The sequence below is a fragment of the Chenopodium album genome, chromosome 23 (assembly GCF_948465745.1).
Source record: "Chenopodium album chromosome 23, dcCheAlbu1.1, whole genome shotgun sequence".
Taxonomy (NCBI): Eukaryota; Viridiplantae; Streptophyta; class Magnoliopsida; order Caryophyllales; family Amaranthaceae; genus Chenopodium; species Chenopodium album.
The window spans coordinates 11,634,258-11,706,346 of NC_137856.1; the positions used below are offsets into that span (position 1 = coordinate 11,634,258).

Here is a 72,089-nt window from a genome sequence, read left to right on the forward strand (position 1 = left end):
TGGCCTGCCATATGGGATTGAAGAGGGAATAGCTTGGGCTTGGTTCTAGACTCTAATTATACATAATAACATATGATGTATATATAGAGGCCTTTCCTAAGGTTTAACATACAACACAATTAGTAGTCAACTGTGAATTGACAAGCTAGCAACCAAACCCTAAAGCCTTACGCACTTTCTCACTTCTCTTCCCTCATGTCCGCACACGCAGGTGGCGCGTGTGGTGCACGGTGGTGGTCGTGGTCGTGGTTGTTCGTGGCTCGGTTTTCTCCTCCCCTCCCCGTAGAAGGTGGTTTGAAGTGTTCGTGCCCAACTACCTAGCAGTAGTGGAGGTTCAATCCTATCCCGTGGACAAAGTAGAGGAGCAAAACTTGGGGCTCTATTATCTTCCTAATTAACAGTCAATCGCTTGTGGTAATCATGCGTCAATGGTATGCATTTTGTGATTCTTTATGTGTTATTCTTGTAATGTAGATCTTATTTAAGTGCAAACGAATATGATTCGTGAAATTCCAGATTATAGTATCAAAAACCCTACACGGGGAACTAGGGAAAAATTGCCATTGCAAAAAGAAAAAAAGTTAGTTAGGGGAGTTGATCCGTGCACCTTCTTTGATAATAGAACTTATAGCCACCTCGTACAGTCTTGAGAGAAGACTTACCTAACTTTTGTATTTTTCTTAAAAAAAAAAAATAGCCACCTCCTTCCGCTGGGCTACAACAGGTTCCATCTAACATTATTAGTGTTTAATTTAATACATATTTAAAAAAATAAACTAAAATTTATGGGCCCCCACCAACCCTGGTTCCTAGGCTATCCCATCTCTCTCCTATGCCCAGGGCTGGGGCTGTTTGGGTACTAAAATGTCCCTATCTATTGTAGCCTATGATAATCTTACCGGAATAAATTGAATAATAGTAATATCGTTAAAGTATAGAAGTCATCTTGACTGCAAAATCAAACTTAAATTAAAAGCTACAATTATTCATATTGTTTAAATCAAATAATCCCAATAAATTTCAATAATATAATGATAAATCAGAATCTAAAATTAAAGATTTAACACATACTATAAAAATAAAAATAAAATACAAAAACAAATTGATAAAAACTAAAAAATAATTTGGTATAAAATCAAATAACTAACCTAGAAAATAGTAAGATTTATATACTGAACAAGTCATTTAGAACCAAACAAAATGAAAAAACTTAATCAGAAAGAAGTGTAGATATCATGTGAGCGTCTAGTGAGACGAAGTGAGAATGAATGGCCGATGAGCTTCCGCCACTAGTGGAGCAACTATAAGAGCGAGAGAGTGAAGCCGCGAATCGCGAGCAAACCATGAGAGCAAGAGAGTGAAGTCGCTGGTGGAGCAGCCAAGAGAGTGAGCAAGAGTGAAGCAGTCGTGAGAAGGATGAAGACACCGCTGCTAGAGGAGGAGATTTGAGATCTAAGAGGAGAGAGGAAAGAAGAGAGAGAGAGAGAGAGAGGGAGAGGCGGTGGGGGACGGGGGGTATGGGTTTTAGGGAATGAAATTAGGGTATGGATTTTGCCTCTTTGCCTCGATGGGAGTTTTTTAGATTTTATACTCAGTATGTAATGTTAAAAATATAAACGAAAAGTAATTTTTTCGGATATCCGATCCGATATCCGATTTTTTCGGATCGGATATCCAATCCGAATTTGATTTTGGATCGGATTAACAGATTTTAAGATAAGTTTGCTCAGCCCTACTTCATATCCTACCGGCAAACTTGACTTAACTACATACCTCCTGTCTCTCATATTTCTATTCTCTTCTTATTGGGTCGTGGGTTTGGGTTTGTGGTTTTGGGTTTGGGTTTGGTGGTGGGTGTGGTTGTGCAGTTTATTGTGGGTTTTGTGGTGGCTTTAGAGGATGGTGGACAATAGCTCACTAGTAGATGCTGAAGTGTAAATTTTGGATGATGATGATGTTGTTTGTTGAGTATGATGTTTGTGTAGAATTTTCTTTTCAAAAGTGCTTCTGTATTTATAAGGTGGATCTTTGATGTGCGAATGATGGAGCTAAATTTTAAAATTTGGTTGAAATTTCAATTTTCTAACTTTAGGAGGGAAATTGTACCCCCTTAAAAATTTAGTAGAAAATTTGGCTACTTTATTAACCAACTATTTGGTTCCCACTTTTTCTCTCATCCACCTAATCACATACCCCTAACTATACTTACTAATATTTCATTTAGAATTTTTTTTGGAGTGCATGAAAGATCCTTTGTTGCACTTGACTTCACAAACACTATCTTTAGATAGAAAGAAATTGAGGGAAAGGAAAAGAAGAGAAAAGGAGGGATGCATCATCCTTTGTTTGGATATCTAATGTAAGGAGGGAAGGGGATGGAATTAAAAGGATCAATTTTCCTTTTTTTTAACGCTTTGTTTGGATAACAAGTAAGGAAGTAAAGGAGGGGGAGAGAGATAGGAGGAAGGGAAGGGGAAAGAAAAGGAGGGGGATGTGAGCTCTATTTTCCTTCCAAATCTCTCCAATTTTGGAGAGATTTTGCTTATTAAAAAGAGAGAGAACGAAAATGAATCTCTCCCTCTCCTTTCCCTTCCTTCCCTCAATCATTTACCCAAACAAGCGAGTTTGTCACCCTCCCTTTCTCTTCCCTTCTTATTCTCCCATTTTCTTCTATCCAAATAAACCAAGCAAATCCCTCTATTGTTGGAGATATTTAGATGCAAAATGGAAGTTGACCTTCTCCCTCACCTCACCTCATCTCACCTCCCATTCCCCTCCCTCTTTTTCCTTCTTATCCTTTCTCTCACTATTGTTATCCAAACATAGTGGAAGGTAAAATACACTTTTATACTATATTTGGATAGCAAAATTAAAGGGAAAGGGTGGGGAAGGAAAAAGAGGGAAGGGAAGGGGAGGTGAGGGAGAAGGTGAACTTTCATTATCCTTCTAAAAATCTCTCCAACAATAGAGAGATTTGGTTTATTATAAGGGGAAAGAAAATGAATCCTTCAAATGCCCTCCCTTTCTCTCCTTGCATTAGGTATCAAAACAAAGGAAGATCCATCCTTCATTTTCTCTTCTCTTCCTTTTCCCCTATTTCTCTCTATCCAAACATAGTATTAATTAACTAATTAATTTCATCTTCTTTCTATATTCACTTTTAATCAATCAAACTCCACTATCAATTTTTCTATTAACCTTCTTAAAACATGTCTTTTTTTTTTTTGAAACATTCTTAAAACATGTCTATGTTATAGAGAAATGAAAGTTTTATTTGCATAAAATAAAGAGTAGAGTAACAACAAAATAATACACAATACTAATGTCTCCAGTATCCCTAATGTCATGAGTAAATAATTTCTTTTTTTGATATATTTTAGAGAATATCTAACAAGTCTAATTGTTTCAAAGTACGCTTTTTTCCCATGTTAGAATAATATGAAATCAGGTTAAAAAAAAAAAAAGAAGAAAAAATTTATAAAAAGAAAAAATTAAAATCATTTAACTAACACCAGCTATTCGAAGTATAACTTTGTACAGTAATTGTCACTGCTAAACAAAATAAATAAATAAATAAAACCCTTAAATATTAAGCATGGTGGAGTAGTGTGGTACTCCAGTGGTATTAAGCCAAGAGGTAGCATTTACATAAAATTTACTAATAGTAAAATCTTGAACTTGCGCTGAACTTAACTGCTTGACACCATTCCATTTCACTCTCTTTTCTTTGGTTGCACCAGGCCCTCTATTTTCAAATTCGACGTAAAACAAAGTATCTAGCCCATAATCACCGGACCATGGAGCCCAACCTTCATAATGAATGGCTTCATCGATGAATGATTGCATAATAATAGTTCGAGAATAATCCTTCCATGGTCGGCCTAAGAAGGCCCTATTTTTATCTTTAACTGGGTAATAATCAGGGTCCGCGGTAATGGTGCAATTTTGAAGGATAAATGCACCTGGACCATCGGATTGTAGTCGGCCTTGGGCTGTTACAATACATTGTTGATTTTCTAATGGTTTTCTAATAGCCATTTTGCAATTTTGAAAAATAGCCATTGCATCTCCGAAGATGAAATCTATTGTGCCAGTAATGGTGCAATGACGGTAAAATTGACGTGATCTTACCGCGTAAAGAGTGTCTTGATATCCATCAAAACGACAGTTGTAGAAGGTAGAGAAATCGGATACTACGCGTATTGCCACTGCTTGATGCTTTGTTGGTCCTGCTGAGTTCTCAAAGCCTATGTCCTTGGCCATGAAACCATCACCTATGATATCTGCAATAAAATAATGTATTTTTTTTTTCAAAATTAACATCAAGATCATATTATATAAGGACTTTAAACCAATTTGTCAAAATAAAAGAAAAGAAAATGATTTAATCATATTATACTTTCTATTTTGTCTTTGTTTTCTTAGAATATGCCCATAAACACACGTTAGACAAACCTTATTAACCATTAGTACTAATAAGATTTAATTGAACATGTTATTACTAATAGGATGAACAATGCATTATATAATAGTTAAAGAGACTATTTTAATTTTAATTTTTTTAATTTTTGTTGATAGAGACTAATTTAAAACTAATAAAACACATAATTATATTTTTTAGAAACTAGAAACGTTTGTGGTTTTACATAAAACATTGTGTACAATAATTAAACTATAACACATTTTGAAGGTAAATGTAATTATTGTAACAAAATACTACTATAATAGATTCTTACCAACAGTTGAAGTTTTGAACGTTTGATAACCATCAACAAAGTTCTTATTTCCGGTGATCTTGGTTTTGCTATGTCCATCACCAATAAATATAACATTAGTCTTACTCTTATCAACAATAACATGCTCCTTATATACTCCTTCCTTAATATAGATCACAAATGCCTCCACATTGTTACTAGGAACTCGATTTATCGCTTCCATAATAGTCTTATATTGTCCACTCCCATCCAAAGCCACGGTCACATTAGGACGAATTTTCGTAGTTGGAAGCTTCATGATATGGCGTCTTTGATCATTGATCCAAGCAGGGAGTTTTTGTGATTCAGATGCAACCTTAGGTTTCGAGTCATCCATCAAACGACGGTGATGAAACACACGCTTAACATCAAAGGAACTTTTTAATGAGCTTAGCGTAGAAACAATGCTTAAAGTATCACTAATAAGCTCCTTTGAAGTTTTTAATAAGTTCTTCATCATTTGTCCTACATTACTAGTCGAATTTTCAAATGCATCAAAACAAGTTTCTTGGTACGTTAAAGCCCCACTAATCCATACCTTAAGATTCTCCATCAATTGGTCTAATTCTTTCAATTTAATGCCATTCACAGAATTCATTGATCTCTCTAAATCATTCACTGAGTTTTCGACTAATTCTTTGCAAATTTCAAGCCCTTGGATTGCTCTTGGATCATCTTTTGGTACATGTAAATTGGAGAACTTGTTAATGGTATCCAAAAGTTCTTTCTTTGTTGCATTGAAAGCTAACTTCAATAGATTCATTGGGTCACTTGTGTTGCTAGCAGCCGAATTAAGGGTTCCAATACATGTTTTTTTGTAATGTGTTGGATTACAAAGAGATTGGATGGCTTTATTTGATGTGGCTAGCTCTTCATTATTGTTAGAAGGTTCGGTATCGGTATCGGGCTCGTGGTGGTGGTGGTGGTAGGTGTGCATACCAACCACCAATGCCGCTACCGTTCCGATCAACAACAAGAAAAAGGCAAAATATTGAGCAATCTTTTCCTTCTTTGCATTCTTATTTGGTATCATTTTTAAGACTTGTGTGGTTAGGGTTAGTTTTGAAATATTTAAGAATGGTTTAGGAGAGAATTAAAGTAGTAAAATTCAAAGTAGTCAAGTTTAAGAATTCTATATACTTACAAAAAAAGATGAAGATAAAATGGGTGGTTGAAAATTGAACAACAAATTTGATAGTTGTAATTGAATCCAACAAGGTTACACTTACGTAAGAATAGTTGTTCGCGATATATGTATCCATTCATTGTTTCAACTATTACAGAATTTTGTTGATGTGGTGTGATGTTTATCTAAAATTATTCCCTATTTACATCTATGTTTTGGTGTTACTCCAAAGTTAGCAAACAAATTAAATTCAACTATATGACAATATAAAGAGAATTTTTATGTATTGTCAAATTTGATTGATACACTTACATTGACTTTAATATCATCTCCAAACTGTTGTTTTTAGTCTTCTTCTTCAATTTAGGACATAAATTTAGAAGTAAAGTTTACATTTTTATTTATTTATTTAAAAAAAATAAAGGTAGAATTTATGTTTAATACCCAAACTACATCCTATCCATTTATAATTTATCATTAATGTTCAAATCGTAGCCAATGTCCCAAAAAAATATAAGTTTACTGGGTATATTTCTTGTTTAATTAATTTGCTAAATCTACTCTTTTTTTTTTTTAATTTGTATCTAAATATAGTAGGTTCATTTTGTAATTAATACTCACTGGAAAAAAATGATATACTTCATTTTTTGATACTTGCAACACACCCTTTTTCACGGTATTTAAGAAAAGTGGGTCTTATGTGATTTAAAACACTTAAAATAATGGAGATAGATTGTTAAAGATTATAATTTAGTAGGCCATGAGATTATAGTAAAAATAATAGTACAACTTTTGACATAAAATACTTTCCAATTATGGTGTGTTGCAACTAGTCCATTTTATGGAAGTATTGCAACTATAAAGAAACGGAGGAAGTAATTAAGAATCATGATAATAAAAAAAAAAAGGAAAAATTGCCCAAAATAATCCGACCTTTTGCCCGTCCGCTGAAAATAATCCCACCTTTGGATTATTTTTTAATAATCCGACTTTTATACCCAATCTGCTTAAAATGGTCCCGGGTGACCAGCAACCGGTTGAAGAGGTAATTTTTTTTTATTAAGTTTATTTAACACATATCACTACTTGATTTGTCCAAAATTAACAAAAACAATTTAAAAATAAATAAATAAATAAATAAATAAATAAAAATAAAAACCATCACAAATAAGCACCGCCATCCCCACCACTACCCAAAACCAAGTGCCCAGAACCACCGCCACTGATGCGCTGACCCGAAACCACCGCCATTGACGCACCAACTCGAAACCACCTCCACTGACGCGCTTACCGGAATCTCATCCCACCCCAGCCAACCCACCCCAAAACCCCTTTCGAAAAATCGAAAACCCACCCACGGCAAATCGAAAAATCTGGGATCGGGATTGGGGTTGGGGAGGTCGGAGCAATTGGTTAAGGGACGGTGGACGGGGAGGGGGCTGGGATTGGCCGGGAAATGGATTTTCGAGGGTTAAGGGCTATAATACGGTCGTCGGTTAGGGTTTCGTGGGGTAAGGGGTTGGAGGCTGGGCGTGGGATCTCACTGGTAGGGCTGGGCTGGGCGTGGGATTCGACGCTAGTTGGAGTTGGGATTCGGTCTCGCTGGTAGGGGTTGGTGGTTTTTATGGCTGGTTGGTGTGGGAACTGGTGGTTCTAGCCTTCTAGGGGAGGAGCGTGAGGCTGGGTGGTCGGGACTGGGATTCAGGTTGCTGGTGGCGTGGCGCGGCGTCGGAAACGGCGCCGGATCGGAGTCAGCATCGGCGCCAGAATCGGAGTCAGCATCGGCGCCGACTTAAGGTGGTCGGGGTATGGATTCGGGTGGTGGTGGGGTGGCTTGGCAGCTGGTGGGGTGGCTTTAACATAAGTAATTGTTTTTTTTTTAATTTTTCTTTACAAAAAAAAATATCTTTTTGTTTAAATTTTTAGTTTATATTAAATTTTTTGGACCAATCACAGGCCGCCACGTGTTAGGTAACCTGTTATAACAAGTTACATGACCGGTTGGGACTATTTCGGGCGGATTGACTATGAAGGTCGGATTATTTAAAAATAATCAAATGGTGGGATTATTTTGAGCGGATGGCTCAAAGGTGGGATTATTTTGGGCAATTTTTCCTAAAAAAAAAGTCATTCTCTAATAAGATGACTATCTTACCGGAACAATAGAATAAAAGTTTTCACATTCACTAAATTCCTAAGGGAATCCTAGCTCCGGTCGCTTGATTAATTTAATAGATGGTATTTTATTCACTAATTCCCAATGGATTCTTCGCTTAATTAATACTCCGTAGAATAGAAGGTATCATATTCACTAAAAGCATAATGGTAAGGGTCTTTCTTGGGTTGGAAATGAATTCATCAATTAAACCATTATTGTAGTACCTGGTTATAGGTTGTGGGTCATAGTTACCATTAGCCAAGTGTAATGGTTTCGGCCCATGTGTTATCTCCTAAAGGTAACAATTACCCTTACTATCCACAAACATAAATGAAAGGAGATAGGTTTAAGTAATTCATTTTTAAGGTTAAACCAAACAAATGAAAAGATAACAGTTAAATGATTCATTTCCTCTCTCTTGTTTGTTTCTTTTCTACTCAATTTCCAATATTAATACCAAACTGTAGGGATTATAGGTACTACGCAGCGGAAATAACATGAATCATATTCATTGACAAGGGAATAAACGCGTCGTCAATTGTCTATCCCTAGATCAAATACAATTTATACAACCTAAACAAACCTAATACGAGTATAAGGCAAGCATAGGGGTCGAACCACAGAGAACGGATAAACACCACCAAATGTTATCGACAATTAAGCTAGTCCGGAATAGGAGATAAATAAACTAAAGTCTAAAAATGCTAAAACAAGAAATAAAACATTAAGGGAAATGGTTTAGGTATAGCATTCACTTGAACATAAACAAAGGCATAGAAATTGAATTAATTATGAACTAAACATGCTCAAATATCGAAATAAAGGGTCCAATCTAGCCGCCTTCCGGGGTCAATTGGCTTCTCCTAACATAGCCTCTATGTTTCCACATTAGAACCATATACTAGGAGGTACTATTAAATAACAATCGATAATAATGAACCTTAACTAAGTCAACTTCCGTTCCTTGTTAGCAAAGATTCACCTTTAATCAACCAACAATGTGCACTTGCAAGAAGATTAAAGAATATCAAGCATATAAAGACTTTAATCACAAATAGAACAACTCTAAACCTAGAACATGCTCAAGATCCAACTACACCACAACCATCCCCTTAATGGGGAAATTACTCACTAATCATGATAATAACAAGATTAATTAACAAATAACCAAGAATCAACATGATTAACAAGTAATACCAACAACTAAAACAATAATAAAAATAAAGCAATAAAAATAGAGGAGAGAGAGTTAGAGATTCTCATTGATTGAAGATGTAAATCAATAGAAAAGATGATCAATTTCTTCTTCAAAATCCAAGTTCAACAATGGTGAAACCCTCACTTTCTCTCTCTAAACTACCCTAACCCTAAGCTAAACCTAGAGAGAAAAGCTCTCCTAAAAACTAATTAGAGAGTAGAATAATAGATGGATGATTCTCTCTCTAGATTAGGGCTAAAATGTACATAATGTTCTCATTCCAAAACTAGGGGTCTTAATATGCCCCTCACATTACTCTAAAGATGAGTTAAAATGCACGGAAATACCCACGAGAGCGGCCGCTCCATCGAGGATGAGCGGACGCTCCAGAGGGTATTAATCTAAACAGCCGCCTTACTGGAGCGGGCGCTCTCCCAGACAGGAGCGGGCGCTCCCGGTGTGGAGCGGGCGCTCCTCTCTGATGGAGCGGACGCTCCATAAGTCTGGGAAACAGGGGATCAGCAGAGGAAATGGAGCGGACGCTCCTCTCTGGTGGAGCGGGCGCTCCTCTTTATAGCTCCGGACTCTTCTCCAAATCCATGCTCCTCTCTTCCGCTATTCCAATGCACTCAAAAGGTTGACTAAGCCTCGAGCAGGACCACGCGAGCACTCCATCAAACCTGCTCAAACACTCATACACAAACATAAGCATAGAAAAGAGGGAAAGCGGCAAAGCAAGGCCAAAAACAAAGTAAAAAGGAGGGGAAAACACAAAAAGGAACAAGGCAAAGAAATCTAAAACAAAGTGCTTGAAAAGGCTCAAACAAGTGTCAAGTGAAGGGAAAAACCCTTAAAGAAAAGGGTAAAAGGGTGGTATAAATACCACTCATCAAAATCCCCCACACTTGCCTCTTGCTTGTCCTCAAGCAAGATGAATCAAAACAACGAGCAAACACAACAAACATAACATGACAAGGCTTACGACAATCGATCAAATACCACGGTGAGAAATGCTCAATTCGGGCTCAAATATAATGACATTGATCAAAGAATACCTACCTTTCTCAATTCAAGAGGGAAAACACGCTTTAAGATGCTCAAGGTTGAAAAAGACAAACCTAAGCTAAGCATAGAGAACTAATGATTTCATCCTCCACCCTAGCCCCATCCAAGACGGTCCACGTTCTCTCCGCTAGCTTCAATTCATCCCCTAATTGGCTCCTCATGATTCCGCGAGGGAACCGGAAAAAATAATTCTATGTGGAATAATGAGGTTATCCCGACATCTCAACTATGCGTACTCTCTCCATAGGGTTGAAATCCATCTCCCTCCACCGTTTCCTTGACCACACCCCTCTAGAGTCCAAAGGTCTTAGTTAGGGTTGCAATGTCATGGCTAAAGGTTAAGGTAGGGAATTAATTTGAAAACTTTGGTGAAGACTCCTAAGTGAAGCATAAGAGTGGCCATCTCTCAATAACAACATAAGAATCCAACCTAAGTTTCAAATCACAACCTTCAATACAATTTACACGACAATACTACTCTCCTTTTTTCAAGATTTTCATTTCACTCAAAATTTTTTTTCAAATTCTTATTATATTTTTTTTTTTTTTTTTTTTTTTTTTTCACGAATAGACTTTCAAGACCTCATTCGAACCAAATTGCACAACTTTCTTGTTTAAAATAAAGACTCTCAAACCCGAACCTCACAAGCCGATGCTTCACTAACTACAAGGGTTGGTAAGACATAGGCCGCTAGGTTTGTAATGTGGTTTAACCAAGAAAGGGGAAATAAGGCTCAACATGGCTAGCAAGAAGGTACATGCAAAATAAAAACCAAATTTGTAACAAAACACAAGGAAAACAAAGAAAAATGAGAAGAGATGCCCTCTTCCTCCTCTAGAGTTATATGATCACGGTCTTGGGAGCTAGATACCAACACAAGGATTGAGACACACATAGTTAAGGATCCAAAATGCCGCTCGACAAAAGTGATGAAGGCTTGAACAATAAACGCTCACATGGGATATGAATTTAAGCAATTACCAACCAAAAGAATCCTATTCACTACGGAGAGCAACACCATCTTACCACTTTCCCGTGAACTAGGGGTTCAAACGTCCTCAAGAGTTCTAAACCGGGCTACCTTAGCTTAAAATGTGTCTAGTTCAACCCTAAGCACTCTCAGACCGTGAAGACCCTCTTCAACTAGGAAGGTAAGCATTCAAAAATATGTCATAACAAAGGCATATAGGTCCACATTTCCAAATGAAGGAGCAAATTCTCAATTTTCAAAAATTTTCTCTTGTCATGATTATGAATGTCACAAAAAGAAAGAAGAAAAGCAACCCACAAAGGAAAAAGGAAGAAATCAAAACGGTTCAAAAGAGAGGCATGTAAATCACATAAATCCCAATCGACATACAATGATCGTTGAATACAACATCAACGATCCCAGGTTCCTTAGAACCAAATCAAACAACCTCGAACCATTCAACTTCTTCCTAATCTAAACTAAACTATGCAACCATTCAAATATTTAAAGAGTTGAGAAGGGAAATTTGTCACCCAAATATGCTTAGAAAACGCAAGTCCACTATCAATGAAGCTCCATTGCCTGGAAAAATTTGAGGGACGCGCCAATAAGCCCTACAAAATGTCAAAATCCAACACAACTCGGCAAATATTCGGTTAGTAGCAAGAGAAAAAGGAAAATAAGAAGAAAAGAAAGCAAAATAAAAATAAAATAAATAAAATAAATAAAAGCAAAAACTACTAAAGAAAAAGGACAAAGAAAAGAAGAAAAGAGTTTGGATTAAAGGGGAAATTTGGATTTTTGAAAATGGGAGCAAAACAACACAAGGCTATCATCAAATCAGAGAACATAGAAGGTGAGCATCAACCAACACCGAGAAAAAAATATAAGCAAGAGACACATATTGGCCATGAATATGCCCCATAGAACAAAGCCCTTAAATGAAACAATGAATAGGCACCCCCCCACACTTGAACGAAAACCGTCCTTGGTTTGATCAAAATTGGGAAATAGGTGGGAGGAAGGGCTAAACTTGGCCCGAGGGCCCTAGTCCTCCATGTGAGAACTAGAGCCCTCTCCATATGGACGCCACTCGTAGTCGACGTCGATAGGAGGGCCATGGGGGTCCCAACCACCGGTATAACCCGGTGGAAAACCACGGTTCCGGTACAACTCTTGTTGGTAGTCCGGAAGAGGGTCATAGGGAGGGGGCATCACAAGGGGCTCGGATGTGTACATGGGGTAGTTGGGGTCCCCACGGTAATCACACCCCCCCGGTGCTTTGTAATCATACCCCTCAGAGGTGGGGTAGTTCACTCGGGGGGTCCCTTGAGATGAAGGCCCGGACCAATAGGGCCAAACCGGTTGACGGGGAGTGCCGTCAGAATGCGGTTCCTCGTATGAAGGAACCGGCCCCTGTTGGGGCGGAAAATACGGGTAGTTCACCGGTGGGTCAAAATGTCCTTGGTTTACATGCCAATCATAAATGTTGGCGTTGTAAACCGAGTTCCCATCGGCGACTTCCGTCAACCGGTTTACTTGCATAGACAAATTCTGAAAAGCTGACTCGATGTTAAATGAGGAAGAGGAAGAAGAAGCCATACCTCCCCCGCTAAAGGGGGGGACGTTCACTTGTTGAGAACCTTCCCCATAGTGGAAGGATTGATGCTCGAAATGTTGAAAACCTTGTTGTTGTTGCTGAAATTGTTGTTCTTGAAATTGTTGTTGTTGAAATTGTTGTTGGTCTTGTTGCCGCCTTTGCCTTGGGGCCCGGGGAGCTCTCTCCCTCAACGACAAGCTACCCTCCTCAAGGTTAGCTCGAGGAACGCGCCATTGATTTTCATCTTCCGGCGGGTTGGTGATGTAGTCGGTCGGGAGGAGGCACCAAGAAGAATCGCGGACCATCCAAACCCGCTCATCTCCCCCAACGCGAGTAGGCACCTCGCGGATCATCCCGGCCGTCTTGAGGGCCCCTAGGTTCAAGTAGGGCTGCTCATCGACTGGGGTAAGCTTGGCTAGCTCCGCTCCATAGCCTAACTTGTAGGCTATCCATGTAATCATCCCCCCCAACTGAATATCACCAGCGAGGGAGACACCAAGTTGCGTCTCATGGAAGCGGTCAGTGAGGAGGCCCCCGAAATTCATCCCATGGTCGTAGTTGATGTACCCGTCGGTGGCCAACCACAGTAGAACGAGCTCTTCTTGGTTGATTTTCCCGAGCTCTTGGCGAGAAAATAAGGCATACACCATTAGCCTGTGAAAGTACCGGAGGGCCGGATGGATGATTTCCGACGCCTTTGCCGATCTTGATTTGAATTTGGTGTTGCCTTGGGTGATGGTGCCCCACCACTCTTGCTCGTCGTAGCCTTGCCACATCCTCTCGTTGTCATAGGCTCTATGCACTGGGGCCTCGGGATCCCACCCGAACATCCGGTTGAGCTCACTCATTGGAACCTTCCGCGGGTTGTTGAACATACGGAAGTTAAGCTCAAGTTCTTTCACCCCTCGCCTCTCGATGGATTGAAGGTTGAATGAGGAGAGGAATTCGAGGGTGAGCTCCCGGTAAGTGAATGGTGCCTTGGGCTCGGCCTCCGGGTGCACTTGCAAGAAGATTAAAGAATATCAAGCATATAAAGACTTTAATCACAAATAGAACAACTCTAAACCTAGAACATGCTCAAGATCCAACTACACCACAACCATCCCCTTAATGGGGAAATTACTCACTAATCATGATAATAACAAGATTAATTAACAAATAACCAAGAATCAACATGATTAACAAGTAATACCAACAACTAAAACAATAATAAAAATAAAGCAATAAAAATAGAGGAGAGAGAGTTAGAGATTCTCATTGATTGAAGATGTAAATCAATAGAAAAGATGATCAATTTCTTCTTCAAAATCCAAGTTCAACAATGGTGAAACCCTCACTTTCTCTCTCTAAACTACCCTAACCCTAAGCTAAACCTAGAGAGAAAAGCTCTCCTAAAAACTAATTAGAGAGTAGAATAATAGATGGATGATTCTCTCTCTAGATTAGGGCTAAAATGTACATAATGTTCTCATTCCAAAACTAGGGGTCTTAATATGCCCCTCACATTACTCTAAAGATGAGTTAAAATGCACGGAAATACCCACGAGAGCGGCCGCTCCATCGAGGATGAGCGGACGCTCCAGAGGGTATTAATCTAAACAGCCGCCTTACTGGAGCGGGCGCTCTCCCAGACAGGAGCGGGCGCTCCCGGTGTGGAGCGGGCGCTCCTCTCTGATGGAGCGGACGCTCCATAAGTCTGGGAAACAGGGGATCAGCAGAGGAAATGGAGCGGACGCTCTTCTCTGGTGGAGCGGGCGCTCCTCTTTATAGCTCCGGACTCTTCTCCAAATCCATGCTCCTCTCTTCCGCTATTCCAATGCACTCAAAAGGTTGACTAAGCCTCGAGCAGGACCACGCGAGCACTCCATCAAACCTGCTCAAACACTCATACACAAACATAAGCATAGAAAAGAGGGAAAGCGGCAAAGCAAGGCCAAAAACAAAGTAAAAAGGAGGGGAAAACACAAAAAGGAACAAGGCAAAGAAATCTAAAACAAAGTGCTTGAAAAGGCTCAAACAAGTGTCAAGTGAAGGGAAAAACCCTTAAAGAAAAGGGTAAAAGGGTGGTATAAATACCACTCATCATTCATACAGTACCTAATCCAAGGATCTAATGCATAACACATAAAGAACAAATAATTGTACCTTTGAAGCGTGATTCCACGTGCGATCGAGCAAGAACAATGGGAGATAAAGAACCCCAAGCATGATTCCTCTACTTGGTCCACGGGCACAAGTTAAAACTCCACTAATGCTAGTTAGTCGTGACTGAATGCTTCAATCAACCTTCAACGAAGAGGAGAGGAGACAAACGAGCCACGAACCACCACCACCACGAGCAACCACCTTGCTAGGGTAGTCCGTACAGTTGTACGGATGAGGGGAAGGAGAGAGGCGTGTGAGAGAGAGTTCTAGAGTGTTTGGTTGCTTGTTTCATAATTCACTATATGAGTGAGTTGTGACTTAATGCAACCCTAGGCATGGCCTCTATTTATATATCACATATATAATTAGAGTCCATGTGAAGCCCAAACACTTAGCCCACTTCTAACTACACTAGCTCTATTCCTTACATGGCTTGTTATATCCTCATGAGGCCCATTAATGGGCCTCTTACTTGTTTAACCCAATACCCTTGTTGTGTGACCTCATAGGATCCATTCTATAAGGCTTTGGGCTATTTAACTAACCCAAAGATCAATTATCATATCTAGCACCAGATATTGACAACCCTATAGAATGAACTTATTATCTCCATAATAGTGATCCTTGATATATCTAGTAATTGCACTTATCGAAGACATAACTCCTTCAATCTCCCACTTTTCTGAGACAAGTGCGCAATATTCAAATTCCTTAAGTCAATGTGTGTCGATTTGATAATATGATTACATCTTATGTCGTGATCATATTAGTCTACAAATCTTTCTTGAAATCTGAGTTAGAATTACAAAACAAATGGTTACAATGTAATCCATTTGAGCACGGCCATGCATTTTCTGAAATTCTCCCTCTTCAAGGGGCCAAGACACATTCCTAATTAAATAGGTAGACTCAATCCAATCTTATGGCAACCAAAGCTCCCACTCAACTCATGAAGTAACCGGGAAACATCCTTTATAATCTCCAGTTACGGCCAGACGTTTGAATGTACCACAGTTAAAACAATCATTGAATGAGATCAATGTTCCACTCATGTCAAAGGAATCCACTAATATATCCGGAAGCTCTATACTTGAACTTCAAAGTAGGTCTATAGTTCGATCATGCATCATTCATGCATATCCATGTGATTGACCGAGCATCACTACGCTCCTATAGCCCATGAAACTGCGCTATCCAATCAATCTTAACATGCTAGTCCATTATTGGAAATCATTTATGTCCAGTTTAATGATTCCGAACTAGGAACTTAAATAATATATGAATTTAGTTCACCTGTGGGGTTTCATTCAAAAGGTCATCAACCTAGTGAGCCCATCAATTCATAATTATTTTGGACATTTTATTTAATCTTGAAACCACGATTAAATAAGATTGAAACTTTGTTTCAATTGATAAACATAATTCTGCAAGCTAATGTATTTACTTTTGTAATATGCTTTCTCAAAACATACACAACTAAAATTACATAACTTGCTTCAATCCAAAAACCTTAGTATGACTCTCATACCTTGGTCATGGAAGGGGTTCAGTAAGTAGAGTTCATGAGACATTCTCATAAACATGAACTTTGCAATTTCTAAATCTTATAATCATTTTTATCTCCATACACTAAGAATTTTCCTTCGCCCTTTCGCAAGGAACTTAGGAATTTCTAATTTGTATTCCAACGTTACATTGGAATTCGATTGAAATCTATCATCACTTGTTTTTTAAAACACGTGAATCAAATAGACGAGTATAGTCCATGGCATGCATGATGCATCCTTTGCGAATTGCATAAGGATCATCACTCAAAGTCTTAATTTCATCAACCTTTCTCAAGGTATTGAATCATTAAGCAACGTGCCATGTTCCATTGGATTGAAACTCTTTTCAATATAATGTTGAACCTTATAAGAATCTTATCAATATAAGCTTCTTAACCAAAACTCAAACATCCTTCGAGACCTATCTATATAGATCTTGAATCCCAAATGTACTCATCTTCTTCTCCAAGGTTTTCATACAAAATGCATTAACCATTACTTGACTATTCAAGCAACAAATAATCGCTCTTTGTACTAAACCAAGAAGACTTCATAGCTCCCACTAAAACATCTTGTACACACAAGACCTTTTCTTTATTTTACGAGAACATCAAACGATTTGATTAACTCACAAAATTAGGAACATTAACTCCCTGATGCTAACTTCAATCCATTATGGATCTTTTAGGCATCCCTAGGATAATTGGATCTCCAAACTTTTGATTGTATCATATACAAATCTTATTTCATGAACAATTTCAAGAAAGTGTTTTGAAATCCATCTACCAAATCTTATAAGGTAGAAATCACTAAATATCTTTAATAGATCTTTGCAACACGACTAAAGTAAAGGTTTCATCGTAGTCATAGTCATACTATGAATTTGTTGAATCCTTTAACAAGTCTTTGCTTTAGTTAGAAAACATTTTTCTTTCTTGTCTGCTTTGCTTACAATGGGTTTCACCCAATTTAGGCAAATTACTCAAGTGTCATACACTTGCTTACAGACTTAGAATCTATTTCAGATTTCCTGGTTTTAAACCACTTGGAGTCATAACTTGTCAAATCATCATTATTACTTGCATAATCATAATGTTCCAAAATAAATATTTTAGAACTCTTAGTCAATATGAAATCATATTTCTTTGGCTAAGTTTTACATATGCTAGTCATCATTGTGGGTTTGATGCAACAATTGAAACTCATACAACAACTTTGTTTAGTTTTCAATGAGAAACGACAATAGAGGATGTGCACTTGGAATGTACTACCTTCGACACATGGTTATTAATCCCATTACACTTAATGAGACCACGCGTTGTCATTTGTAACATGAGGTGAATCATGCTCATGTTGCTTTTATTCGATAACTTCTCAAATTTCTTCGAGATTTTCGAAATCACTTTTCTTGAACTCTTTCAAGGCTCTCGAACTTTTCAAGATTCTTATGCTCCCACTTACCTTTTGAGGAGGCATATTTAGCATAGGGTGAACCAACCATGGTTTTGAACCATGTTTGTTTGTTGCTTTTCTCGAACTCTTTTGAGATTTACACTACTCCCACTTGACCTTTTGGAACAATTTCCATAAGGGCACCTACTTGAGCAACAAACATTTTGTGCTAAGTATGGTTGTGTAGTAGTACCCCGTGCTCTATATAGGAATCGAACGTGCATCAAACGGTTTAATACATGTTTTATTCCTTGCTTTGTAAAAAGACTTAATAAGAACTTTTCTTATCCATATCACATATGAAGCCTTTGCTACATTTGATTTGACGTATATAGTTTGTTTAGTTTTGTAGCTTTTCTTAAAAGTATATCCCTTGAACAATGGTTGGAAGATAGGTAATTTACATCCATTATCAAAATATATCTCATATAGATTGATAACTTCCTTCATAAACACTTCACAACGATTTCACAACTCTTGGATGTTTATCAATGTCTTGGCTTAAATTCTCATTATTACGATCATATCGCAATACTTTGAATGTGTTGCCAATACATGTCTCGACTTAAATTTTCACAATTACAATCATATTGTAGTGTAATCATTATCTTGTCAAGTTGATACTGAACTTCATACTGAAAATTTTGAACTTTTCAAAATTTCACTCTTATGCTTCAACTAAGCACAAGTAGTGATCGTATCACAAATGAAGTTTCATTGTCTGTCTCTAGCCTTTGAACCTCTGGTTTTCTTACATCGATATGTATTCGACCTTGAGTTCTCATCATCATTTCTCTAAATGGTGACTTTGTCAAAGTTTCAAATTAGAATGATAATTACATATATCAATGGATTCATAATTCAATGATATTGAAAGTCCATCCCTTTGGATCTTCCGCATGTAATTTTCATTTTCATTCGAATTAATTGACATATTAGAGACAACTTATATATATAGAAATGGTTTAACTATTTCTACCATATAGATCTTTAAACCTATTTAGCAATTCAAAACACATTATGACTCAAAGAAGCATAGAATAACATTTATTCCACGTTTTGAATCTTCGATGCTTAGTCATTACTAACATTGAATGGTGTTTTGATAATGGCAAGAATGAATAACATTTATTTAATTCTAGCCATTAACAAGGTAAGGTGAAATGTAGGTTCTACTTGTAAAGTTGCAACTTTTGCTTCCAAACTTGTAGATTCTACTTGTGAAGTAGCAACATTTGCTTCTAAACTTGTAGATTTATTTCTCCTTTATCCATAACTTCTTCCTTTAGTTCAATCACATTGTGCAATGAGTGATCTAAACAAGACATCATATGTCCAAGAAGTAGCAATATGCTAAATCAATTTCTATAATATAATTCGTAAATTGGAACATTTCCATTCTTTTACCTTCCAACTATATGAGGTAGTTTCTAATCAATTGAAATTGGTCCATTTAATTTGAAGCATTTGTTGTTCATAACAACTTTTAGCATGTAAGTAGTTCTAGGTTTGAGAAGTAGCAACTTGTTTGCAATTCTTGGCCTATAACTTCTTAATGCGATCCTCATATATTCCTAAACCTTTCCCTTTGAGCCACTTAGAACATTTCTCTTAGGTTCAAAATGATACTTTGCTCAACTACTTTAAGCACTTTTCATGATTCTGCTAAGTCTATTCTATCATTATTTATATTTGAGTTTAATCAAGTATTAAACTCTATATAAAGTAGATGAAGAATACTGTTATTTGATCAACTTTTGATCATAGAGATTTCCAATCACTTTCTTATATTCAATCATATTGAAGATAAGAGTTTTATTGGACTTGTACATTTGTCTTTTGAGGGGTTGTACCTCTCATCTCATTATATCCCTTGAAACATTTTTCAAAAATGAAGATGTGTTGGTATTTTATTCAAACATTTTGAATAAAACCAACTTAGACATGTGACATGAATTTCTAAAACTTGCTTTTCAGAACAATCTTAGCAAAATTGGAATATAGGTTTATGGATTATCTTTTAAACTTTTTGAGAACGTTTCTCAACTTTATTTTCAATCGAGGAGATTATATATAATAATAAAATTAGAACGACATGTTACTTATAAGTAAACGCAAAATTCAATTATGTTTAACTAAAATTTAAAGTACCATAAGCGAATTAAATTTGGTAACTTTAAAGCATTTATTCAATGTAAATTGATCCCTATTGAATAAAATGATTCCAAGATCCTTTATTTGTGCAATAATTGACCGGACTTTGGCCCTGCCATCAACCATTACATTTTCAAGGTGAGTAAACTCTTTACTGATTACAACTCTTTGTAATTCTTGGTTGAATAATTACCCATCACATGTTTAATTATTACCCTTAGCTTCAAGGTTCTAAACTGATCTTTAGGTAACCTTGTTGAATATAACCAATTAAAAGTGTAGAACGTGATCTAGCCCCAATTCCCCAAGATATATTATGACGCTCTGCTGAGGCCGACCCATCATAAACGATCGAAGGTTTCGTCGGGTTTTTAATTGGAAAAGCTGCATCAATATTACTGGGATCTAGATTTATTATGTTGTGATTAAATAGTGAACTCTAGCGCATCATCACAAAACATCAATAAAATCTAAACATGCATAAAATACTGAATGCATAAATAAGACATAGCATGGCCCCTAATCCTAAGAAAACTAATAAAGTAAATGCTCCCACTTGAATCATCATGGATCGCATCCACCTTGCTCCTTTGGGCCTTCACTTCATGGGCTTCTTGGATTAACTGCAACCTGTAATTCTACTCTATTCTATCTACTACTTAAATAAAATAAAAATAAAATTACAAAATACTTTATCGGTTCGTAGACCGTACTAAGATTACAAAAATACATCACGATGCGCAGATCGTATTTAGCAATCTACTGGGCCATACTAGTCATTATATAGCAATAAACAACATCATATATTATAAAATTGCCACATAATAAACCACTCATCATGCTTTCCTAAACTACAACATCGAATGTTCACAATTAAGGAAACATGACACCTAAATATCTCATATTTTAATTAATGTAATTAGATAATATCATATATTATTCATGATCATCAATAAAATATCATATTTAGTCATGAGATAGAATCAAATATTATTTTAATCTTAAAAGATAAATCATATTTATCCTCAAAGATTATCCTAACAATGTTAGGAAATTCTATCCTAATTACTAGCCAATCACAAAATTTTAAATCAATTATATCCAAAAATAATTATGGGATAAACCCATTATTTAAATCAATTATTATCCTTTTGGAATATGCTCAGAATATCCTAATCATTCTTATCCATAATTAACCACTTTAATTTAGGATAATTACCAATTTAACAACTTAAATATGGATAATATCAAATATAACAACTTTTGAATATTTGATTTTATCCTAAAATAAAAGATCTTATCCAAATAAAACCAATTTTATCTTTTAAAATAAAAGATCATATTTTCAAAATATTTTAACTTATCCAAAATAAACTGATTTTATCCCAAAATAATTCATAATTATCTTGAAATAAATTTTCAAAAACTAAATTATTATTTTTTTTTTTTTTTTGAAAAAAAACCGTGCACCAGCCACCGTGGTGTGGCCAGCCTAAGCCGGCCACGGTGACCGTACACCTTGCGGTGTACGCTACCAAAGCAGCGGTGTAGCACAGCATCAGCAGTGCCGCGCAACCCTTGCACGGTGCTGCTGTTGCTGCCTTTGCTGACCCGACGTGCTGCCCCACCCCTCCCTCCGGACCACCTGCAGCGGCAGCCGTCGTGGCTGCGCCACCTAGCCGCGGTTGCCGCTGCTAAAACCCTTTTTTTCTGATTTTAATTAAAACAAAACATTTTTGTTAAAATTAAATTAACTTAATGTGGTCCTTTTAATTTCAAAATTAAATCATATTCAATTTCAAAATTAGGGTTCTTCATGAATTTCAATCCCCAATTCAATTTAACTCTTAAATTAAATAATTTGATCATGAAAATTCATAATTTATACATGAAATCAACTAGATTAAAATCATGAAGCATGAAACAATCGAAATTATTCAAAACCAAAACACAAAATCAAAATTTTAGGGTTTAGGGTTTCGAAAAATTCGAATCTAGGGTTAGGGTTTTCGAAATTTTCGAGCATAATAGGGCAAAAAACGGTCCTCTTCATGGCTATTTTGAGCATTATTAAATCACATTTAATCAATTCCAAGAGTTAAATCACATTTAATATAATAATTGACCCATAATTAAATAATTCTCCCTCCTAATTGAATTAAAATTGTGGATTATCAAAGAATTATTGGCAATATGCGTAAATGCAATAGGCTAACTGATACCACTGTAGGGATTTATAGGTACTACGCAGCGGAAATAACATGAATCATATTCATACAGTACCTAATCCAAGGATCTAATGCATAACACATAAAGAACAAATAATTGTACCTTTGAAGCGTGATTCCACGTGCGATCGAGCAAGAACAATGGGAGATAAAGAACCCCAAGCGTGATTCCTCTACTTGGTCCACGGGCACAAGTTAAACCTCCACTAATGCTAGTTAGTCGTGACTGAATGCTTCAATCAACCTTCAACGAAGAGGAGAGGAGACAAACGAACCACCACCACCACCACGAGCAACCACCTTGCTAGGGTAGTCCGTACAGTTGTACGGATGAGGGGAAGGAGAGAGGCATGTGAGAGAGAGTTCTAGAGTGTTTGGTTGCTTGTTTCATAATTCACTGTATGAGTGAGTTGTGACTTAATGCAACCCTAGGCATGGCCTCTATTTATATATCACATATATAATTAGAGTCCATGTGAAGCCCAAACACTTAGCCCACTTCTAACTACACTAGCTCTATTCCTTACATGGCTTGTTATATCCTCATGAGGCCCATTAATGGGCCTCTTACTTGTTTAACCCAATACCCTTGTTGTGTGACCTCATAGGATCCATTCTATAAGGCTTTGGGTTATTTAACTAACCCAAAGATCAATTATCATATCTAGCACCAGATATTGACGACCCTATAGAATGAACTTATTATCTCCATAATAGCGATCCTTGATATATCTAGTAATTGCACTTATCGAAGACATAACTCCTTCACAAATGCCCCATAAATCCTAAGGGAATCTCCCGCTTGATTAAAACTCTATTCTATTGAGCTGAACTGAAATGAACTGAATTAGAATATTGAACTAAGGGCCTATTCACTTCAGCTTAATTTCAGTTCAGTTCAGTTCAGCTCCAATCAGCTCAGTAAATGTGAACATGTCCTAAATTGGGCTGAACCAAACTGACCTAAATTGAAAATAAATGAAAAGGAACAAGACTTAATAGCCTCTAAACGGGAGTAAATGGACTTCTTTTCCATTCTTGGTTTGGCTAGAGCAAGGGGACGAGAAATGAAAGGGCTTTGAAGAGAGGAAAGAAAGCCAAAAGAGAGATATAGAAGGTAATTAATTTAAAATAAATAGAATTGCTTTACAAAGGAAAACTACCCCCTCTCAAGCACCTTCCGAGGAAGGAATAAAGGTAATGGATGCCTCCTAAGCTCTTTCCCTATCTTCTTAGTCCGGGAATGGAGCATGGCAAAGCTCAATAGGGGGAAAGGGGGGAATGATATAAAATTAGGAAAGGAAACGAAATGGAAGCAAATTAGACAGCAAAAGGGTAAAATTAAGTTTTACCATTATTAGTTGTTTGGTATGACTATGGAAACGAAATGGAAACAAATGAGAAAGAAAAGGATTTTGTTATCTTCGAATCAAGAAAGGTAACAAATGAGGAGTAATGGTTACCCTTAGGAAAAGTAGCTACCACTCGTAACAAACAATAGGTAAAGGAAACACTTACATGATTTTATTAATACCAAACTGCTGCAAGTGTGTATGCTGTTGCTGCTCCAAGCTGCTGCTGCACCAATATGGTTCTACTCATGCTCAAGTAATAGTGGATTGTTGTGCACAAAGGTGCTGCAAGAAGATTAGAAGATATGTTTTTCATCTTAAATTTTGTGTGTTTGTGGTGCTACTACAAGCGTCTTTTTCAGCAGTTTTATTGTATATTCCTAGGAAGATTATTTGTACTGCTTCCTTAAAATGTCACGATCATAGTCTCTATTTAAAGGGACAAAAGGCTGATTTAAAAAGGGCAAGCAAAATTGAATGAAAAGAAGTAAAGAACCATGAATTGCTGGAAATTCCTCAGCACAAATTCATATTGTTCTGATTTTAATATATAGCAAAGCTTATGTTTGTTTTCACAAAGTATCATGAAATCCATATCAGTTTACAAATTACAATACAAGCGTTGAATGTTCATTGTTTATTCGGAAAAAAAGCTCTAACCAATTGACTAGAAAAAAAAAAAAAAGCGTTGTTTGTGCTCTAACCAATTCGGAAAGAAAGCTCTAACCAATTCCTCACTCTCACAAGCTCTAACCATTTGTTAAAAGCGTTATTTTTGGGACTAATGATGATAATCAATCCCAAAATCACCTAATATCGGAAAGAAAGCTCTAACCAATTGAGCTATCCCTCACTCTCACATTACAACATTTATAAAATGTTCTATATTATGTTTTTGTAAAGAAGTGAAAAATGTGATATTTTACATAGTTTTACAACATTTATTTTGAGCAATAGTTATATTTGAGGGACTTATCCCTCTTTTCTGCGGTGGCATTGTCGGGATCAACAGAGGCTGGCTTGCAAGTAATTAAACTTTTGCTTTTTCATATTTTAGAAGCTTTACATCTTGGATTTTCGCAGCTCCAATTTGGCAATAGTACCCAAGTGAACCTCATCTGGACCATCAGCAATTCTCAGGGTCCTTGCCGTTGCCCACAGATGTGCCAAAACACTGTCATTGGACAATCCCAGGGCACCATGCACCTGCATGGCCATGTCAAGCACCTGCAGCGCCATGGTTGGAGCAGCTACCTGGGGTGTATCATAAAAATGACAACATAACTTTATTAGATTCTATAGGCAAGGGTGAGCGTAGAGTGAGTAGCAGCTCATTAACTGTTTAACATATTGTTTAAAAAAAAAATAACAAAAAAAAATCTGATTATCAGACAACAAATAACACTATTAATGATTTCCAAACCCAAGCACAAACAATTGAGGTTTTAATACAATTTTGGATACCAGAATTTTCAGATTGCATATCGAATGCCCTACCCACAATGAAAAATTAGACTTCAAAAAACCCAGATAATATACACTAACTACCAATATAACCACAGATTCTCTATCGATAACTATATACTAAAAGACACACCAGCAATGACACGTGTCATCTCCTGGTGTGTCCTTAGCATTTTATTTTTTTAATTAATTAAAAAAAATTATTTAGGGAAGTTATTTAAAAGAAAAGTGTTTTTTGTCAACCAAATAAACAAGCAATAATATTTACCTATCTTATGTTATTACGCAATTAAGTACGGATTAATAAGGAAATAAATAATCTTTTTACAGAAGATGTAATTATGGTGGAATATAATTTATTCTACAAAGATATTAGCTTTTTATTTTGTATGCCATAAATTAATTTATAATAAGAAAATATAGAGTAATTAAAATAACCGTGCATGGCACGGGACCTAACCTAGTTACACTACTAATACAACCACTATTTACATGAACTTATGGGAGATTAGATTTTATAGAAATTAGACATTTAAGTATGGAAAATAAAAAGAACAAATGCTTAGTGGATAGTTATTAGATACCTGTTAACTTTAACAGGAGTGTATAACAGTCATTAAATGTGTGCATTTACTGTTTAAACCTTGTAATATTCTTTCCTCCATTTATTATTTCCCGCAACCTTTCAATAGTATCTACTATTCACATACTCAAGTTAGATTGAAATTTTGTGATGTATAGTTAATGAAAAATATAATCATGTGGGATCTTTTTAGATTTGTTTTAATGTTTACTTTATTAAAATCTAATTTTTATAATTTATAAATATATAAAATTAAAGATGCAAACGATTAAAGTTATGCATTGACACGTGAAAACAAGAAACATTGCAAGTAAAAAAAGAAAAAAAAAAAAAAAAAAAAAAACGAAGCAGTCTTTAATGACCGAGGCTAAAAAGCAAAGAATTCACAAATTTCCCTCCCCCTTCATTACATTACTCCATTTAATTTATCCTCCATTATTTACAGATCTATGACTCTACAAATTTTGGAGAGGAATAATTCTAACTTTTGAACTCTGTTGTTAGCTATTGAAGATAGCTTGCTAACACCACACAATTAATATGGTAACTTGGTAGAGCTTTAGTTTGTTTTAATTTTGTTTTTCATACAATAACTAGTGTGTGGCCCGGACGATGCCCCGGGTTACTAGTTTGTATTTGTTGGTTTCGAGTTTAGGTCTTACTTTAAACATTTTTTAGTTGCCAAACTCAATCATTACATAATGAAAACAAATAGTATAATAAAACACCAAGTAACTTATCTAAGTTAACTATAATTTGTTGGATAAAAAAACACAATTAATAAATGGCTATGATGGTAAGACTTGTAACTAAAGACTTGTTGGTCGCGAGTTCAAGTCTTGTTATAAGCATTTTTAAGATGCAAACCTAATACATGTTGTGAAGGTGACATGTCATATATATAGTGACATGTGGCACATATTGCTGACATGTCGAACTTGAAAAAAGGTAACACGTGGAACATATTCTGTTTTAGGAATGCTTTTTAATATATAAGTATAGATTGAATCCTTCCATAGTCCTATTCGCAACCTTTTTTTTTTTAAGAAGTATTGTGTCTCTTTAATTTTTGTGTTCTTCGTTTATGTACTGGTAAAAGCTATGATCATCAACGATATTTGCATGAGAATGAGATATTTGATCGTAAGGGATGGAGGAAGAAGATTTTTGTTGATGACTACACGGATAATCACTTTTGGTTCATATAGCCGACTCCACTAATGGGATTAAGGCTTTGATTGATTGATTGACTGAATATGACAAACGAAGGTTAAAACTTGGTGCATTGCTATATTAGCTGCTTCTTGCTGTAGCTCTTTGATGATGCTTGGGTTTAACTTTTATTGATTTTTCTTTAATTCAATTTAATGATATTAAGCTTTCTACTATTTAATTTAGTTTGAGATTCGGTTGAACGGAGGATTATACCCTGTTTATAGTTTCTGCCTTATAGTTTATAATTTTATATGTATGAACATATTGTCCTTGCTTATTGGAAAAACCATTACCCAAACTGAAACTACTGAATTTTCCGGGTAATCGGCTCACCAGTTAGCCATTTTAACAGATACGACTTCAGGTCAGAACTCAGAGGAATGGTGACCCAAAATTAGCGATTAACCAAAACCACAGTCAATTAACCCCTTTTTGGTGTGTCATGCATGCAAAATTTCTTGTGATAATAGCCCCTTTTTCACTAATAAGGCTAGATGGACAACATGGGGAATGCAACATAATAAAAACAAGAGTAACAACAGCAAAGTACCTTAGCCATCGCTATGGTCCCACGTGCTTTTTTGTTTCCAAGCCGATCAAGTTGGTCAGCAGCTTCCAGAACCAGAAGTCTAGTTTTCTCTAGCTCTACACGACACTGCACACATTTCAGTAGATTTATAAAGAAGATTTAACAATTCCCCAAAAGGTTACACGAAAAATGCAATTTAGAGCAAGTGTTACCTTGGCAATATCTGAAAGGAATGAGCCTTGCTGAGCAATTAGTTTACCAAACACTCTACGTTGAAGGGCTCTTTCAGCCATCATCTGCATACCACGCTCAGCAGCACCAATAAGCCTCATGCAATGATGAAGTCTTCCAGGTCCTAACCTTCCCTGCAAGAATATAAATGTTACAATCTCATGGAACAGAATGCTTCACCGTTCTACTGTATTTTAGAAAACATTTCTTTTAAAAAAAATAAATAACACATGATAATAAAAAAAATAAAATAAAATAAATAAATAAAAAAAACCCAATCAAACCTGTGCGATTTCAAATCCACGTCCTTCTCCAAGTAGAATGTTCTTGGCTGGCACGCGCACATTTTGAAAGGATACTTCAGCATGACCATGAGGGGCATCATCGAAGCCGAACACCATCAGTGGTCTCTTGATATGTACTCCAGGTGTTTTAGCATCAACAAGGATCATGGACTGTTGCTTGTGCTTTGGGGCATCAAAATCTGTTTTACCCTACACCCCATACCATCAAATTAATGAATGCACCGAGTTTTCAATATAACCAAAGGTTATCAAGGTTATCATTCCACCTACTCCTCAGAAAAGGAACTAACCATAACAATGAGAAGTTTGCACCTTGGATCCATGGCCCCACTCGTCCACCACTTGGTTCCATTTATGACATATGAATCACCATCTCTACACAAACATTTACATAATATCCTTTTACCAAAAAAAAATGAGGGATACAACATAGCATTAACAAAGACAAATAAGCAAAAAAAATTAAAAGAAACATCTACCACATGATACAGGAAGTAATAACGTATTGAACATCAAGTCCCATTTCCTTCCTTTGCAAAGAGTACATGTGTATCAAGCTGATCAAGTTGCTCACTAAGTTCTCTGCCTAGTGAGCTTGTATTAAGAGTGATTGTTTATAATGTTGCTTGTAGGAAAACAAGTGAGATGAAAAAAGTACTTTGTAACTAAATATTGTGCTTAGGAAGAGTATCTTTCCTCAACTCCTCCTAGAAGATGGGGAGTTTGACTGTTTGATATGCTAAGCTGTTGGGTATTTTTGAAATTTGATGAGGCATTCAAGCTATTGTTCTAAAATCTGAACTACCAACTATTAATTGGTAATGAAAAGAATAAACCCTTCAATTGGAAGGCAAACATGTCTACAATGGTTTAAGATTTTCAGTGCATAACAATTTAGAAAGTGATTTAACACCCTAGAAATCCTAAAATATGCATTATCTGTTTTCAAACGAGTTCCAGCAGTCTTGTAATTTTAAAATTATGAAATGAAAAAAAAAAAAAAAAAAAAAAAAAAAAAAAAAAAGAGAGAGAGAGAGAGAGAGAGAGAAAAAACTCTCGAAAAAAGGCACAACACTCATAAACTGCTAAAGAGGCAAGATTAGCCACTGCGGGTAGAAGATATTGGCCAAATACAAGCACATATAACTTTATCAAATACAAAGTACGCTTCATTATGTACTTAGCGACACCAACCAAGAGAGTTACTGTAATACCCCAAGTCTAACATGAGCCCACTAGTAGAGTAGTAGATATTGTCCTCTCTAGGATTGGATTTGCTTTGGTGCAGGACAGAATTCCTACCCAAAAGGCCTCTCTGTAATCAATAAACAACCTTTAACTCCCATCCTTTTTCACGGTGCTTTCCAAGGTGAGGCACTAGGTCTAATAAACCCCTTGTCTAGCAACTCCTACAATTGGATCTTTAACTCACCCATTTAGCAAGTGCCATCCTACAGGGTGCTTTTGAAATTGGTGCAATTCCCGACACTAGGTCCATGGTGAACACAACCTCCCTCTTAGGTGGCATCCCCGAGATTTCTTATGGGAAGACATCTAAAAACTCGTTTTCAACCGTAACATCCTCAATTCTTTTGCTTTCCACCATACTACTGGACACAACAAAAGTATAGTGGGTACCTCATAGTCACTAGCTTCCTGATCTTCAACGGGAATGGGAGAACGTGTAGACGCAAATGCAGGAAAAAGGGTTACTAGGAATCCAAACCCACTCTACAAGGCTATAAGTATAAAAGATTCTTAGGATGAGACATACCCAAGCTTTGACATAGAAGTTTATAATGACAAGAAGGACAACGTGGTGCCTTGAAGGCACCTCATTTAGGATGGAGCTTTATAAGAAATGATCTTATGTAATTAGTAATGACTTATCTTGGGATATTAAATAAGTAGCTAGAGCTATAATGTTTATGTTAGTATTTTTCCACTTAAAATACGATGAAGAAGTTTTAAATTAATGGTATCATCATCTTTATGGTTATTGTTTTGTTACCTTATCTATGGCAATTTGATTTCTGATCACCAACTATTATTCTTCCAAGATTTTTACTGACTAATCAAGTGAAAGTTCCACGGGATGGGAACTATTTTATTTTACATTGATTTGCTTTGAATGTTTTATTCAAAAATGTTGATTTACCTAGCAAATTGTTACAAAAGGGTACACTAAACTAAGTGCCTTCTTGTACCAATTTATGTGTGGATGAATTTCGTGACTACATGTCTAGCTTTGCTTGATACCTTAAGTTTGTTCCTGAGTGAATGTTTTTCACTTTTCAGGGGTCGGGGTACTATGGCTCGTAACGAGGCTTCTTTGGATGTTAGCTGAACCTGAACCAAAACCGTGGGTAACAACCCGATCCTCATGCAGAAATGTTTAAGAAACTAGCTTAAGTGAAGCCGCCTATTTTCAAGGGGGGGCTGACCCTACCTTTTTAGAGAATTGGGAACACAAATTTGATAAGATATTTGTAGCCTTAAACTGCCCTAAGTACATGAGAGTTGATGAGGCTGCAATGTACCTAAAAGACGAGGCTTATAGGTGGTGGAGGGACAATGCCGAGAGACTTAAGCCAACTTTGGATGGGAAGCCTTTAAGACTGCACTGAAAAAGAAGTTTTACCCACCTTTCTAGGAAGCAAAAAGCTCAAACCTGCATATGGGTAGCATGTCGAGTATAACAAGTTCATGATCCTAGCTAGGTGCGCACCTAAAGTGGTCCCAACCGAGGAACTTGAGAGCAAGGGGTTAACTAAGCAATTGCAAAAGGACTTAGGTGGAAAATTTAGGTGTATGAGAGGGCTGGCCACTTATAAGGGCTGAGTTCTAGGGATTACGCTGAGAATAGTAACGCTAGGGAAAAGAGAAAGGACCATGGTAACTTTGGGAACAATCCAAGCAACTCCAAGAAGCCTAAAAATGGGAACATTGTTGATGTGAGGAACCGAGAGACTATGAAGGGAATTTGGTGTTTTGTTGGTATTGCCACAAGAAGGGGCACAAGGTGTTTTGCATAGAAAAGACAGGAAGAAAACGGTGGGAACAATCAGCAAAGGTCTAACACTTTTCAAAATCAGGGATATAGGAAAAAATGGACAAAATTGGAGACCTGGCAACAACAATGGAAGCAACACCAACAATAGTACCACCAACACTAGCTACAACAATAATGCTAATCTGGGAAGGAACAACGACACCTATCTGTAATGGACAGATAGATCCTCCAATGTATTCATCGATACCTTCTTTATTCACTGTCTGTAGAACCTTGTTTGATTCTGGAGCAAGATATTCTTTTATTTTTACATCTATTGTAACCCAGTTGAACTTATTTGAATTGAGTCCAGTTGAGAGATTTATGATTGCTTACCTAGGGGTAAAATTATTCCATGTAATAAACTCTATAAAGACTTGCTTTTAAAGATAGGAAAAACTAATTTCCCATCTAACCTTATTGAGTTTCATTAGGAGACTTAGATGTTATACTTGGGATGGATTGGCTAAGTTTGTACAAGGGCAAGATAGATTCTGAGGTTCAGAAAGTGCACTTAAGGGATCCTTTGGGAAAATTCGTGTCTTATAGACGTTTTGGGAAACCTATGGGATATGGGCTTATTTCCACAATGAAGATCAGGAAGCTAGTGACTAAGGGGTACCTAACTACCTACTATAATTTTGTTGTGTCCAAGACCTGAGCATGGTGGAGAGGAAAAGAATTTAGGATGTTTCTGTTGTGAAAGAGCAAAATAAATCTCGAGGATGCCACCTAAGAGGGAGGTTGAGTTCACCATAGACCTAGTTCCAAGACTACACCAATTTTAAAAGCACCGTATAGGATGGCACAAACTGAAATGGGGGAGTTAAAGGTCTAATTGCAAGAATTGCTAGACTAGGGGTTTATTAGACTTAGTGCCTCAACTTAATCCGTTTTATTTGTGAAAAAGAAGGATGGGAGTTTGAGGTTGTGTATTGATTACAAAGAGGCCTTTTGGGCAGGACATCTGTCATGCACCAAAGCCAATCCTTGCGGGCTAGGGCCTAGACATGACAATATCTACTAGTGGACTCATGTTTACCTAGGGTGTTATAGATGGTATCAGAGTCGGGGCCCATGTTATGCCTTTGGGATGCAGGCTCCTTAAAGGAGAGGAGAAGGTTTCTATGGCGCTCCCACATCGAAAGTTGAGGAGAACTAAGCCTTCTCTATATGGGGGTTAATACCTCAACATGTAGATGCTTTTGGGTAGGACTTTTGCACCAAAGCAAATTCTAGTGAGCTAGAGCTAGCCAGAGAAGACAATATCTACTAGTAGGCTCATGTTAACCATCCATTTAGGGTTTCGACAAAGGTGGCGGTGGTTCAAAACCCTAACCCGAGTCGTCACACCACAGTCGAAATCTAACCACGGTGGTTTAGGTTCGATCTGGGTGGAGAAGAAAGAGGGGGGAGTTGCGGTGGAAGGAGAGAGAGGGAGCGTCGCCATCGGAGGAAGGGGAAGCTTCGGCACCGGCAGAGAGGATGGCCTGACTTCAACAATGAAGGGGGGAAGGGGTAACGGTGGCTGGAAGGTTTGAAGTTGGTGGTTTTGTTTTTGTTTTTTTTTTTTTTTTTTATAAAAAAAGGTTTTAAGTGAAAATAAATTCTTAATTGGGGTCATTTTGTACTTAGTCATTTAAAAGCATTTCACTTAATTAAAATAGAAAAAGAGGGTTACCATTTCGGGGGTTACCATTGAGAATTTTATCTCCACTTTTGTAAAATAAATTCTTAATTGTTGACTTATTGTCATTATTTTATCTCAGCTTTTGTAAATAAGTTTCAGCAAAATATTAACCTATATACTATTATATAAGATTTAGTATATAAGATTTCCTGAGGCATGAACAGGACTATTTACCAACCTTTTTATGGAACACTCAATGTTTGTCGCATCGGAGGATGCTACTTGTGGTTCTGTCATTGCAAACCCAGAACGTATTTGGCCTTCTAGCAAAGGAATAAGCCATTCTTTTAGTTGATCTTCAGTCCCATATCGTAGTAAAACCTACACATAGAATGTGTTGTACCAAGATCAGCCTTCTATCAAGCAAAGATCAAGCATTTAGATGTAAAACATTTTCAGTAAAAATATTCGGAACTAAGAATAAAGACGAGCTCGTCTTCGGCACGGGAAAGGTCCCCCCCCCCCCCCCCAACCGAGGGGGCTGACCAATATGAGCTCGAAGCTTCTTTCGTAACTCCTGGAACTTCTTCATAGTGGCTCCCTTCCATGCCTCATTTTGAATTAGGAGTTAGCAATCCATTTTGTGGGTACCAACAGAAGATAAATTACAATAATAAACATCCTCATATTGAACAAAGCAATCATCATGACTCCTTATATACACTCCAACAGAAGATAAATTTTATCATATGCCCAGTCTAGTTGGCTAGCTTAAACAGAGCAGATGAGCCATCTGTGTCATTAAGTTTGACAGGACCAACAAACAATAGGTTCATATACTGGCATCCCAACTCGGCATCAAGTAACTTTGGAATTTTCATATTAGCTAATATACAAACTACGTCAGGGTACTCAGGCAATCCAATTTCTGGTAAATCAAATCAGGAACAAATTAAACATTGGACGGAAATGAAAGGAACAAACTGTGAAAGGGTACTTTGGCATTCCAATTTATGGTGAACCAAATCAAGAACAAATTAAATTCAAATATAAGTTTCATTTCTTTATTTTTTAATAGCAATGTTCCACCGAATGATGAGAAAGACAATATATCATGATGCCCTAGGTTCAACCTAGCCAATCTAACATAACTCTACCTATCTTTGGGGAGCAAACCCAACTATCTCCCTGTTCAATACATCTTTTGATAAGGGAGAAAATCCAAAGTCACTTTTGTTAAATGTGATCTGCTCTTAAGGCATTAAATTAAGTTACAAATCACGTGAATAAATGTAATTTAAAAACAATTAAATCTTTACTCATTGAAAAGGAAAAAAGTCAAGAACATAATTTTATACATTCATACATGCTCGTGAGTTTTTTTACAGCATAAAGGGGTCACAGTAAAGCTCACTGCATTTCATGTTGACATTACCTCCATATTTCCAGTATCAGGAGCCCCACAATTGAAAATCTGAGGAGCCCAAACAGAACGGCCCATAATCTCACACAGATGTCCATATTCAAGGTTGGAGAGTCCTGGTCCAAGCAACTGACCACCAGGGGATTTTTGGCTTTTTCCACTGGCAAATATTTTCTTAGCACGCATAGCACTATCTAACTGCATGGAATTAAGATAAATGTCAATAGAAAAAATTAAAATATATATATATTAATATATATATATATATATATATATATATATATATATATATATATATATATATATATATATATATATATATATATATATATATATATTTTAATAAAAAAAAAGGTAAAAAAAAAGATATCCTCGTGCCCTTTCAAGTACCAATAGATGCAATTTATGCTAACAGATTAGTTTAGACATCAAGACATTACTTAACATAATCACAAATTAGAGGGGGCCATCCGCTTTAAAAATCTGAGGGCTCCAAAATCATCCAAGAAATTACTTGTTATTCAATGTAAGAAGTAGGGGATAAGATCACCTCAAGAAATCAAATGTTGGATAATTAATGTATTACCTAGGCTGCACAGTATCGTCTTAGGAATTGATTATTTTGGATATTTAAACTTTTTTTGGAGCCATTTTTTGTTTTTTTAATTTTTTGCAAGGAACCGGGGGAGTGTGCATCTTAATTGAAGTTGATTGTAAAACTTTATCGTGGTATTGCAAGGTAACCACTTAAAAGAGAGCCCTAGTAACAAAAAAAAAGTATTTTTAATAGAAGCAGGGGGTAGCCTTTTCATTAACCAGTCAGCATTGAATCAAGCTGCCATTCTAAATCTGTTTATGGCTACTGAAGCAAAAGAAGAAAATGCTGTGTATCAACTGGATCTGCACTTAGAATAAAAAGACACGATTTCTCTTATAAGTGTTTACCTTGCAACACCACAAGTAGTGTAATGTGTTGGATGTTGAGAAAAATTCTGAATCATTAAAAATGCATAATTTCTTTGCAAGGACATCAAGTGACCAAGGCTGGTAAAAAAAAAAAAAAAAAAAAAAAAAAAAAAAAAAAAAAAACCAAAAACAAAAAACAAAAAAACAAAAAACAAAAAATGACAGCTGCCTATCTGTGCCTTAAAAAGACGTGGGCAGGGAAAACTAGTAATTTGTGCTAACAAAGCTTACATAAGATGAGCTTATCTGTCAATTGAACCCTTGAAGCAGATTATACACCAAAGATTGGTTGAGCAAATGAGTACACGTGATCTTTAACGTGTTTTATGGCTGGCAAATAAATCAATTGAACATGTATTCTCTAAGAGCAGTTTAACAGACTAATCTGGCAGACTCCGGAACTGGAAAGGTTCCCAATATAATGATTCTGGTTAATTTCTAATTTAGAGAGCTTAAAGCAGCGAACCTAAAAGACGAACTCGGCGAAGTGTTGCAGCTGCTGTAGTGAAGCTGTCGTTAGCGCAAGTATTAGGCACTTGGCACAAATCACATGCCTCATTAATTCAAAAACAACATGAGGAAAATGGGTTTTTTTTAAATATCCTATCCATGTCTTGTCGACAGATGATGGCTCAATAAATTAGCAGTAGGGCACAGTGTCCCTTGTTTAGTTTTTGTTTTCGAGGTTTATATAGATCTACTAAATGAGGATGCCAACTATGTGGAGTCTTATCATGTCTACATCATTTTTCCTTTGTGGCTCTTTCTTTTAGTGTATAAAAGGATGAGCTCAGGTGCAAGGCAACCTAGGCCGTGTACCTTTTTTGGTCTAGGCGAGACGGCGTTAATCACTGTAACACACTAATTCACTATTGTTGTAATAAGATTGGAAATAAGCAATAAAGATGCAATTTTTAAGAGGAGGCTGTTGATTATTGATTGGAAGGTGAAAGCTTGGAAAACAAGGTGGCTTGAGGCCACTACTCTCAGGTGAGTACCTTTAGGGTACAAATCTCCTTAGCCTAGTGATTACAAATGACTGCCTACCAACACACTCCCTCTTCCCCTTTCTTATATTTACATAACAAGCCAAAACAGAAGAGACAAAATGCAAGAATGTAGCTGCTACAATTCCTACTGCTGCTCTCTGATTGGTGCTCTGATTTTAGAAGCTTCCTTGCTGAGCTGGTGCTTGAGGTTGGGCCTTTTTCCCTCTACGTTAGGTGATCCATTCCTTATGCTTGCGTGCTCCAGCAGTTGTTACATCTCCCCCTCCTTCAAGAGTCACCTTGTCCTCAAGGTGAAAGGTTGGGAATCTCTCCTGAATGGTAGATGCTTCCTCCCAAGTAGCTTCAATTAAGGGCAGCCCTTGCCACTTAATTAATACCTCACGCGTTTCTGGGTTAGTCTTAGCTGTCCTGATCCCAAGTACGCTCTCTGGTTCCACCTTAAGTTCCAGCTCTTCTGTCAGCTGCTGTGGTATTGTAGGACTTGCCAAATTATCTCCTATTGCGCGTTTGAGCTGTGAAACGTGGAATACAGGGTGGATTCTGCAGGTAGGTGGTAGCTCCAGCTTATATGCTACCTTACCAATGCGCTGTACCACCTTGAAGGGACCATAGAAACGAGGAGCTAACTTTTCATTGTGTCGTTTGGCAAGAGATTTCTGCCTATATGGCTGTAGCTTCAAGAATACCAGATCATCAACTTGAAATTCTTCTTCCCTCCTTCGCTTATCCGCATTAATCTTCATCCTATTCTGAGCTCGGATTAGGTTCATGTGCAAGTCATCCAGCACCCAATTCCTCTCTTGAAGCCATTCCTCTAACCTATCCACCGGGGTTTGCCCTCTGCCTACTCTGATCAGTTTTGGTGGCTCTCTCCCATAAACCACCTGAAAGGGTGTGAACCCTGTCGAAGCATGGTAAGATGTGTTGTAAGCGTACTCCGCCCAATGCAACCACTTACCCCAAGATTTGGGCTTGCCATTCACGAAACAACGCAAGTATGTCTCTAGAGTTTTGTTGACGATTTCAGTTTGTCCGTCGGTTTGCGGGTGATATGAAGTGCTTCGTCTAAGGTCTGTCCCCTGCAATCTAAATAACTCCCTCCAAAACACACTCATAAAAATGCGATCCCTATCCGAGACAATTGAGGTGGGCACTCCATGAAGCCTTACAACTTCTTTAGCGAACATTTCAGCTACTGTCAGTGCACTATATGGGTGTTTCAGGCCGATAAAATGCACATATTTGGACAATCTGTCCACTACAACCAACACGGAGTCAATACCCTTCGAGAGGGGTAATCCCTCAACAAAGTCCATCGAGATGTCCTCCCATATGGCCTCCGGAATAGGCAAGGGTTGGAGTAGCCCGGATGGTTGCAACTGTGAGTGTTTAGCTTGTTGACAAACTCCACATTGCCTCACATAAGCACTAATTTCCTTCCGCATTCCCGACCAATACCATTCCGCCGCAACTCTCAAGTATGTCTTGGTTTCGCCTTGATGCCCTCCAACCGGACTATCATGATATTCGGCTAAAAGTTTGGCAATCAAAGGTGATTCTTTAGGAATTACCACCCTCCCCTTGAAGAACAACCTCCCTGCCTCAAGTGTGAAACCCGCATGAGCCTTTGCATCACGTTCCAAGGCTGCTGTAATTTTGCTCAAATCTGGGTCAGATTTGATCTCCTGTTCCAACCCCTCCCAATTGATTCCAGCCGTGGAAATCATGGTTGTTAGTTCTCCTTCGGTTCCTCCCTTCCTAGATAAGGCATCCGCCACTCTATTGCTAGCCCCGGGTTTGAATTGGATCTCAAAATCGAACCCCAATAATTTTCGAGCCCATTTTTGATACTCTCCACTTATTTCTCTTTGCTCCATAATGTGCTTCAAGCTCTGCTGATCAGTCCTCACTATGAAATGGCGCCCAAGAAGATAGTGTCGCCATTTCACTACGGCTAAACAAATAGCCATTAATTCCTTTTCGTAGATGGCTTTAGCTTGTGATTTCGGCCCCAACAATTTGCTGTAAAATGCCACGGGCCTTACCTCTTGCATTAGTACCGCGCCTAGCCCATACCCCCGAAGCATCAGCTTCTATTATGAACTTCCTGCTGAAATTAGGCATAATCAGAACAGGGGCTGAAATCATGGCAGATTTCAGCCTTTCAAAGGCTGCTGTAGCTCCATCCGACCACCCAAAATTGTCCTTCTTCAATTGCTCGGTTAAGGGCCTTGCAATTTGAGCATACCCCTTTATGAATTTCCGATAATACCCGGTCAATCCAAGAAAACCCCGCAATTCTTTCAGATTTTTCGGAATCGGCCAATCCACCATGGCTCGTATTTTTTCAAAATCGACAGCCACTCCATCTTTGGACACTACATGTCCCAAGTAGGCGACTTTGGCTTGACCAAATTCACACTTCTTGAAGTTTGCTACCAAGCTATGCTCCTCTAGCTTGGACAAAACCACCCTCATGTGCCCCAAGTGACTCTCCTTATCCGGACTATAGATTAGGATGTCATCAAAAAACACTAACACAAATTTCCGCAAATACGGTCTAAACACATCGTTCATGAGTGCTTGGAAGGTGGCCGGGGCATTAGTTAGTCCGAAAGGCATCACGAGAAACTCGTAATGGCCCTCATGGGTTCGGAAGGCGGTTTTGTGCGTATCCCCTTCCTTAACCAAAATTTGATGATACCCCGATTTGAGGTCTAGCTTTGAGAACACCGCCGCCCCATGTAACTCATCAAGAAGCTCTTCGATGATTGGAATGGGGTATTTGTCGGGAATTGTCTCACGATTCAAGGCTCGATAATCTACACAAAATCTCCAAGAACCATCTTTTTTTTTAACCAAAAGAACAGGGCTTGAAAAGGGGCTCACGGATGGTTTAATTATCCCTGCCTCGAGCATTTCCTTGATTAGGCGTTCAATCTCATCCTTCTGAAATTGAGGGTACCTATATGGTCTAACGCTCACGGGGTCACTCCCTTCCTTCAATATGATAGCGTGCTCGTGGCCACGCTTTGGAGGTAGCCCACTTGGAGGAACAAATACTCCTTTAAACTGCTCTAACACTTCAGATAACCACCTCGGCACCTCGGCCTCTCTAGTTACTGTCTTCTGCTCAGCCTTCTCCACATGGTTTACTTCTACCCAAAACCCTCCCCGTTCATGACACAAGTTCCTGATCATCGCCTTGAGGGTGACTCGAGTTCGAGTCAAGGCAGGGTTCCCTTCCAAAGTCACCTTTTCCTCACCCACCATAAAACTCATGAGGTGAGTTTTCCAATTATGCACAACTGGTCCAAGTGTTTCCAACCATTCAATCCCCAAAATTAAGTAAGCATTACCCAATTTCAATGGCAAAAAATTTTCCACTATCACAAATCCACCATTAATGACTACCCTTACTCCCCTGCATCTTCCCTTACCCACAATAATATCCCCATTACCCAAAGAGACCCCAAATTCCTGCATACCTGTCACGGGCACTCCCACCTCCGCCACCAATCCGTCGGAGATAAAGTTGTGGGTTGCGCCCGGGTCCACGAGGATCACCACCGACCTGGGTCCCACCTTCCCTTCAAGTTTCATCGTTTTCGGGTTAGAAATACCCACCACCGAGCATAAAGTGACCTTGGGTGATAACGCTTCTTCGCTGGCGTCGTCGTCGGTGACCTTTGAAGGCCCCTCATCGCCGTCGTCAGTGCTCCCCAGAAGAAGCACGCTCATTTCTCGGTTCTTACACCGATGCCCGGCACTCCATCGCTCGTCACAGCGAAAACAAAGGCCTCTTGCCTTCCGATCTTGGTGTTCGGCGTCGGTTAGCCGCCGTGGTTCGCCACTTCTGACTGAGGTGGTGCTAATTGGCCTCACAAATTTACAGATGCTTGCGATTCAGAAGGAGCTCGTGGCCAACTCTTAATTGAAGATGCTTGCTGGGCTGGAGTCCCATATGTTCTAATGAGCCCAGATCCACTCGGCCCAGCTGAGCCTTTAAGCCCAGACCCGCTGCTGCTTGCTATGGATTTACCCGATCCAAAATACCCGGGTCCTTTTCTTAACCCTCCAACCCGGTTCCTTTCCTCGACCCGACCCGCTATTTCCATAGCTTGCTCCAGATTAAAAGGGTTCATCAACCTCACATCTGCCTTAATGTCTTCGCTCAGTCCGTTTATGAAGTGCCCCATCATTATCGTCTCCGGTATATCCTCCAACGGAGCAAACAACTCGATAAACTTCTTCCGATAATCAGCCACCGTGGTCTCCTGAATCGCTGCTAGCCATTGCTCGTGTAGACTTCCGGCGTGAGTTGGCCGGAACTGACGCAAGATGCGATTTTTCATGCTCTCCCAGCTTGGTATGGGTCGCCTCCTATTCTCCCATTGGAACCATCTCAGAGCATCGCCTTCCATGGCGGAGACGGCGGCTTGAAGCGTCTGTTCCTCCGTGAGTTGGTAGTGCTGGTAGTACTTCTCCGCCTTGAGTATCCAACCATCGGGGTCTAATCCTTCGAAGAGCGGCATGTCTAGCTTCCTCGGCTTTCAAAGATAGTCGCCACCACCATTTTGTTCATTCCGATTGCGGTTTACGAAATTTGCCCCCTCCGTTTGCTCGCGGTTTCTCTGATTCACCAAATTCCGAAGTTCTTCGAAAAACTGATTTTGGGTGGTGGTGTTCACCGTCATTTGAGCTTCCTGCTGCTGCCGGAACAACTCAAACCGGTGGTCGAGCCGTTGAACCGCTTCCTCCATCGATGATTTCTTGAGTGACTCTTCCTGAGTTTTCATCGCCGTCTCCAATGTTCCTAGCTGGGTTTGCACTCCAGCCAACTGTTCTTCCAAGTTGTCGCACCTTTGAGTTGCAGAAATAACCATTTTTTTTTTTTTTTTTTGAAAAAACAGAGCAATATGCGGTGGTTTCCGGTGGTGGTGGTCGCAGGACCGCCGCTCTGATACCACTTGTAACACACTAATTCACTATTGTTGTAATAAGATTGGGAATAAGCAATAACGATGCAATTTTTAAGAGAAGGAGGCTGTTGATTATTGATTGGAAGGTGAAAGCTTGGAAAACAAGGTGGCTTGAGGCCACTACTCTCAGGTGAGTACCTTTAGGGTACAAATCTCCTTAGCCTAGTGATTACAAATGACTGCCTACCAACACACTCCCTCTTCCCCTTTCTTATATTTACATAACAAGCCAAAACAGAAGAGACAAAATGCAAGAATGTAGCTGCTACAATTCCTACTGCTGCTCTCCGATTGGTGCTCTGATTTTAGAAGCTTCCTTGCTGAGCTGGTGCTTGCGGTTGGGCCTTTTTCCCTCTACGTTCGTAGGTGATCCATTCCTTATGCTTGCGTGCTCCAGCAGTTGTTACAACGGCGTTAATCACCTTGGTGCACCATGAGCCTTTTTGAACATTTCTCTATCCTTAATAGCTTTTTGGTTTTATGATAAATCTAGCTTTCTCTTGATGATTTAACCTAAGTTTGAACTTGTAAATTCCTCTAATAACCCTTATTAGAAGGTGGACCTTAGGAAATACAAATGCAGGTTATGCTGGTCCTCCTATGATCCTATGGAATTATGTGACGTATCTAGTTGGGATTTCACATAGCTTGGATCTACTCTGCATAATTTTAATTAAAAAGTTTTATGAAAACAAGAAAAATTCCTAGATTGCATAATAAAATGTTCATTTTTAGGTAGAACCAACACAGGAAAGTGAAAACATGTCAGAAGCAAGATTACATACAGGTATCCATAAATTCCATAACCCTTCTCTCTTTGCCAGCTCCTTTAATTTCTCTTCTGCAGGGTGAACAGTCCAGCGAGAAGGAGACAAAGCAAGTTTATAGAACTCGTCCTCCATGGGGTATATATGATCCTCCATAAATCTGATCAATTTGCTCCTGAGTTCTATAACCCTTCCACTTAAAGAATACTTGCCTCCTTCCTCTAAAGTATTTGGAATTTCACGTTGATTTCCATAATTTTGAACATGATCTGATGAAAATGGGCCTGAAGATTTTAAGTAAATGTTAATTTAAGAATAATGTAATGTCATATGCATAGATTGCATACACCTTTACTCTTAACTTCTCAAGACATACATTAGTGCCAGAACTCAAAAAAGGGTGAGCTGTTTATAACACAGACAAGTTGTTACTGATTTTTTCATGGATCCTACTTAAGCTTTTTCTTAAGAATTAGAAAAAAAATGATTCAAGATATTACATTTTGAACAGAGGCATTAATTTCACAACTAAGATAGCAGCCCAGCTGTCCAGGTATTAAATTTCATCCAAACAAGTTAGGCAGATCTGCTATTTGATTTTATACTTTACCAGTAAAATATAATACTCCTTACAGAAAAAAACAAAAAAAAAAACAAAAAAAACAAAAAAAATAAAATAAACAATAAAAAATAAAATAAACATGTATCTAGGAAATTTTTCAGTACATGAGGCATGTTAAACATAAAATCAGAGAGATTAAAGCCAAATTATCCTAGACAGAAACACCTTAATAAACTAAATTACTGTTTATTACTCCTGGTTCCTGATAGTTCAACTCGCTAAGTGTAGACTCTTGTTTCTAGGAATGGAAAATGTGAGTGGGTGCAAGAAAAACGTGACCGAAGTAAGAGACAGTATTAAAGGAATAAACAAAGTAGGAGATGTAATATAGTAAAAGGAGTTTTCATGAATAGGAATAGAGTAGAAGTGAGTTGAACTTTCGGCTAAAAATTTAAAGTGAGTTACACTTTTAGGAACGGAGAGATCAATTGAAATAGATACTAGCATTTAAGATAAAAGAGATAGAGTAAGAAAAAAAAATGTCTAAGAATAAGTAATTAACGAAAATCAAGCAAAAAGAGGAGGAAATAATTTGAGGAGCAACCAACAAAGAATTCAATAAAGCAGATAGTCGTGTGGCCAAAGAAGCAAATCCAAGGAGTCACTACATATACGCCAGAAGCATGAGGAATCCTCCACGGGCCTAGTGACCTAGGTTCAGTTCACAATCCCAATCACCCATCTATTATTTTAGTTAGTGAATACAACAATAACAACAAAGCCTTAGTCCCAAAATGATTGGGGTCGGCTAACATGAATCGTTACACAATATTTGGTGAATAACAAGACAAATTCGCTTTACAGAAAACTCCTAAATTTTTTCATACTAGGGCCCTATTTAATTCACCTTATTTTTGCTGAACTGAAATTATTTTTGCTAAAATGAAATTACTTATATATATATATATATATATATATATATATATATATATATATATATATATATATAAGGGAGGGTTCCGGTGAGAATAGGTTCATATGTGAGAATTCATACTTATATGAGAACTGATCTATAATTTAGAACACGTGAGTAAAAATCTAGAACATATGAGTAAAAATTTAGAACATGCGACTCAAATTTAAATTTAAATCATATGACAAATAATTTTGAACATATGACTAATAATTTTGAACATGTGTGTGAGTAATAATTTTTAAATTCACACGTTCTACAAACCCCCACCTAAGGTCGATTCCTCAGTCGTTCGTATTGAACCAAGAAAGCCTCTTCCTATAGTGGCAAACTTAAAGAGTGGAATGGGCTGCTCTCTCTATGTTTCAGCCGAAAGAACAAAACACTTGGATCAATATTTGGTCAAAAAAAGGTTCTTGAAATGCTAGAGAAGAACTACAGGACCTTAGAGTCTTTAAGACAATTGACAAATGACCCAGAGGCAATCGAGAGTAAAAATATTGAACATATAAGTAAAAATATAGAACATACGAGTAAAAATTGGAACATATGCTTTCGAATTTAGAACATATAACAAAAAATTTTAGAACACACGCACGTTTTAAAATTTAGAACCTATAAGTTAAAATTTCGGAATAAGTCATTCGAAATTTATAACATCTAACTTAACTAATTTATGGTTTAGAGCATGTGAGTACTAATTTGAACATCTGATTTAATTACAAGGACATACCAGATGGGGGACGCTCCGGAAGTACAGAAGGTTTAGCTATAAAGGACCATGCATAATCTATTAGAGCATTAGCTTTGGCTCCTGTATGGATCGCCCGCTCTCCTCCCGAAGCATTACCCTTCACATTGGTGGAGAAAGATCAATAAACAGCACAAAAGCACAGTAATTTTAAGCAAGTTTGAGAGTTTGACACACAGAATCTTTACCATGATCCATCTACTGTAGATGCCAGCATAGATAGCTGCTGCACGAAACAGAGAGAAAGCAATGTAGAATTTCCAGTGAGCAGCAGGCCAAGGCTTTCCCTACATTTCAGAGATTACAGTCATTTGAAGTTCACCAGAAATTAAATGATCTGAGAAAAGTTTCAAAATTTGATTGAACAGGGGTATATCCTTGGTGATATAAACTAGATCATTCTTATCATTTTATCTCCGAAAATGTTCTCCCATTGATAGTTTCAAAAGCCATTTTTCGTGCACTTTGTAGCACAACCTCTTTGATTTCTTGCTTTATCCCAACAATTAGTACTATTACAAGCAGGTTTGCATCACCATTTACAGCAACTTCATGAGAATTGTTAAATTCAATGTGTGATCAATTCAATAAATTAAAGCTTTGTTCTTTTCACCTTGAAAATGGAAGTATTAGGCCCAATAGTTCAGTTAATGCCCAATAAGTTCAGTTAATGACAGTTAAGTTCAGTTCTGTTTAGTCCTGGACATTTTAGGTGCGTTTGGAACAGCACCAATGAGTTCAAACAAGTTCTCAAAGTTTAGGTATATACAGATAAGGGAACTTGAATAGTAAAGAACTAAGCATTAGTGCCTTCTTCCCCAATATGTGCACTGCTTCCAAAGAGTTAAATGGTAATATGACAAAGATCCATGGCATAATATAGTACCAGTGTCGGAATAATTACCAAACTGAAATATTTTTTACAAATCACTTTGTTTTATTAAATCTACAGTCAAGATGACAGTTAAAATCACTTCACCTATTCTCAGACTATAGTCAGGATGACAGCATAAATCATTAACCTGACAGAGCATTTCCATTTAAAATTCTATGCCAATATAACAGGAAGCAGACTGCAGACTGCAGATATGCAAGTTGTTTGAGAATACGTAAGTTTATATATGCTAGAGCACACATAGTTGTGATAGCTTTTAACTTGAACACAATAAGTTAACATAAAAGTGTAAAATTTTTGTAAATAGCTTCTTTTTTTTTTTGGGGGGGACTCAATGAACCATTTCTAAATAGCATTATTGGTAGAAGAATTTTCAAATAGCTTTTGGGCTATGCATTTACATGACTCACTGAACCATTTCTACTGCAGAACTCAACCAACAACAGACTCAAAGTAAACAACAAATGAAATAAAGCATCCCAAATGATGGTTTAATTGAAGCATCAAACTGCAAATCTTACAGCTGCAGAGCAGTATTCCGCTAAGTATTCAGCCATTGAAGGAATCCCCTCTGGTATCCCAGTTTCTTCCAATCCTTTGTCCTGACCTATCTTATCGATAGAATAATCCACAACGTAATGCTGCAAATTAATTGTCACTAATCTATTAGAAACGATCCCAAAACATTTAACCACAAACCAAACAGAGGATACGAATACAACAGAAATTTAAGGAAATTTTGTCATTTTGCATTGTTTTGGAAATAACTACCTTAAAGGGAAAAAAAAAAAGATATATATATATATATATATGTCAAAATCTTTTGATTTTGCTACCACTTAGTGTTTTCTGTTAGGGTTCCGTTAGTATTAACGCTTAAAATATTATTTCCTTGATTTGCGTGCCAAAAGTTGTTCCTTTAAGGTTTTGGAGGTCGTTTAGGTCCTCAACGACCCAAATTGGGTTCGGAATCGGATATAATAACAACATATATGCCTCGTTTTGCGTGTCAGGAAACGTCTTGATTTGCATACCGATGTATTTAAAATGAAAGAATTGTTCGATCAAGGTTTTCGGAGTTACTTTAGCAATATGTTTCCAAATTGAGTTAAGAATTGCGAAAAATACAACGTAAATACTCGTTTTGCGTGTGAATAATGGTCTTAAATAAAAATTCAACATGCAAAACAAGGCATTTACGTTGTTTTTTCGCAATCTTGTACTCAATTTGGACCCTTAAGAGCGAAAACGACCCACCAAAACCTTAAAGTAACAACTTCGACTGCAAAAAAAAAAATAATGACACATAAATTGATACAATTATTAACACACAAAACGAGGTATTAACTTTATTTTTTTGTCAATTTCGAGTTCAATTTGGACCCATAAGGGCTAAAACGACCCCTTAAATCTTAACCGAACAACTCTTTCATTTAAAATATATCTGTACGCAAATCGAGACGTTTCTTACATGCAAAACGAGGTATTAATGTTATTTTCCGTCAATTTCAAGTTCAATTTGGACTCTTAAGGGCCAAAACAAGCCCCAAAACTTTAAAAGAACAATTTCGGCACACAAATCGAGTGACAAAAAATTAATAAGTAGAGAGTGGGCCACACTAACGGTTTTCTTGACAGAAACTGTTAGTGGGTAGCAAAATCAAAAGATTTTGACTTTCAATGGTAGTTATATAAAAGAAGTCCTGGTAGTCATTTTCAAAACAATCTATTTTAAAGGTATTAAATGACAAAATTTCCAAAATTTAACAAATAAAATGAATAAGCTCGATTAAAACATAGTGATTATTACCAAGCAATTGTAAGCAACATCACACATTTGGTTTCCAAGAGTAGACAATTCCCAGTCCAGGATTCCAATCACTCGATCCTGAAGCATTCAAAAGATTAGTGTTTGGTCAAAGACATAAGTATTGGGGACTATACACTACGATGACAACAACAAATAAAATCATGATTTGAAACTATTCTCCGTAATTTCGAAGATGATAAATTATTAATACCACCATTTGTTCCACCAAAAAAAATAAAATAATGAATAAATAGATAAAAGTTATTAACATAATTAATACAGAGCACTATGAAAATTTCAGCACCGAACCTCATTAGGATGGAAGATAAGATTATCAATCCGAAAGTCACCATGGACTAGACCAGAAGCAGATCCAGATGAATCTTCCAAAGGTAAATTATTGTGCAACCAGCTGATAAGCTCTAGCATTTTAGGATTTCTCTCGGGTTTACCTCCTGCAGTTGATGCCATGTATTGCTTTCCCCATCTTTCTACCTGATTAATACCATTTCCATAAGAAAGAATTAGAAGAAAGTTTCGAATTTTATCTATGACATATATAGACTTGAAATGGGAAGGAAGCTATTGAATCTGAAAATAAATAGATAGTTTTGTATAAGCAGTCAGAAGGTAAAAAGTTTGGTATGCACTCTAAGCAAGCAGGCTATTAACAAATAAAAGCCAATATTTTGAAATCTAAAAAGAGTAAAAACACCATGACAAGCCTGTGAGCACGAGCTACTTCAATAGCTATACATGTATACCATCCTTTTATTCACCTCTTAATTTTTAAGTTATAGTGTTTGAAATGTACAAGGTTATGTATCAGATATCCATACTGGCTAGGGAAGCTGGGACTTTTAAGAATTAGTGAAGTGGGAAGCTAAAAAGCTTTGGCTTATATTATAATTATTTTTGTGCTTTTCAGTGAGGACATCTTGTCCCTTGGTAAATTTTTGCTTCTTGTTTCAATAGATTTTTTCTCTAATTAAAAACAAAAAGTATCAACAATCCTACAATTAATTTCAGATAGTAAAAGCAATCTTAAACTGAATATATTGTTACTCCATCCACTAATAACCGTCAAGTCTAGGCAATACGGTGAAAAAAACAGAGAAAAAAATTGCTTATTCTTAATCTCTGATTTCTTTTTGTTATTACTCTTAATATAACATGATGAAGAACTTTGACATATGCTATGCTTTAGTTCAATTGTTATTAGAAACTAGAAGAGTTAAATTGGACATCTAAAGGAGCCAATGCTGACAACTATTTAAAGGTGGAGGAAGTAATAACAATTCAAGAATATGAAGGATGCCAAACTAATGACACAGTTTCAAAGGTAGGGACCTTCAATCATATGCATGATCTTCTCTTTAGATACACAAAGGCAACTGCAGCCAACATCAATACTCCTTGTGCATTTAAGCATACAAATAAAGCATGGCCGCTATCTACCATACACAGCTGTTCTCATTAAAAAGAGTCCTTAATTTCATAACTTCATCATAGTGCAAGAAACTCCATGAACATAGCTCACAAACACAGATTATTCTTAAGATAATCAGTTGAGTAAACAAAATAATGTGCTAAAACAACGTAAAGATTCACTTGCCTGCCTTTTGCAATAGTTTTCACGAAGCCCGTAATTTCCTAAACCAATGGTGTCAACATCAATTTGATGCAAAGAAGCTAATGCCCGAGCTGACTCTCGATTTATTGCATTCTTTCTATGTGGTTCCAAACCCTACTAAAAGCAATATTATAATTAATGCCAAGCCAAGACTAGAAATGAACATGATCATCAGTATAGAGTGACATACAACATGGATATGAAACATCATAGGAACAAAAGAATAAACCACGTACCGGAAGGGTTGGATCTAAAAATATGCGACCCTCCAAATACTCCATCACATAAAAAGAAGTTCCAATCACACTTGTATCAATGCACAAGCAAATGACCTTAGGAACTGGTACTTTGGTATGAGTACCCAATGCCTGTAATACCTGTAAAAATAAAATTTTCAGAGGACAGAATAGTTTTAATCAGTTAAAATAGATTATGATTCACATGGATTTGTCACCACAGTTATGCATCACCAGCAAAGAGCTTTATACTAAAGAATAACCTTAAATTCTCTCTCAACCGCATGAGCAGACGGGAGCAGTTTCCCAGGGGGCCTTTTTCTCAAGACATACCGGTTCAAAATACCATTGGCGTCAACTTCCAACAAGAATGTAGGATTTGATTGACCATGCCCAAACTATGAAGCAAAGCAATCACACAAATTAGATCAGCAGCAATATAGGTAATTAGACGGCAACAATGGAGTAAAATAAACATGCTACGCATCAATAAAAACATAATTTAAAAGTTTATTGATGAAAGAGTATAAGTATATTTTGTATTTACGACCTTTTCAAAATAAATGACAACAAATTTCAGAATCATAAGCCATTTCTTATTCACCATTGTCACATATGTTCACTCAAGGGAGTCTTTCATTTTTCCCCCTTATATGATACAACACTAAATTCATGAATAAATACTTATGAAATGTGTATAATTATACATTGCACGACATCAATTTCTTTGAAAAACATATTTTCTTTATCCAAAATTACTCTTCTTGTAAACTATTGGCACACCTTATATCATCGATAATTCATTTTATTTTCTATTTTTTTTTTTTTTATAAAAGCATATCAAGTAATCCAGAGCCTACTAGAATTCAACTAATCAGAATTCGAACCGAATCAGGCATCAATTGGGGAAAATCTAACATCTTAATTAAGCTTAAAAAGCTCCCTCGCGAGCTGATTTAAGTAGTTGTTGATAAATCATACTTCCTCCGTATACTTATAGTTGCAACAGTTCCTTAAAATGAAAATATCACAGTAAATGCAACACACTATAAAATGAAGGTTTTTATAGTGAAAATTGTACTGCTGTATTACCTTTATTTAAAGCTTATGGCCCACTTGATAATACTCCTAACAACCTCTTAACTCATTTAAAGTGTATTATATCATGTGAGGTCTACTTAGCTTAAATATCAAGATAAATTGTATGATGCAATTATAAAGAAACTGAGGAAGTATATCTTATTATGTACTACAAAAAGCTATATTTTGAAAGTACACATAAAATTTGATCTCAAATCCTTCTAAAAGGATTTGACAAACTTATTGTCAGCATGATCTGGATAGTATTTTTCAAATACCATAATTAATTACAAAAATTAGCTTGTGACAAACTAATTAGAAAAACTTGAACCAGAATTTGATGCCAAAATTTTTAACTTTGAAACCCAGAAAGCAAATTGAAAGAAAAGTTTGTGACAAAAAGATTAGAACAACTTGTACAAGAATTTATTACTTTAATCATATATAAATGAACTAAAGACAAATTAAAAACTAAAAAAAATAAAATAAAATAAATCCGAGTTCAAATTATGCATGCAATCTGATAAAGCAAGAATTAACCATTTAACCTATATCATATAATCAAAAATAATAGCGAGCCTAGAAAATACTAGTACTATCATATCATATTAAAATTAATGAAATTGTACAGAAAAGAGAGAAATACCTGACGAACAGAGAAGTGAGAGGGCGTAGCAGAGGAAGGGAAGCCATGGACGTGAGCACGGCAATAATTGAAGAGTGAAACGGCGTTAAATTGAGGATCAGAGGATAATTTGTCTGTTGTTAGCTCCGATGTTAGCTTCGCCATTGAAAATTATGCCGAGGTTTTCCTAATTTTACCGCTTTTGGTTTTTGTATTTATCTCTATAACACATTTGTATTGTTTTTTAAATCACATGATTGCCACCTCGGCCCACCTTTCTTCGTGTACGATGACCGATGAGGTAACATCTTCCCAACTATACTCGAATTTGTAAAAGAAGTGTCAAATCGGGTACCCTTATGGACGGGTCGAGATGTTTGGATCGAATAATAATGGGTCATTTAATCTTACAAACCAAATCAATCGGGTTGAGCTTAATCACATTTGGGTTAAAGTTGAATTCAAGTATGGTCGAATACAAATCAAACTTAGGTCGAGTAATATCAAGTTAAAATGAACTTCGGTCCGGATTTTATCGGGTTTATTTGGATCAAAGTGGATTTATCTTACTTTAGATCGGGTCATTTCGAATTCGATTATCGGTTCAAATCAATTCAGGTCCAGTTAAAATTTGAATTTGATTACTTCGATTATTAGTTCATTCTCATCAGTTAGAATAATTACTTTAGTTTCGGCTTTGGGTCGAATAATTTGAATTCGGGTCAATCTCTGTTCAAGTTGTTTTAGCTATATCAGAATACATGTCAATATGTCATGTCATTTTTGTTACTTGAGATTTTCATTCATATATAGGGTATATGTTCTCTTCAGCTTAATTTTAGTTCAGTTCAGTTTAGTTCCTATTTTCCCTTTCTCATATATAATTCATTTCAGCTCTATTCAGTTCAATTCAGTTCAGCTCCAATCAGTGCAGTTCAGTTCAGTTCATTTCAGTTCTATTCAGCTCAATTCAGTTCACAACAGGCCCATAGTCTGTATCATTTTTTGGGTTTTGTTTAATTAAATTTTGTATTGGCTACTTAGAATTATTATAAGGTTGACAACTCAAGTCATTACAAAAATGCTATTCATCACCTTAATTGGGTGATTATCACATCATTGTAAAATGACTTTTTCCTTACCGTTTTTTGTTTATCGTCGTCTTTGTAGCTATTCATCATCGTCAATTCAATGGCAAGTTGATTAATAGAAGTATCAAGATTGTTGATTATATATTAGCATCTAAATCGTGATTAAGAATACAAGATTTTCAAATTTTAGTAATGTTTGAATTATGTTATTGTAAATGAAGTTATAACCCTTCATATTTCGTAATAATCGCAGCACATTTATTTTACGTTGGTTTTATAATAATTCTAACACCAGAACACCAAAAAATAATAATTCTAACACCTTATTTAATAAGGACACATTACTACTGTAGGCGTCGTTTGAAGTACGCATACGTTAAAAGCATATTGTGAATATGCATGGCACTCATTGGAAGTGGGAATTAACATATACTATTAGGGACACAATTAAGGACAAGAGAATTAGGGAGCTGCCAACAAGTTTTTAAGAAACTTGTAAACCGTTCATGGATCATAAAAGGCAACCATGAATAAGGGACAACGATAGGCAACAATGATTGACCCGTGAAAGTTACATCCCATTCATAATCCATGAGATTACTAACTCCATATGGTTCGGAACCACGAAAGGAGGATCGGGGATGATGGTACGAAGTGAGTCATGGAGTCAAATTCGCCCGTATTGGTCTCTACTCGATTCTTATTGTGAAAAGTGATTCTTGCGATCTCAAAGGCATGCAATCAAAGATTCAATTTGCTCCAAACTATTATTATGCTAAATTTGTTGAATATTAATGCACACATTATTCTAAAATATTTGTGATGACTTGATTAAACAACAAGATTAAAAAAAACCCTAAACCGGTTGTCCAAATTATCTTATTAGTCGTGATTTTCAATTACATTTCCTTTAACATGCAATATGGTGATCAACAAAATAATAATAGAATCAACATTAATATTGGAAGCAATTCAACAATAGTAACGTTACTCAAATCAAATAATAATAATAATCATGATATTAACAAACGTATTCAAGCCAAACTCAATTAGGAGAATCCACACAAACAATTCAAACAAGCCAAACCAAACCAAAGCATTCAAAAGTCCAACTTAAGGTGGCCTAAGGCCTACTCAAACTCAGCCCAACGGCACATAACCCAACATCACTCTGCATCTAAAACAACCACAAAAATTCCACAATCAGTGGGAAGCAACTAGTAGTTCTCCCTCAAATCAGTAATAATAAGGTTTAGAAATTAAATTACAAGTAAGAAATCACTTACACTCAACCATGCAAATCACGAAAATTAACTTTGAAAACAAAATCAAATAAACCAAACTAAAGCAAAATTTCATATAACCTCAATATATATATATTCAAACAGCAGAATTGGCATGGAGGGAACGCTAGTGACCTCGCAATCCACTTTCTAAGGTTTGTTAGGACGAACCCCCGTTCATCTCGCAGAGACCGTGTCTAAGATTGGCTAACTCCCGGTTATGGGTAGATGCCTATAAGGTCTTACACACCCCCGGACGACAACAATTAACCCAGGTTGAGCTACCTAAGACTCGCAATCAAGGTAGTTAGCATGTTCATTAACCATCGGGAAGCAACTCGGCCTCACACCCGACTATGGCCCCACACACAATTCAAAATCAATTAAAATAGATAATATAATATATTTCACTCTGAAATCTGTAGAGAAGCCTAAATGGTCTTACACTCAATTAAAACTGCATAAGAAAAATCATATTTCTTAAATATAATTGAAACTCCAATTCAAAACACATTTAAACTTAATAACCACAAAAGGTATCGTCTGAGTTCGGGAATATAATTAATTATCAGAATTCAACAATTAAGTGCATTCACAACTCTTGGCGAAGTAATGCTAAAGACAGTGTTATTCTTCTCTAAAGCATTACGACGTCGACAATACAATTACAACTCACACAAATCCAAACACACACATCAAAAATATTTTACTTTAGGGGTTTATAATACCCAAAAATTTACACATCACTTATTTAAAATATAAATTCAAATATATAACACTCACAATCAAAATTCCATAAATGATGAGTGACATTTTTGGCACTCATTTGGTTCCTTTTTGGATGATTTTTATTTCATTTTATCTCTCTTTTCTTTAGTTTTCCTTAGTTTTATTCTTGTTTTCTTCATTTTATGCTTTTTGTAGTTAGTTTCTCTTTTTCATGTCTTTTTCTAGTTTACTTGTTATTTTTCTCTTTTACTTGCTTTTTTATCTTTTGCTTGTAGGTGGTAATTGATTGTCCAAGAATTCCCGAGCCTCCTCTCTACGAGTTTTCATTGCTTTTATGCCTAAAGAAGGTGCAAGAAGTTCCAAGTCAAAGGTGGATCCAAGGGGCAAGCTTCAAGGCTTTGTTTATGCCTTATTCATGGCTTTTATTCTTCAAGAAATTCAAGAAAGTTTCTGCCCACTTTGTCCTCCATCATCATCATCCTGGATGCGTGCACCACTTGAGCTAGGACGAAGAGAAGAAGGGGAGGAAACCCAGCTATGTGCGGGCGCACAAAGGGAGTGTGCGGCCGCACACCAGGTGCGTGCGGGCGCACATTCCTGGGTGTGTCCCGTGCGCGCCTTTCTCCCTCCTCCGAGCGCCCGCACTTATGAGGGTCTATTTTTGGGCGTCATTACCGACCTCCTCCTTGTATATATAGTTATTTCTACCTATTTTTAGTAAGAAGTTTTTTAGTTTTAGATTGAATTTGATAGTTAGTTTTTGGGAGAATTTTAGAGAGAGAAACTCAAGAACTAGAGAGAGAAACTCATGATTTTTGGTGATTGCTCAAGGATTCCTCATTGTATTTGATCTTTGGATCAAAGTTTTGTAAGGATCTTCTTCTTAATCTCAATACAAGTTTGATTTTAGTTGATTTCATTAGTTTTTCATATTGTTGATGATTGATTTGGTTATTAATTGAATTTTGATTGATTTTGATTGATTGTTGGTTTAATCTTTGAATTCAAGTATGTTGATGATGGAATTGATGATTGTTGTAGTTTTGATCTTAATTTCTATGGCTAGTGAGTAGTTTCCTAGCTAGGGAGATGGTGAAGCATGTATGAATGATGGAATAGTGTAATTTGGGGATAATTGATGGAGTTGATGATATGATTAAATTTGGTTGATCTTTCATGTGCATGTGTGTGATTAATTGAGGTTTGGCCATCTTTGATTAATACACTAGATTGCATTGTAAGCTTGCTATGATACGGACCATTGATTAGTGAACTTGCAATTTCACGATTGAGGTGCTTTGTGACGTTTCCTAGCTAGTGTTTAGCGTAGTTGACGCTAGTTAGACCTCTAGGTGAACCACCTTAGTATGCTCTTTTGGATACATGATGATTTTCCTTCATATCGCTTGACTTAGTCGGTTTGACCTCCCAAGTTACCGATTCCATTATGATTGCATGTGGATCCATTGCCCTAGTGTCTTAGATTGATTTTATACAAGTTTGCATTACCTAGTTTAGCCTTAGTTCTACCTCAAACCTCTTCTTATTTCCGAAATAGCTTGATTTAGACATCGTGCACTTGATATCCATTCCCTTGGGTTCGACCTTGACTTGCCACTACGCTAAATAGGGGTTAGTTAAGTTACAAATTTTGTTCGATAGGGTGGGGTGGTAGCCCAACGACCTACCGTTCTCCTTCCCATCAAAATGGCGCCATTGCCGGGGAATGGTGCTTGAGTGTATGTTGTTTTTGAGTCTATTTCATTTTGATAAAATACAAAAAGATTTTGTTTCTCTAGGCTACACTTGTAGCCGTGCTACTAATATTTTTGTTTGAGTTTTGCATGCATAGAACCCGCGATCGTCCCCTTGTTCCCCTTGATCCGGAAATTGAGAGGACTCTTTCAAGAAGAAGAGTGGATAATAGATCCTTGGCTTATATCTCTTCAAGTGAAGAAGAAATTCAAGAAGAGCAAGGAATGGGTGAAAATCCTAGAATAGCCTTGAAGGAGCTTGGAGTGCCCGGGGCATATAGGTTTGAGAGTGGAATAGCTCCACCTACTACCCCGGCAAATGACTTCGAAATCCGGCCGGCAATGATCACCTTGATTGAGAGAAGGCAATATAGTGGGGCTAAGAATGAGAGCCCATTGAACCATTTGAAAGAATTTGAAAAATATTGCAACACCATCAAAGTCAATGGGGTCTCTCAAGAATTCATCTGCCTCAAGTTGTTCCCTTTCTCTCTAATAGGAAGATCTTTGGAGTGGCTAGACAAGGAGGTGAAGCCCAACTCCTTGAGAACTTGGGATGATGTTACAAAGGCTTTCTTGTCCCGTTTCTATCCCCAAAAGAAGACGGCGGAGGCAAGAGCCTTGATTCAAGGGTTCAAGCAAAGGCGAGTGAAAGCCTTTATGAAGCATGGGAGAGATTCAAAGAGTATCAAAGGGAGTGCCCTCACCACGGAATCCCCACATACCAAGTGATCCAAATCTTCTATGGCGGTTTAAGTCCCCAAGGCAAGTCATGCCTTGATGGAGGGGCCGGGGGCCCTATCATGAACAAAACCGAAGAAGAAGTTGTGGACATCATTGAGGACGTGGTGACATATTATAGGGATTGACAAGATGGGGAGAGGGACTCTTCAAGCAAGAAATCTTCATTGTATTCGGTGGACCATCTCAATGCAATCAACAACCTTTCCTCCCAAATGACAAATTTAGGAAAGGAGGTCACCGCAATCAAAGCTAAGTTGGAGAGCACTTCTACCTCTTCTCAAGCTTCTAATCTTCCCTCCCAATTTAAGGGGAGAGGTACTCCTTCTAACTCTCAACCCCCTCCCTCTTCACATAATATGCCTTTGGGTTGCTTGTTTTGTGATGCATGTGGATCGTATGATCATGACTCTAGTGTTTGTCCTAATGAATGTGTTGATGAATTTGACAACAATGAGTGTGAACATGTTAATTTTGTGTCAAACAACAATGTTCAAAGGTTTGATAATCAAAAAGGCCAATGGAATAGGAATTACCAAAACCAAGGCAATTTTGACAACTATAATCATAATGGTGGTTATAGGAACCAAGGGAATCAAGGTTCTCGTGGTAACCATAACCAAGGTTATAGTAGCCAAAATCAAAGCCAAAACTATGGTAATCAAAATCATAATTATGGTAATCAAAACCAAGGTTATGTAAATCATAACCAAGGTAATGGAAACCATAATCATGGTGGTGGTAACCATAATCAAGGTTATGGTTCAAATCAAAATAGGAGTAATTGGAACAATCAAGGAAGGGGAAATTTTCAAAACAATGCTCAAAGAGGTCCCCCACCCGGTTTTGTTCCAAGGACTCAAGGTGAAAATTCCTATTCACAACCTTCATCTCCTAAGACAACCTTGGAAGAGTTGATTGATAATCAAACCAAGATCATTAACACCTATATGGCGGTTAGTGATAAGAAATTCAATGAGATGATGACCCACAATAAGATGCTTGAGACTCAAATTACCCAATTAGCAAGCACTATTAAGGATTTTGCTAGTCCTTCATCTTTGCCTTCCCAAGGTGTTGAACCAAAGAAACCCGTGTACTCTATTGCCACAAGTGGTGGACATGATTTTGATGAGGGAGTTTCTTGTTCAAAAGAAGGAAGAGATGAGTGTGGTGCTAAGGAGAATGAAGAGGAAAAAGTTGAGTCTAAGGAAATCTATTGTGAGGTTGACAAAAGAGAAGAGTGTGTTGATGAAAGGATGAGTGAGATAGAGAGATTTCCCGATCTTCCATATCCCCAAAAATACTTGAGATTCAAAATGGATGAACAATTTGGGAAGTTCCTTGAAGCTTTTAAGGATGTTCATGATTCTACACCCTCTACCGAACCAATTCCCGACATGCCTAAGTACTCCAAGTTTGTTAAGGAGATCTTAAAAGAGAGAGAGGATTTTGATGAGGGTAGTTCGGTGGAAGGAGGGAAGTGCTTTAGTGCTCTTATCCATGGTGAACTCCCAAGGAAGATGGAGGATCCGGGGAATTTTTCAATCCCTTGTCAAATTAAGGAAATGGTTTTTGAAAATGCTTTGTGTGACCTTGGTGCTAGTGTTAGCATAATGCCTTTCTCGGTTTTCAAGCGGCTTGATCTTGGTGAGCTTCAACCATCTAAGATAACACTTCAATTGGCCGACCGTTCTATTAAGCTTCCTAAGGGAAGAATTGATGATGTCCCCTTAAGGATTGGAGAGTTTGTCTTTCCGGTGGATTTTGTTGTTCTAGAGATTGAGGAGGATGAACATATTCCAATCATCTTAGGGAGGCCTTTCTTAGCTACCTCGGGAGCTTTAATAGATGTCAAAGGAGGTCAAATTACTTTGAGGTGTGGGAAATTAGAAGAGAGTTTTAAGTTAAAACCAATGCATGAGTCTTTATCTTGTGTCCAAGATATCGCATGTGCTAGTCTTTCTCGTTCCATTGATGGTATGTGCATGGTAGATTCTTCTACTAATAATGTTTTTGAGATTGTTGATGATGTTTGTGCAAGTATTAATGATGTTAGTGAAGAGGAATTTGTGATTCAAGAGCCAAGGGATGAGAAAGATATTGGGTTTCCAAATTGGTTCAAGCTTAATTCTCATGAGGAAGAGAAAGCTTCCATGACAAAGGATGTTGAAGTCAAGCCAAAGAAAAAGGCTCGTGACTCAAAGAAGGCAAGAAAAAGGAAGAAGTTGAGAAGTGAAAAAGAAGAATTTGAAAAGAATTTTGTGAGAGTTTCATCAAGCAATAATGAGAAGTTGCCCAAGGTTGAAGAAGAATTTGCTCTATCAACCACCTTGAAGAAGGTGGTGTTCTTTGATCCTCCATGATTAGGAGGAAGGGTCGAGCTTAGGACCTTAAGCAAGCGCTTCCCGGGAGGCAACCCGGAGTTTCTAACCTTTCTCTTTGATTTTTGAATTTTCTCATTTTTGTTTCTTTTATTACTTTGTCTTTTCTTTTACTCTTATCCTTATTTGGATTTTTAGGATGTCCGTTTGTGGGATTGGAATTCAACAAATATGCATGATGGATGGAAGGTGTTCATGGCACAAATCATATTTTGTTCGATTCTAATCGAAATTTGAGTTAAAAGGGTAAGAATTTTAGAAAGGTGAGATAGGAAATTCATATTTTGAATAATGGAGGAAATTGATACTTAGTGAATTTTTGTGGTGTGTACATGAATTTTCAACTTTGAGGACTTTGAAAATGATTTTAGCTACTGCCTATGTTGTTCCTCATCACCATCATGATTCATGTGCGCACCCAAATAGGCAGTAAGTATCAAATTTTTGAGAAAAAAAGAAGGAAGGAGCACGCACAGGTATGTGCGGCCGCACACGAGGCATGTACGGGCGCACAGCCTGCGTGTGCGGGCGCACATCAACTCTGTGCGGCCGCACATGAGTTGAACGTGCCATTTAACCTTTTTCTTCCTCCTTTTTCCCTTCACTCCTTCATTCATCATCTCCTAACTCACGAACACCTCCTTCAAACCCTCTTCTTGTGCGCATTCCTCCACCCTCATTCATCATCCAAAATCACTCAAATCCTCACTAAAATCACTCCATTCTCACTCAAAATCACTCACAAATCTTTCTACACTACAAATTCCTCACAATTTGACCCAAATTTCACTCACTCTCTCTCCTACTCTTGGTGGCCGAAAATTGGGGGTTTTGTGTGGAGTTGGAATTGCTTGCTCAAAATTGGTTTATCTTGCTTCTTTTATGGTATAATCACTAATCCTTGCTTTAATTTTGTCAATTATATCATAAATTTGCATGAATTACAAATTTGTATGAGCATGAATAGTGTAGTATTGATTTTGTGATTTTTGATGCTTGTTCTTGATTTTGGTTGTGATTTGGTGATATTTGATGATTGATTTTGCATGACATTGTGTTGTTTGTTGATTTTGTAGCGATTTTCATCAATTTTGGTTGAATTCTTGTGAGTTGAAATTTTGGAAAGTTGGTAGTATGTGGTGATTTCGGTATTGGCTTTGTGTTTGCTCTTGGATTGATTGAAAAGGAATTTTTCTTGGTACATTGATATTGTTGATTGGTTTGGAATTAGTTTGATTGAAAGGAATTGTGAAATTGGAGTTTGGTGATTTTGGTAGTAAGCGGTGAATTTGGGTGTGGTGCTCTTGGTTCTTTGGTTTGCTACTTGATTGGTTGTTGGTGATCTTCTATACCTCTCACAATGTCTAAATACCTCAAGAAACTCACCAAAAAGCGAAAAACCGATGTTAGCATCGAGGAACCTCCCCGCCTAAGTACCTCCACTAGGCCTAGTACATCTTCTAGGCCTAGTACTTCCAACCCATCTTCCACTCAAACACGACCTCCAACCTCTCTTCCAAAAAAGAAAAATTTCACCGATAAACAAAAAGCCTTTTACCAAAATCTGAAAGATGAAAGAACCCTCAAACAAACCCGCCATTACTTTCAATCCGATATGCTGAAGTTGGGGATTGATAATGATGTGCGGTCATTGCTTTTGAATTTGAGATTGGGGACTTTCATCGCCGATGCCTACCGCACCTACAAGGAGCCTACCTTGGAGTTCTTGGCTACCTTGGAGCTTGTACCCATTGGAGGGGTATATAGGGTGCGGTTCCAATTGCTCAACAACATTTTTGACCAATCTTTGGAGGAGTTCAACGCCGCTTTGGATTTTGATCCCCATGGGGATATTATTAACGTTGAACACTGAAAGGAATGGTGTCCTTCGAACAAGTGTATTATTCCGTTAGCGGGTTCAGAATTATTAGAAAGCTAATATATTCAGTAAGGTCAAGTGATCGGAATGCCTGGGTGGAGGCCGCTTCCGATCAGTAATATTAATGGATAATTAATGTTACAGCTTAATCTTGACTGAACCCTTCGGGTCACACCCAAGCATTCAACAAACCGAAACGACGAATTAATTCGGAAGGAATTAATGAGTCGACCGAGTAATATTTATTTAGACGTCGGAAATTCGAGCTTAGAGCGTCGAAACCGAGCGTCGGAAGTCGAGTCGAAAAATAGTGAAAGACGAGACGAGAAATAGTAATAAATCAACAAAAGACCAAAATACCCCTAGCATCGGAATGCCCAAGCAAACCGAGTGCTAAGGGCGTATAGCCTAGCATGGTGTCTAGCATGCGCACCAAGCCGAGCCTAGGCTGGCTGGTGCGTGCTAGCGCACTCATGCTAGCATCGCAAGGCTAGGCGCTGCCTAGTGCGTGCTAGCATGCTAGGCGCAGCCTTGTGCGCGCAATGGCTAGCAAGCCATGCCGCAACAAGCTGCTGGAGCTAGCACGCTAGGCGCGCCAGCTCGCCACAGCTAGCAGCAGCATGGCTAGGCCATTGCTTGCTGCCTAGCAGCGCTGGCCAAGGCACAAGGCCAGCAGCAGCAGCCCGTACAAGCATGCTGGGCGTGCTGGCCAGCAGCGGCTGGCAGCCCGCATGCGAGTGCTGGGCTTGCTGGGCGTGGCTGCCACGGACAGCAGCACATGGCAGCCCACCTTGGCTGCCTTGGTGCCCAAGGGTGGGTGCCATGTGGCTTGTGGTCCTTGAGTGTGTGGGGAGTGAGGTGGCCGGTTATGAGAGAGGGAGTGGGGAGCAAGTTTGGTCCCCCCCTTCTCCAAGTGGTCCTCACCTAACCACTCACATGAGCTTGCCACTTGTTGATTTATTACTAGCTTGATTATTGATTTTATTTTAGCTTTAAAATAAAATGGAAAAATCATACTATCCCACATTGATGGGAGAGTAAATGATACTCCCATCATTTCCTATAAATACCCAAGTATGGGCATTGGGAAAGATGCTTGAGTAAGAGTTTGAAAAGGCATCACAATTAGTGAAAACCTTTGAACTCAATATAATTACTCGGGTTTTGTTGGTCGGGTCTTGCTAACCCCAAGACATTGGACCTAATCGGTTTTGTTGGTGCGGGTGGACTTCGTTGGAGGTCTCCGTGCGAGCGGGACTTGAAGCTTTCAAGTAAGAGCTCATTTGGAGCGAAGCACGCGTCAAAGGTGATTAGCTTATCTTAATCTTGTGATTAATTTAATTATGTTTATGGTTTTATTTATTGCGAGTGCGGTCTTGGTTTTTGGGTTTGTTTCCGCGGTGAGTCGGACTCACCAAACCCCAACAGCGGTATCGGAGCCTCGCTCGTTTATTTTTAAAATCATAATATTTTCAAGGTGTCTTTATGGCTTTTTTTTTTTTTCTGGTTTTAAGTTGCTAATTAGATTAGTAACTCGTTTTTCAAATTTTACCTCGTATTAGAGCTATCTTCAGCTCCCGAACCCAGATTTCGACCCAAAAATAGTGAATTTTGGGTGGAAAAGGTGTTCTGGAAATGGTTTTACCCTTTAGGGCTCGGTTTTTAGCCAGAAAACGACCAGAAATGCATTTTTCGAGGGATTTTTCGTTTTGACGAAAAATTTTAAGTCTTTCTAACCTTGAAAATTGATTGCATATTTATGGTGGTTATGTAAATGGTTCTTTCCTTATTTTATATGCAATTTTAGACCACTTTAAGCATGCTTACTTGGTAGTAATTGGTGCTTGAAAGTTTGGTTTTATTTTTCACATAATTGCAAATTAATTGCATTAAGTGTGAAAAAGTTATTCTTTGTTGCTTCCAAGTATTAAAGATTCAATCTTTACTTATGATAAGTGATTGAAACTTTGAGTTACTAAATTCCATGAATTTTGGTTAAACTTTGTTGATTTAATCAATTTTTAGTTGATTGGAATCATAAAGTTTAAAACTTGTGATAGAAATTGGTTTATCTTCATATTGGAAGATATAATTTTTCATGGAGTCACAAGTATTAAAGTTGGAGTCTTTATTGAACTTATGTTCATTTTTCCAACTCCCTTTTATTTTGTCAAAATCTCAAGATTAATTTAAAGTGATTAAATTAATAGTGAGAAATGCCCTAATTTATTTTGTTACACCAAGTTAAACCAATTTTATTAAAGAATGATTCTTGGAAATAAATTTGGTTAATTGCTTTGGATGAATTATTTAAGTTGGACTTGTTATTTTTCATTTTTCCTCAAAATTGATTCTAAAATTAATTTAGAATTGATTTATAATGTCACACACAAAATTCGATAATTTTCGAAGCATTAGCACGCAACACGAGGCCTAAGAGCCCCGAGCTAGCTCTCGGCCAGCTGGGCTGCTCACGCAACCCATATGTGGCTGCCGAGGCTGCTGGGTGCTTCGTTCTTAGGTGCGTGGTGCTGTGCGTCTGTGTGTGCGAGGAAGGGCGTGGGCTGCTGCTCGCTGCCAGCAACATAGCGCACCAGCCAGTAGCAAGCAGCAGCATGGCGCAGCAGCAGCATAGTGCTGTGCGCGCTGTGCGTGCTGCTACGCTTGGCTTGGCTGGGCGTGGCGTGTGCGAGCACAAGCAGCCCATGGGCATGCTTGGTGTTGCGGGGGTGCGAATGGGTATGTTACGAGCTTGTTGTTCGGTACGTACGATCCCATAATTGGCACAATAACCCCGGGTTATTAAGGCGATGCTATTTTAAAGTTAATTTTAGCGTTGCTTAATATGTAAATAAGGGTAATTTTGGGTTCCAAAGTCTTAGTGCTAGGCACTTAGACATTATGGAATACGTAATTTTGCTTAAATTGTCGTTTTAATCATTTTAATTATTTTGTTTATTTAATTAAAATTTTGGAGGCTAGGCCTCGGGTTTTTGAGCGACATTTGCAAAATTAATTTTGACAAATATTTGGGTTCACCGACTTAATTAATTGGATTAGTTAAGATTGGATGCGGAATTTAGTAGGAGCGTCTCTTAGTTATTACCATAACCGGTTAAAACAACTTTGACTAGTTTAATTAGGCGTGTTAATTGGATTAACCACCTAGATTAATTGCTAGTTCTCGCGCTTTTTTATGCATTGTTACTTGTTTGATCGTTGTAAAATGCATGGGCCATTCACAGATAGTGAATGGATGAATGGAATGTAAAATTCTCTCACAGGTTTTATGAAATGGCAACTAGTGGGGCCCGATTAGGATAGAAAATACGGACTGTGATCCGTGATGTATTTTTGTAAATCTAAATACGGTCTGCGAACCGTTGAGTATTTTTGTACCTTAATATTTAGATTAGTCCTAATCGTGGATACTAGCAATTATATTATTTGGTCAAGTCTTGAAGACGGGGTTCTTAGAAGACGAAGCCATGAAGTTGCAAATGAAGACCTTTTGAAGACTTGAAGATCTCAAGGGGTCATGCTAGTTGCCAAATGCATCTCTATTTATGTTTTCGATATATATTTATGTTTATATATTTGAATTATATGTTAGATGCATGGTTAGGACTTCGAATGTTGAGATGATTAATTAAGTTCACTTAAATCAACCAACATAGAAACCCTAGGTCCCTTAAAATTGAGTAAAACTTGCCATTCCAAAACACACTTACCAACCGAACGAGGGTAGTGGTGGGCTACGCCAAAGCGAGGCATCACTACTTCTCCAAGGAACGTAAGGCGTACTGGGTATGCAAGTGGTTTTGGTTATACTCAACGATATGAGTGATGGAGTCCTAACATGTCGTGGCAAAGTGAATAAATTGTTTAGAGAGCATTGGATGCGACGATTTATTCAACCAAGAGTGGCTTGGAGCCATTAGCAAAGCGTTGCTTACCTTAGGAGATTGAGTGTTAAGACAAGCCAAAGCATGCTTAACCACTCTTTGTTTCTTTGGATCTTGGAATCGACTTATTCTCACCAAAATTGGGGACAATCTTTAATGTGTGAATAAGACGTTTTAAATAAGTTTGATTAAAATGCATGATTTCAATCTTATTTAAGTATAATGAATGGTTTTTCATTTCAAATTCTTTCAATTGTAGAATCATGTCTTCAACTAATGACAACGACCTTATGCTCCCGGAATTGCCCAAAAAGTTGCCAATTTCTCTGAACTTGGTAAACTTTAAGGAATGGGAAGAGGAACTCCGAAAGACCCTCCGAAATTGCTACCTAGAGCACATTCTGGACACTCAAATCCCGAGTTTCTACTCAAAGGGGATTATGAGTGATGAGACACATGAGGAATGGAGTGAGGATTGCAAAAGAGTTTCCAGACTCATGGCAAACTCCATCCCGGTACAATGGAAGGGGAAGTTCTCCAACTATTTTCCGGACATGATGCTCAAAGCTCTAGAAGACGTAGTCAATTTGAGAGTCACCAAGAGTACCAGAGGCAACTATGATGGACTTGTGGAAGATGTGACTAGGTCACTCTCGAACATGAGGATCAAGCCACCGCAAGATGGATGTCTCACCAAAGAGAGACAAGAAGTATGGGCTAAGGTCTATAATGCAAGACTTAGACCCGGGATGCCACTTCAAGCTCATGTGCTCAACATGACAAGGCTATTCACCCATCTGGAGCTAATTGGCAAACCAGTGGACGATGAGCAAGCAGCTCTCATGCTACTAAGCTCACTCCATTCGGGGTATGTTGCATTAAAGATGCGACTTACGGCCAAGCGGAACGAACTTTCCTTGATGGAAGTTGTTCAAGAGCTCCAGAAAACCTATTCTTGCAAGAAGGCTAAGGTTGCCCTGAGACCAAAGAAGAAGGAGTTCAAGAACAAAGCTAAGATGCGCTGCTTCTATTGTAGTAGACCCGGACACTACAAAAGAGAATGTAGCATGTATCTAGAAGATGAGGCGAAAGGAAAAGTAACCTCAATCTCAGGTATCATATTTACACTTGAACATAAGCAATTTATGAGGTATTAGATACCGGAAAATTGGCTCACTATATGCTCCTATTTCAGGAACAAAGTGAGCGGTGCTTTTCAAGTGGATATGAGTACAAGTGGAAGAAGAAGATAATCTTTCAAAGAAAGCTTGTAATCTCATATTTTGTCTAGATTTAAAACTTGTTTAGTTTTATCTACCATATTTTGATCTTGTGGCGTTGGACGTCATTGTAAACTTGATCACAAGACATATCATCTTGTTTATATTTATGGAATGACACGTTTGTGTCTTTGGACAAATTGTTTATAATGATACCAAAAGAGCTAAGACCATGGAGTCAAATCAGACTTACTTGTGGCATTGTCGTCTTGGCCACATTAACATCAAACGCATCAAGAAACTTCTACAAGAAGGTGTTCTTGACTCTTTTGATTTAGAATCGTTTGAGAATTGCGAAGGATGTCTATTAGGCAAGATGATTAAACAGCCATTCTCCAAGTTGGGAGAAAGGGCAAGTGACTTATTGGGTCTTATACATACCGATGTATGTGGACCAATGAGCTCAACCACAAGAAATGGACATCGATATTTCATCACTTTCACAGACGACTATAGTAGATATGGCTATGTCTACCTCATGTCGCACAAATCTGAATCATTTGAAAAGTTCAAAGAATTTCAGAGTGAAGTTGAAAATCAGCTTGGCAAGAAAATCAAAGCCCTTCGATCGGATCGAGGTGGTGAATACTTGAGCCAAGAATTCGATGACCATCTGAAAGAAAAGGGTATACTTTCAGAATTGACACCTCCAGGAACTCCACAATGGAACGGAGTATCCGAAAGGAGAAATCGGACCTTGTTAGACATGGTACGATCAACAATGGGTCTTAGTGATCTTCCTATCTCTTTCTGGGGACACGCACTTCTAACTGCGGCACTAACACTGAACCGTGCTCCATCAAAAGCTGTAGAAAAGACTCCATATGAATTATGGACGAAGAAACCTCCTAGGTTATCTTTTCTAAAGATATGGGGATGCGAAGCATATGTCAAGAAATTGATCTCTGACAAACTTCATCCCAAATCTGACAAGGTTTACTTTGTGGGCTACCCAAAAGAAACCAAAGGGTATTACTTCTACAACAAATCGGAGAACAAAGTGTTTGTTGCTCGCGATGGTGTCTTTTTGGAGAAGGAGCACCTTTCCAAAATGACAAGTGGGAGGAAAATCGAACTCGACGAAGTTCGTAAGGATGAGCAACAAAATCATAATGACAATCAAAGTGCTCAAACAGCATCTGTTGACGCAGGTCAAAATGATCAAAATGTGCAAAGTCGAACCGACAATGCAAATGCTCAATCCATTACCCTACGTAGGTCTCTGAGGCCGAGATCTCAACCTGATAGATATCTTGGTTTAGTATTAACCGAGAATCAGGACATCCTGATTATGGATGGAGATGAACCAGCAACCTACAAGCAAGCGATGGCAAGCACCGACTCTGCTAAATGGCAAGAGGCCATGAGATCTGAAATGGATTCCATGTTTGAAAATCAAGTCTGGGACTTGGTTGACTTACCCGAAGGTTATACACCGATCGGATGTAAGTGGATTTTCAAGTTGAAAACCGACAAAGATGGAAATGTATTCATTTACAAAGCTAGATAGGTGGCAAAAGGTTACAGACAAGTTCATGGTATTGATTACGATGAAACCTTTTCACCAGTCGCAATGCTTAAATCCGTTCGGATCCTCCTAGCGATTGATGCATATTACGACTATGAAATATGGCAGATGGACGTCAAAACCGCCTTCCTTAATGGTTATTTGGAAGAAATTGTGTATATGACACAGCCTGAAGGTTTTGTCGACCAAAACAATGCTAGGAAAGTTTGTAAGCTTAAGAAGTCCATTTATGGATTAAAGCAAGCAAGCAGAAGTTGGAATCTGCGTTTCGATGAAGCCATCAGTAAGTTTGGTTTTATCAAGAATCCAGATGAATCTTGTGTTTACAAGAAGGTCAGTGGGAGTGACATCGCCTTCCTAGTCTTATATGTCGATGACATATTGCTCATTGGAAACAACATTCCGTTGTTAGAGTCTGTAAAGGCCTGGCTTGGAAAGTGCTTCTCAATGAAAGACTTGGGAGAGGCTCAGTACATACTAGGCATCAAGATCTATAGGGATAGATCGAAAAGGATGATTGGATTGAGTCAAAGTACTTATATTGATAAGGTACTAGCTCGATTTGGCATGGAGGAGGCCAAAAGAGGTCACCTGCCAATGTCACATGGCATAACCCTAAGCAAGAAGCAGTGTCCACAGACACCTGATGAGCGGGTAAGAATGAATCAGATTCCATATGCTTCGCTTATTGGATCTATCATGTATGCCATGATATGTACTAGGCCAGATGTGTCGTATGCCTTGAGTGCTACGAGCCGTTACCAATCAGACCCAGGAGAGGCGCATTGGACTGCGGCCAAAAATATCCTAAAGTACCTGAAAAGGAACAAGGATTAATTCCTGGTGTATGGTGGTGCAAAGGATTTAGTTGTGGAAGGTTATACCGACGCAAGCTTCCAGACAGACAGAGACGATTTCAAATCGCAATCTGGATATGTGTTCTGTCTAAATGGAGGGGCGTTTAGTTGGAAGAGCGCAAAGCAGAGTACAACTGCAGATTCTACAACTGAAGCCGAATACCTGGCAGCTGCTGAAGCAGCTAAGGAGGCTGTTTGGATTCGTAAGTTCGTTGGCGAACTTGATGTTGTACCCTCTATAAAGGGTCCAATAGCCCTCTATTGTGACAATAATGGAGCTATTGCTCAGGCCAGAGAGCCTAGGGAACATTAGAAGGTCAAACATGTCAAGCGGCGATTTCACATGATTCGAGAATGGAAATCAGAGGGTGAAATCAGAATTTGCAAAGTTGGAACGGATGACAATGTAGCCGATCCACTTACTAAACCTTTGCCTCAAGTGAAGCACAACAAGCACGTTGAGGCAATGGGAATCAAGCATGTAGGAGACTGGCTTTGATTTCCTTGTTTAATGTTTTAGTTAATTTTGAGAAAAGTTAATGTAAGACACTAAGGAAAACCATTCATGTTTTGGAGTAATATAAAATTTCATGCAACATTTTATTACTCCGTTATGCTATTTAATTGTGGTTTAGGATTAAATAATGAGTCCATTCGATTCTGAGAATATTCAAAATAGGGTATCAAGACCAGTCTTGGTAAGGAAACACCTATTAAGTGAACATTGAATATTATAATCGAAAATTATCCCTAATCAAGGTCATTTAAACGATGGACGATTAATGACCAATTGAGATTAGTGTGTAGTCTGATTTATAGCACCGTTTCATGTGCTACGAGGACATGATTGTCATAAATCATTTGCACAGGTATTGGTTTAGAACCATACTGGATCGACCTATGAGAATACTTTAAGAAATTAAAAATTTGTCATAAGTATACTTCTCATTATGGCTATCGGAACCTATTTCCTCGACCATGAGTATTGTGAGTTCTCTTGTTTGGGTACTAGTTCGCTTTGATGTTGTCAAACATCTGCCGTAATAGGGGATTATAACGGCAACACTCGGGCGGCTAGGTCCTCTCAGTAAGAGGAGCTACATTACAAGACTGGGAATGTCCCCCTAGTAAAATAGGGAAGATGTCTTTGTTGTATACAAGGCCTCTCGTAGAGCGAGACTGTAAAATGCATGGCCGTGCTCGGATGGATTTTAGAAATCATCTGTTTATTGACAGTCGGACTCGGAATCGGGAAACACTTCTGGACGTAATAAGGATGACAAAGAATAAATCTTACCTTATAGTTCATGAAGAGACATTAAGCGACATAGGAAGAGGCTGTACACAAAATAAGCACTTGTCCGGAAGGACAAGTGGGAGATTGAAAGGAATGGTGTCCTTCGAACAAGTGTATTATTCCGTTAGCGGGTTCAGAATTATTAGAAAGCTAATATATCAGTAAGGTCAAGTGATCGGAATGCCTGGGTGGAGGTCGCTTCCGATCAGTAATATTAATGGATAATTAATGTTACAGCTTAATCTTGACTGAACCCTTCGGGTCACACCCAAGCATTCAACAAACCGAAACGACGAATTAATTCGGAAGGAATTAATGAGTCGACCGAGTAATATTTATTTAGACGTCGGAAATTCGAGCTTAGAGCGTCGAAACCGAGCGTCGGAAGTCGAGTCGAAAAATAGTGAAAGACGAGACGAGAAATAGTAATAAATCAACAAAAGACCAAAATACCCCTAGCATCGGAATGCCCAAGCAAACCGAGTGCTAAGGGCGTATAGCCTAGCATGGTGTCTAGCATGCGCACCAAGCCGAGCCTAGGCTGGCTGGTGCGTGCTAGCGCACTCATGCTAGCATCGCAAGGCTAGGCGCTGCCTAGTGCGTGCTAGCATGCTAGGCGCAGCCTTGTGCGCGCAATGGCTAGCAAGCCATGCCGCAACAAGCTGCTGGAGCTAGCATGCTAGGCGCGCCAGCTCGCCACAGCTAGCAGCAGCATGGCTAGGCCATTGCTTGCTGCCTAGCAGCGCTGGCCAAGGCACAAGGCCAGCAGCAGCAGCCCGCACAAGCATGCTGGGCGTGCTGGCCAGCAGCGGCTGGCAGCCCGCATGCGAGTGCTGGGCTTGCTGGGCTTGCTGGGCGTGGCTGCCACGGACAGCAGCACATGGCAGCCCACCTTGGCTGCCTTGGTGCCCAAGGGTGGGTGCCATGTGGCTTGTGGTCCTTGAGTGTGTGGGGAGTGAGGTGGCCGGTTATGAGAGAGGGAGTGGGGAGCAAGTTTGGTCCCCCCCTTCTCCAAGTGGTCCTCACCTAACCACTCACATGAGCTTGCCACTTGTTGATTTATTACTAGCTTGATTATTGATTTTATTTTAGCTTTAAAATAAAATGGAAAAATCATACTATCCCACATTGATGGGAGAGTAAATGATACTCCCATCATTTCCTATAAATACCCAAGTATGGGCATTGGGAAAGATGCTTGAGTAAGAGTTTGAAAAGGCATCACAATTAGTGAAAACCTTTGAACTCAATATAATTACTCGGGTTTTGTTGGTCGGGTCTTGCTAACCCCAAGACATTGGACCAAATCGGTTTTGTTGGTGCGGGTGGACTTCGTTGGAGGTCTCCGTGCGAGCGGGACTTGAAGCTTTCAAGTAAGAGCTCATTTGGAGCGAAGCACACGTCAAAGGTGATTAGCTTATCTTAATCTTGTGATTAATTTAATTATGTTTATGGTTTTATTTATTGCGAGTGCGGTCTTGGTTTTTGGGTTTGTTTCCGCGGTGAGTTGGACTCACCAAACCCCAACAAACACTTCATCTTCCCGGATTATGATCAAGATTCTTGGTGGGAAGACATCTCCGGTGGTAGTGAGTTCATCGCCAACAAGGCCAAGATCTCGGACGTGTACCAACCTTGTCTTAGGGTTGTACACCGTCTATTGGGCTATGTCTTGTTCCCCAAGCAAGAGATGGGGAAATTGAGTAAATTGGAGCTCAAGGTCCTTTGGCTATCTACTCGCCCGGAGTTTGTGGGCCGGTTGAACTTGGGCTACATCTTTGCTCAATATTGCTTGGACCTTCGCAAAAGGAGGACGGGAGAGATCCCATGTGGGGGTATGGTAACTAGGCTTTTGACTCACCTTCGCCTCGATGATTATCTCCCATTTTGTAAGGAGATCGGGGATGCAGATTCCATCTACCTCGATATGCAACAATTGGGTCAAATCCAATTTATCTCCAAGGGTTTTAGTGAAGGGAGATATGAGTGGCTAAGGGGCAACGAGCATTGGTGCTTCTTGCCTAACCCTAGCTTGACTTCTTTGGCTAGGATTGCCGACAATGTTTGGCATGTTCCCAGGTCCTTCCGGCATCCCAACTTTGATTCCGAGGAGGATGAAGAAGAAGAAGATGAGGAAGAACAACAAAATCAACAACAACAACAACATCAACAACAACAACATTTTTCTCCACAACAACAAGCTCCTCATGAGCAAGAACAAGAGCAAGGGCAACATGCTTTTGCCAATGAAGATTTGAGGGCTCTTAGTGAGCAAATGAGTGGATTGAAAATCCACGTAGATGGCATGTACGATCAAGACTTTGGGGCCCTCTATGACCAAATAAGAGGTATTCAAGAGATGCAACAAGGTATGTTTATACAACAACAACAAATTTATGAGGCGGAAGTTAACCGTGGGAACATTACTCCCCCGGTTAACTATCCGTACTTCCCGCCCCAACAAGGTCCTCTACCTTCGTTTGGGCATCCTTATTGGTCGGGGCCTTCTAACCCCGACACCGAGCGTCACTATTACCCGGACAAGCATGGTAACTATGATTACAAGGCTCCGGGTGGTAGTGACTATAGGGGGGATCCTAACTACCCCCATGTCCATCCCAACCACCCCTTTGAACTCACTTTGCCCGATAGCTTCACCCCTCTTGCTCCTTGGAAACACGATCTTTTCAAGGGGCATTATGGGTGGCCCGAGGGGTACACCGGAGGATGGGAGCCTTACCCTCATCCCTTCGATGACCCCGAGCGCAACAGAGACCCCGATGGGGCCGGGCCAAGTGGGAGTGGTGGTGGTAATGGTAGTAGTTATTAGTTCCCTTTTTAGCTTCTCATGCTTTTTACCTCCATCCCTCATATTTTTGATACTTGCTT

At 38.1% G+C, this 72,089-nt stretch overlaps 2 protein-coding genes and 1 pseudogene across 2 annotated transcripts; all 3 read right to left on the reverse strand.

Moving 5' to 3' along the window:
• Positions 1-3,353: 3,353 nt before the first annotated feature.
• On the reverse strand, positions 3,354-5,787 carry LOC145607036 (pectinesterase-like). The gene is made up of 2 exons (XM_081662821.1): positions 4,737-5,787; positions 3,354-4,283 (listed from the first exon to the last, which is right to left on the reverse strand). Exons 1-2 carry the CDS (start codon positions 5,785-5,787, stop codon positions 3,583-3,585), a joined length of 1,752 nt encoding a protein of 583 aa, XP_081518947.1. The 3' UTR covers positions 3,354-3,582.
• Positions 5,788-24,266: 18,479 nt separating this feature from the next.
• Positions 24,267-50,693, reverse strand: LOC145606850 (putative acyl-CoA dehydrogenase IBR3). Its single transcript, XM_081662693.1, has 17 exons — positions 50,494-50,693; positions 49,031-49,165; positions 48,768-48,908; positions 48,514-48,645; positions 47,208-47,393; positions 46,899-46,976; positions 45,610-45,729; positions 44,382-44,480; positions 44,176-44,293; positions 41,926-42,191; positions 34,195-34,380; positions 32,998-33,140; positions 28,368-28,452; positions 28,057-28,266; positions 27,754-27,906; positions 27,563-27,667; positions 24,267-25,004 (listed from the first exon to the last, which is right to left on the reverse strand). The coding sequence occupies exons 1-17, from the start codon at positions 50,635-50,637 to the stop codon at positions 24,813-24,815; spliced, it is 2,493 nt and encodes an 830-aa protein (XP_081518819.1). The 5' UTR covers positions 50,638-50,693; the 3' UTR covers positions 24,267-24,812.
• A 5,253-nt stretch (positions 50,694-55,946) lies between these two features.
• On the reverse strand, positions 55,947-56,044 carry LOC145609917 (small nucleolar RNA R71; annotated as a pseudogene).
• Positions 56,045-72,089: the final 16,045 nt, after the last annotated feature.

What these genes read in the sequence shown, in the direction of transcription:
- LOC145606850 (XM_081662693.1), bottom strand. Translation starts at nt 50,637, where the DNA reads ATGGCGAAGCTAACATCGGAGCTAACAACAGACAAATTATCCTCTGAT. An exon ending in TCCGGAGCGTCCCCCATCTG is followed by an intron (nt 42,192 to 44,175) that starts GTATGTCCTTGT and finishes TAAAATCTTCAG; the next exon opens with GCCCATTTTCATCAGATCAT. An exon ending in GTGGATTTGAAATCGCACAG is followed by an intron (nt 27,907 to 28,056) that starts GTTTGATTGGGT and finishes ATATTCTTGCAG; the next exon opens with GGAAGGTTAGGACCTGGAAG.
- LOC145607036 (XM_081662821.1), bottom strand. Translation starts at nt 5,787, where the DNA reads ATGATACCAAATAAGAATGCAAAGAAGGAAAAGATTGCTCAATATTTT. An exon ending in GTTCAAAACTTCAACTGTTG is followed by an intron (nt 4,284 to 4,736) that starts GTAAGAATCTAT and finishes ATTTTATTGCAG; the next exon opens with ATATCATAGGTGATGGTTTC.